We start from the raw sequence: 72,089 nt of genomic DNA, 5'->3' as shown, positions 1-72,089 counted from the left end.
TCATTTACAATAAATGTTTAATATACATCAGTCTAATTGGAGCTAAGGGCATACACTGTCTAATAGCTCCCACTTGCATTTAGGTCAAATCAAGTACAAGCCTCAATCCCATACTATCCATGTGTTTTTCAAACACTTTTTGTGCCAGTGGCTTAGTCAATGGGACTGCCACATTATCCACTAATTCTACCTTCTGAATCTGGATGTCCCTCCTACCAACACTCTCCTGTAAATCCAGTATTGTCACACAATAGTGGAATGGGTGATATGGTAGGATCCATGGTGAACAACTTCATCCATTAGGCAGCCTTACTTACGGAAATGTGCTTGGCCTAGGTCGTGGACTATTTTTCTTGCTACATAGGACCCCATCATAAAGATGTAACCAGATGTAGACCTTCTATCATCTGGGTCTGACTGGAAGTTGGCATTAGTATACTCAATGATTTGTAATGAACTACCACCGAAGACTAGACAAAACTCTTTTGTCCTCTGAAGGTATTTGAGTATGTACTTTACACCAGTCCAATGCTCCTATCCTGGGTTTGACTGGTATCTACTTTCTACACTCACAGCCTGAGCAATGTCTGGCCGAGTGCACAACATGGCATACATGATGCTCCCTACGACAAAAGCATAGGGAACCTCTCTCATGCCCTCAATCTCCTCGGAAGTCTTAGGAGAGATACCCTTAGAGAGAGTGACTCCATGCTTGAAAGGGACAAATACCTTCTTGCAGTTCTCCATGTTGTATCTATTGACAATCTTATCAATATAAGTAGATTGGGATAATCCTATTATCCTTTTCGATCTATCTTTTTAGAGTCGAAGTCCCAAGATATAGGAGGCTTCTCCAAGAACTTTCATAGAGAATTATTGCGAAAGTCATATCTTCACCGTAGTCAACATTTCTACATCATTCCTAATGAGAAAAATGTCACCTACATACAGAACCAGGAATGTAACTTTATCTCCCATTGATTTCCTATAAACACAGGGCTCATCTGGATTTTGCTCAAAGTCAAACTATTTGATGGTAGAGTAAAATCGGATGTTCCAACTTCTTGAAGCTTGCTTAAGTCCATAAATGGATCAGTTAAGTTTACACACCATGTGTTCCTGGCTAGTAGTAATAAAGCCTTGCGGTTGCTGCATATAGATATCCTCAGTAAGAACTCCATTTAGGAACGCGATTTTGACATCCATATGCCAAATCTCATAGTCAAAGTGTGTTGTTACAGCTAGTAAGATCTGTATGGGTTTAAACATGGCCACTGGCGAAAAGGTTACCTCATAATTGATTCCCTCTTTCTGAGTGTACCCTTTCGCTACAAGGTGAGCTTTGAAGGTCTCAACCTTCTCATCGAGGCCCTTCTTCCTCTTGTAGATCCATTTGCAACCAATTTCTTTCACCTCAGGGGTGGGTCTACGAGAGTCCAGACTCCATTAGTTTCCGTTGAGTTTATCTCAGCTCTCATGGCATCTACCCACTTCAAGGAATCTATGTCCAACATAGCTTTCATATAAGTCAGGGGATCTTCCTTACTAATCGTGTCTTCGATCAAGTAACTTTCTTGATCAATGCCGTAATAAACTGGAGGTCTAGAAACCCGAGTAGATCTTTTAAGTTGGGTCTTATTTGTAGGACATCTCCCACTGCTTCTGGGCTCTCCTCATCAAGAACAATTTCTTGACGATGATTGTCTAGAATGTAATCTTCTTCCAAGAAGTAGGCATTTCGACTATAAAACACCTTTTCTTCTCTTGGGTCATAGAATAGGTATCCTAAAGAGCTTTTGGGGTAGCTTACAAATAGGCGACGACTGGTTTTGGATTCCAATTTGTCAGCACTTGTTCTTTTAACATGTGTCGAACAACCCCAAATCTTCAATTGTCTTACACTTAGTTTCTTACCGGCCCAGATCTCATAGGGAGTCTTAGGAACGGATTTGGTCGGAACCTGGTTCAGCACGTATATCACAGTCTCCAATGCATACCCCCAAAAGGATATAGGTAATTCTGAGTGAACGAGATGTGATTGGACCATATCTAATAGAGTTCGGTTTCTCCTCTCCGACACACCATTTAATTGTGGTGTAGCAGGAGGAGCCAATTGTGATACAATCCCATTATCCTTTAAGTAGTTCCTAAATTTTTCGGAGAGATAATCGCCTCCTCGATTTGATTGAAGGGCCTTGATCTGTTGTCTCGCCCAAAATTATTACCCTTGACTAAGCGGTCGTTGAAGTGTAGCTTTAGGTGTCAAATCCACAGAGAAGTGATGAGAATAAAAATTATCATATTTTTATCCCTAAATGTTCAGTCTTTTATACTTAATTAGTACCTAAGTGGACTCACTATTCTTGTATTTCGATTTAGGGAACGGAAGAAGGCGTTAGGGGAAAAACAAGGCTAATTGGGTAATTTTACACAGTTTCAGCACCGCAAGATAATTTGGGCATAACTCTCTCATCCGGACTCCGATTGAGAAGATTCAAGATGCATTGGAAAGATAAGGGAAAAGTATACAACTTTTATGTTTTGAGTTTTGATAGATTCGGAATTCATCGTGGTCAAAATTGGGCCCAAAGTCTAAGCAATTTTATAGAGAAGCACAGTTCGCAGCTGAAGCCCAATTCACAGAGAAGCCTTGTAGCAGCCCAATTGGTTAAAGAAGCCCAATACAAATGCAAGAATAAGAAACATCAAAGAGTCCTACCAGATTCAATTTCCTGTTGTATTTCTAGAAAGATAAAAGAGATTAGGATTATCAGTTAAGAGATAAGGATAGACTATATCTAATCTAAGCATTATCTGTTAGAGAACTGATCTCCCAAAGGAGAAAGAACTCCTTAGAGGAGCAGGAGACCGCTCCCTCCTAAAGCTAAAAAAAGGGGGGTGGACTAGCACCAAGACCATCAAAATCCTCTAAGAGAGCTTCAGCCTTCAGAGAGAGACATCAGCAACCAGGGAGGAAGAAGCAGAGTTCACCCCCCTCTCATCTGGAAGCTGTGATTTCATCATGGAGTGTCTGTAAGTTTTTATTTCTTGTTGAAGGGTTAGGGAAGCTTTGATTCTTTAAACATTGTGAGATCTAATTGATTCTTATGTTAGTTCATTGTTTATGCGTATTCATATATTTTCTGCGATTAACTGTGAGGATTATTTTTGTTGATTAAGCAAGAAGGGCCCCTTGCTCATTCAATACAAATAATCTATGGCCAATTGAACCTCCAGTTTCGTATATGATTGGTAGGTTCAATCATGGTGGCAACTAACAGAAATTGATTGCAAAAAAGCTTTCGATCTATGTTTGGAAAATGTATGATCTGGTTTAAACGGTCCGAGCTTGTGAGATCACTGACCATAATTGGGTCTCTCCCCTCTTAATGCTATTAATAGATTAAATCCTAAGAGCTTGTTTAGGACTGTCTATTAATAAGAGAAGCAATCAAAGGGCTTGTTTTGATTGTCGAATAATATGATTAGAGGCTGGCTGTTAGAGCTTGTTAATGGCTATAACCAATTTATTCGTAAACATATGAATCTATCTTTGCATCGATGATCAATGATAAGAATCAAAACTGAACTTGTCCCTTCAACTAGAAGCTACCTCCCATCGATTTGATCTCTTGCTTTCTGTTATTTCCTATTATTTTCTTTATTTCATCTTATTTTCCTTATCTGCACAACCCCCTACTTCGATTACTTAGAAATAAATCCACCCAATCCCTATGGAGACAACCTTGCTCATCACTATCTACAAATTATTTAATTGGAGCAAGACTATTTATCTTTGGTTGGATTCGACACCCACCAAGAAGCTGATTAAACCAACAAAAGGAGTTATCAGTAAGAGTAAATAACCTAAAAAAATGGTTTTCTAAAATAAGAATAAGAGTATTCAAATAAAAGTAACAATGATTAAAGGATAAAAAGTAGTGTTGCAATGAACCAGGCTTTAAGATTCACTTGATCGATTTGTTCAACTGTACTCGACTTTGATTCCTATTTATTACTCAATTGCAAGTTTCACATCCCAAACAAACAATCAAAAAATATAACTTTAAAGTCCAACGACAAGAATAAAAGTTTTTGTTCTGAGAAAATTAATTTCAATGAAGAACAAAATGATCTATTCGTACAAACTATCCAAGAACGACAATATATCAAACTGACAATATTGCAGTAAAAGATCAACCCATAAAATAAATCTACACAATCAATTATTTTCTAACAAATTGCACATAAAAAGAGCATGACTAATCTTATATGGAAATTGAAGAATATAACTTCTGGGTTTATCAAATATAAAAATAATAGAACAAATATCTCAAGAACAGAATTAAACATTGAAATCTCTCAAGGAATCAAAGTAAAATAACAAGTAAAACTCATCGATCAAGATCCTCCCTAGCCTTGTTGAAGGTTTAGCGCTTGGACATCATTCTCCCCTCTTCTCTTCATGAAAGGCTGAGAAAATAATGCCAAAAGAACCTCTTGAAGTCGTCCCCCTTTTAGGTAAGATTTATCCTTTTTATTGTGCTACCAGGCTCTTCAATCTGCTCAGCCCGGATCCGCGTCTTATCCCCAAATTTTCGCATATATAGATTTTGATTTGGAGAAAGTTATCAACAGATGAATTGTAGCCCTCTCTCTTAGCTGCCCATATCCTCAAGAATCATCGAATTTTGACATCGGTAGTGAAAGATATGGCCAAAATACCGGACCCTATTCAGAGTAAAATGGGAAACGAATCAGCACTCATACTTGGGTCACGAAACTTGGGCTTGTGTTTCTTGGACCTATGTTTGGGCTTTCCTCCATCCAATTATTAATTTTTTCATCTTAAAAATTGCACAAATAATAAAAATATTATGGAAAAATATTACTTTTATGCTCTTTATTTTACAAATGTCAATTGTTGAGCACACTTTAGATATATATTTTCATGCTTTCATCACAACCCCCAACCAACTTATTGCTAGTCCCTAGCAATTTAAGTGCAAATAAAAAGACAAAGCATGATGATTAGCTTAAATAGAAATCCAGCAAAACCACCTAGGCATTTCAAACAAAAAGGTCGAAAGAGATCACAAATGCTATCAATATTACTTCAATTATAACTTCCAAAAGTGAATGTGTGTGAATTAAGCAAAACCTCCATACCACAAACCACAACACATATAGCCTTGAGAATTAATCAAAGTAAAAGCTTCAACTCCATATCCTCATGGGTAAACTGCTTTAAGGCAAAGGGTTTCTCTCATGGAGTTGGAAATTAGATTATCACTCAAAGAAAAAGGCCAAATTTGGAAACAAACAAACAAACGAACATTGATCAGAAGATAGGGAAATTAGCTGTTTATAACTCTACCATTCTTACCACAAACCAGCTTTAGGATTTCAATCAGTCAATATGAGAGCAATACAAATAGAAATCAAACCTAGTGAGAAAGACTATTCCCCAAGAAAAGAAGTTTGTCTTCTGAATTGGTGGAAGACTTTATTGTACTGAGTCTTCTTCTTCAACTTTTGTTAAAAGAACGAGTGCAGACAAGTTATAATCCAAGACCAGCCGTTGCCTATTTGTAGGCTACCCAAAAGGCTCTGTGGGTTACCTATTCTATGACCCAAGTGAACAGAAGGTGTTCTGCAGCTGAAATGCACAATTCTTGGAAACCGATTACATCTTGGACACCCATCGTCAGGAAGTAGTTCTTGATGAGGATAGCTCAGGAGCAGTGGGAGATGTCCCACAAGTTCCAGGTAGTGACCAACCTAGAAAATCCACTCGGGTATCCAGGCCACCAGTCCGTTATGGTTATGACCAGGATAGTTACCTGGTGGAAACCTTGACTAGTGAAGAGGATCCCGTGACTTACGCGGAAGCTATGTTGGTCATAGATTTCCAGAAGTGGGTGGAGGCCATGAGACCTGAGATGGACTCAATGGAGACCAATGGAGTCTGGACTCTAGTAGATCCGCCCTCTGAGGTAAAAGCAATTGGTTGCAAATGGATTTACAAGAGGAAGAAGGGCCCCGATGGTAGGGTTGAGACCTTCAAAGCTTGTCTGGTGGCGAAAGGGTGCACTCAGAAAGAGGGCATCGATTATGAGGAAACCTTTTCACCTGTGGCCATGCTTAAATCCATTAGGATCCTGCTAGCTGTAGCAGCATACCATGATTATGAGATTTGGCAAATGGATGTCAAAACTGCATTCCAAAATGGAGATCTTACTGAAGATATCTATATGCAGTAGCCGCAAGGCTTCATTGCTGCTGGTCAAGAAAACATGGTATGTAAACTTAAGAAATCCATTTATGGACTTAAGTAAGGTTCTAGAAGTTGGAACATCCATTTTGACTCTGCTGTCAAATCATTTGACTTCAAGCAGAATCCAGATGAGCCCTGTGTTTACAGGAAGTCCAGTGGGGATAAGGTTACTTTCTTGGTTCTGTATGTAGATGACATTCTACTCATTGGGAACGATGTAGGAATGTTAACTATGGTGAAAGTATGGCTTTCACAGCAATTCTCCATGAAAGATCTTGGAGAATCCTCCTATATACTGGGTCTTCGACTCTATAGAGATAGATCGAAGCGGATAATAGGATTATCCCAATCTGCTTACATTGACAAAATAGTCAAAAGATACAGCATGGAGAACTCCAAGAAAGGAAATGTTCATTTCAGGCACGGAGTCACTCTCTCCAAGAAGATGTCTCCCAATACCTCTGAGGAGATTGAGGGCATGAAGGACGTTCCCTATGCCTCTGCCGTAGGGAGCATCATGTATGCCATGCTGTGCACTCGGCCCGACATTGCTCAGGTAGTGAGTGTGGTAAGCAGATTTCAGGCCAACCCATGGTAGGAGCACTGGACTGCTATGAAAAACATACTTAAGTACCTTCGAAGGACAAAAGAGTTTTGTTTGGTATTCGATGGTAGCTCACTATAGATCCAAGGGTATACTGATGCCAATTTCGAGTCGGATCCAGATAATAGAAAGTCTACATCTGTATCGTGTATTGTTTTCTAAATGTCAGCAAACAGGGGTCCTAAGTAGAAAATTAATAGTCCACAACTCAAGCCGAACACATTGCCGTTAGTGACGCTGCCTTATGAATGAAGGTGTTCATTCTGGAATTTGGAATTCCACACATCACCCATTCCACTGTTGTGTAACAACACTGGATCTACGGGAGATTATTGATTAAGAGGTAGCATCAGCGGAGAATGTGGCAGACCCATGGACTAAGCCACTGACACAGAAAGTGTTTCAGAAACACGTGGAAAGCATGGGACTCCGGCTTGTACCAGAATGGACCTAAGTGCAAGTAGGAGCTGTTAGACAGTTTTTGTATGCCCTTAGCTTCAATCAGAATGATGTACATTATGAGTTTATTGTAAATGAATAAAGTACATATTTGATTCATGTTCCTTTGGTATGTTTCTGTGTAATACCCTTAAACTGGACACTTAATGAGACTCATGTTAGTTTAGAATGTTCACAGTCAGTGGGTCGGTCTGGGGAGACCTATACTGATAAGACTGACACTGATGTGCCACCAAGGGAGATATTTTTTTTTTTGAAATTCGCCCACCTTATTCCACAAGGTTTGGGCGTCCATACGATGGATCTCTCACCCCTTCAATATGTTGGATCACATTGAGGAGAGGGAAGTTAATATGGACTTCCTGGCTCTCCTCGTTGTGGGTCTCTTTATTCTTTCACACCGGCCCGGCTGTGAGTGCAGTTGGAAAGGTGACTATAGGTTGGTTCACTATGGGCTCTTCTTCTAAAGTTTCATTTCCTTCTTCTTCTCCCCCCAACTTAGGGTCTTCCTTTTCATTAACTCTCTCACACGGGTCCTCTAAGATTCTCCCACTCCTTAAAGTTGTAACAACTTTAGTATTTTTGAATTGGGGATTTTTAGGAGGTGGTTGAATTTGTTGTGGAGGAAAACCCAGTGGCTGATTTTTAGGATTCGCAACCGGTTGACTTGGTAGTTGCCCTACTTCTCTCCTCTTCTTGGCTTCGGCTAGCTGTCCTATTCGGCTCTCTAATCTATCGATGGATTGCTGCTGATTTAGAATTAGCTACTAAAGTTGCATGAATTGATCATCTACTATACGGGTCTGAGGAGGTGGAGGGTAAGCCTGATATGGTTGGACTGATTGGTTAGTAGGGCACACCTGCTGGAATGAACTCTGTACTTGTGGCATTTGAAATTACTGGGCCATGGAGTTAGATGGATGGTATTGTTGTTGGAACTGCGTATAGGTTTGACATTGTTGAACCGGTTGAGTCTTAGGGTAATCTTTGTACTCCCAATGGGTTTGAGCTTCAGACCATTGAGAGTGCCTTTCTGGCAAGGGGGTTTCTTGTGCTTGGGTCCTATAAGTGAAGTTGGGTTGATTTTCCCACCCAGGGTTGTATGGGCTAAAGAATGGGTTAGCATGGTTGAAAAGATCTATTGGCCGCATGTACTTGGTTTGGAATGACTGGTTGACATGGGCCTGCCGCAGGGCACTGGCTAACATGATGGGTCGGGCTTGCACAGATGGAACATGATGGATAGACTGACAAGGTTGGGTATGGGCCACTTTGTTGATGATATCTTGGTCAATTTTGTGGGCCATCCCATTAATCTTGTCTAGTTGTCTAGACACATGGTTCCAATCTATTTGTGGCTAAGGTTGGAAATGGTTTCTCATTCCACACACTCCGACCATTGAATTCACTTTCTCTTATTTTGTTTTAACCCCCTTTTTCTTCTTCTTTTTTTTTTGAAATTTGAAATTTAAATTTTGATTTTTAATTTCAAATTTAGATTTTGAAATTTAAATTCTATAATTTAAACTCAAAGTTGAAAATTTTAAAAAATTTTATTTTCTCTCTTTTATTTTATTTTTTTTAATTTGAAATTTAAATTTTTGAAATTTAAATTCAAATTTAGATTTTAAAACTTAAATTCCTGAAATTTAAATTCAAATTTGAATATTTATTTATTTTTTTTAATTTTCTCATTTTTTATGAAATTTGAAATTTAAATTCAAATTCAGATTTTGAAATTTAAATTCCTGAAATTAATTTAAAAAAAAAATGCAAGCAAATCAACCACACGACCTAGGGTTGACCTAGGGTTTCCTAAACTTGTGGTTCAACCTTTGTGAGTCCTTTTAGGTTCACTTGGAATTACACCACTTCCTTTGGTTAGCCAGGTAAGAGGTGGGGATGTGGGAGGCTCCCCTTGCTCTCGCAAGGACCTAACTAAGTAACCACAAAACCCGCTTTGGCATAGCCATTTAACTTCTTTCCTTAGACACCAACTGCCAGTTATGGAAAGTAATTACAAGTTTTCCTAAAATTTAGCACACCTTTGAACCAAGTGTGAGGCTTCCCTAAATGATCTTTCTATTCAAAATTTAAATTATGGTTTAGGGTAAACTACACGTAACTACAATTAGTGCAACTAATTACAAGGCATGAACAAGTATTTCTAATATGCAATTCAGCAATATAACATAAAAGAATAAAACGAACTAAGCAAGAGAAACAATTAAAATGATAAAAAGAAAGAAATCCTAACACATTCACAACTAGTAGTGATAATTTAACAATTAAATAAACCTATATGATGCATGCTCTAGAATATGAAACACTAAATGTTGGAATGCAGAAATTATTTTTTTTCGATTTTTTTTCATTTTTAATTTTTTTTTGAAATTTGAAATTTGAAATTTAAATTTCAAACTTTGAAATTCAAATTCAAATTCAAATTCAGGTTTGAATTAAAATGAAAATTTAAATTCAAATTTGAAGTTTAAATTCAAATTAAAAAATTTAAACAATTTCCTCTTTAACAATTAATTATTCAATTAAAGTAGTAATAAAAAGGAAATTAAATAAGGCAACAAATAATTATAACAAGCAGAAAATAAAAGAACTAATTATGCTAAAAATATTTACAACTACCAAAATAAATTCTAACAAAAAAATTCCTATTCTAAAAATAAAATAAACAATAGAAAATTATGTAGCAATAAATAAAATAAAATAAAATAAACAATTTTTTTTTTCAAATAAAAGAAAATGACAAACCTAATAAAATAGAATTTCACACAAGAAATTAAATTGAAGAAAGAAAAATAGATCTAAAAACAAAACTGAAGAAAAATAATACTAAAAGAAAATAAATTGGATTTAGGGAAAAAATAATTAAAAAAACTGAAAATTACTATCCTACCAAAAAAAAGAGTTTGAAAATAAAAAAAAATAAAAATAAAATGGGACGATTACACCTAAAACGCAATCCAAATTCTCTTCTCTTCTCTTCCGTCCCGCAGTCTCGCAACGCTCCGGTACCCCACCTTTTGCTATTTTGTCCTGTAGAATCAAAGAGAAACAAGAATTAAATTAAGATAACGGATCAAGTAATAAAGAAAAAATAAAAAAATAATGAAACAGATCCAGATAAAGCAAATAAAAAATTTTCTCCATTGCTTCCCCGACAACGGTGCCAAAAACATGGTGTGTCCGGAAGCGTGTTGTTAACCAATTTGGAACACCAGTTTAAACATTTATAAATTTTTCTAGTTCTCAAGCAACTACTAACGCAGTAAAATGATGAGAACAGGTTGTATCCACAGGGAAGCGAGGGAAAAATTAATACGTACTCAAATCCGAACAATAGACACAAGAGGGAAGTGTAGAAATATAAAAATTAATTAATTAAACTAAAAAAAAAGATAGAATTCAAACATTGCAGAAATTAAAAATGCAGAAAAATATATAAATGAAGGAAACGAAATAAAAAATCTGTAATCCGATCAGAGGTAGCAGTCTTCGGATCTCTCCTTCAACCCTCGAACTTCTCGAGCTAGGACTTCCGTCTTACCTAGAAAAATTCCACATCTACAGCAAAGAAAACGAGGGTCAAATAGAATGAAAAGAAATTGTAGAAAGGAAATAACGAATCTGGAATTGAAAGAACCGAAATTAAATCTACGACTAATGGTCGGGATCCAAATCCAGAGGTGGTAGTAGTGGCTTTGGCGAATTGCAAGTAGGAACCCCTCCTCTTGCCTGGGTATCCTCCTCTTCCTCTACCCTTGAACTTCTCAAGATCAGCCTTCCGTTTTACCTAGGGGCAGAATTCAACCTTTTCTCAGGAGCCCTTGGGTCCTTTTTATAGAGAAGGGTGGACACAGTTGGGATTAGAGAGAAAGAAGGGGGCGGTAGCTGGGTTTTAGCAAAGATATGGGCACCCTAAGGTTTCTAATGGAGGGTTAGGATGATTCTAGGGTGATCCTAGGCCTGAGAAGAAAAGAAGAGGGTGCCCAATATTATGTAGGGCTGAGATTTGGGCACCCAGAAATGAATGGAGGAGATTGAGGTGCCTATGGTTGAAAGGTGGAGATTAAAAGAGGTGGGTGGCGCCCTAGAGTGGATGGTGAGGATTAGCAGTTAGGTGGCGCCTAGGGTTAGAATGCTAAAAAGAGAGTGCCCTAGAATGGATGGTGAAGATTAGAAGAGATGGAAGGTGAGGATTTAACAGTTAATTGCGGCTAGGGTTTGTTAAGAGTGAAAAGAATGGGTTAAAAGGTGCCTAGGAGGCGCCCTCCTACTTTCAGTTTTTCACAAAAACACCCCCTCTCTCAGTTGGACTTTACACTATCTTCCCAAAATTTGCATTTCAGCCATGAAAACTTCACAGTTTTCCCCAGAATTTGTACAAAGACCCTCAGAGGTCACAACAATGAATTTAACTAGGAAAATGGCATACTTTGACTATTCTAATGCCAAAAATACCCTTGAAATGATGCCCTTAAGGCATGAAAATGTAGAGTTATCAATCACTAATAATCACACGTGGGGTACCATACTTAGATAACACTTTTTCTTTTAAAAACTTAACAACAAGTTTAGTTATCATTAGTACGGTAGGGCACAACTTCAATCCATTTAGGCACATAGTCAACAACAAGAAAAATATAAAGATATCCAAAAGAAGGTGAAAATGGCTCCATGAAATCAATACCCAACAATAAAAAATCTCAATAACCAAGATGGGGTTAAGGGGCATCATGTGACGAGGAGTTAACGTGCCTAGCTTCTGGCACCTATCACAAGAACAACAAAAAGCTTTAGTATCCTTAAACAAAGTAGGCCAGTAAATACCACTTTGCAAAACCTTTGCAACAGTCTTCTTCATAGAAAAATGGCCACCACAAGCTTCAGAATGATAGAAATTATGGACACTATTAATCTTACCATTTGGAATGCAACGCCTCATGATTTGGTCAGGGCAATACTTATATAAATAAGGATCATCCCAATAAAAATTTCTTACCTCAACCAAGAACTTACACTTATCTTGTGCACTCCAGTTCGATGGAACTTCACCTAAAACCAAGTAGTTAACGATGTGAGCATATCGTGGCACTTGACTAACGGTGAAAAAATGCTTGTCGGGGAAGTCATCTCGAATGGGTGGGTCATCATCACTAGAGTTATTGAACTCTAGTCGAGACAAATGATCAGCCACTACATTTTTGACACCCTTCTTATCCTTGATTGTTAGATCAAATTCCTATAAAAGCAAAATCCACCCAATCAAGCGAGCCTTAGCATCCTTCTTAGAAAAAAGGTGCTTAAGAGCTGCGTGGTTAGTAAGCACAGTAATAGGTGAACCAATGAGATAAGCACAGAATTTATCTAAAGCAAAAACAACAGCTAGTAGCTCCTTTTTAGTTGTAGAATAATTCCTTTGAGCACTATTAAGAATTCTACTAGCATAATAAATAACAAAGGGCTTCCCCTCCCTTCATTGGCATAAAACAGCTCCCATTTCATAGTTACTAGCATCACACATAATCTCAAATTGAAGGTTCCAATCTGGTGACTGCATGGTCGGTGTAGTGATTAGCTTAGTGATGAGTGTTCTAAAAGCTTCTTCACACTCTACGGTCCAATCAAGCTCAACATCTTTGACTAGGAGGTTGCGTAATGGTCATGATATAGCAAAAAAAATTCTGTATGAACCTCTTGTAAAAACCAACATGGCCAAGAAAAGACCAGACTTCTCTTACCATTTTGGGTGTGGGTAATTTTGAGATCAACTCCATTTTGGCCTTGTCAACCTCTATTCCTCTTTCAGACACGATGTGTCCCAAAAGAATACCTAAAGTCACCATGAAATGGCATTTCTCCTAGTTAAGCACAAGTCCTTTTTCTTCACACCTAGTCAAAACCGTTTTGAAGTTAAGTAAGCATGAATCAAAAGAATCACCAAAAATAGTCAAATCATCCATAAAGACTTCCATGCATTTTTCAACCATATCAGAAAATACACTAAGCATGCAGCATTGAAAAGTATCTGGAGCATTACATAAACAAAATGGCATCCTACAGAAAGCATAAGTACCAAAAGGACATGTAAAAGTAGTCTTATTCTGATCTTCTAAAGCTATCTCAATCAGATAATAGAAAGGATGGCCAGCCACACGTTCTAAGATTTGGTCCATAAATGATAATGGAAAATGGTCTTTCCGGGTGGCTGTGTTTAATTTCTTATAGTCAATGCACATGCGCCACCCAGTTACTACCCTAGTAGGAACAAGAACTCCTTCCTCATTTTCAATTACTGTGACCCCTAATTTCTTTGGCACGACCTGTGTAGGACTAACCCATTTATTGTCAGATATAGGGTATATGATTCTTGCATCTAACAATTTTAAGACCTCCTTTTTAACAACTTCTTTCATTATTGGGTTCACTCTTCTTTGGGGGTCTCTACGTGGGATAGCTCATTCTTCTAAATGAATCCTATGGGTCCAACCTAGTGCAGATTTATGTTATCTTAATACATTTATCAATTTCTCATCCTGCTCAGCACTAAGTTTAGAAGATATTATAACAGGAAAGGTATCACCCGGTCCTAAAAATGCATGTTTCAATCCTTCAGGGAATGGGGATAACTCTACTTTTGGTGTCTCCATAAAAGATGGTTTCGACTGGTCTCTCTCACGCGGCAATTCCTCAAAGTGTGGTTGCCAAAAACTTCTTCTGCTTATCCTACATATCATTAGAAATAGAAGAAACATTAGAAACATCATTAACAGGATAAAACAAAAATTCAGAATTCAAATCAGAATCACAGAGGAGGTATTCTAAAGATTTAGAATTTTCCCTTTCATCTACTTCCTTTGCAATGAGAGAGTCTATCATGTAGGTATGATAGCACTCATCCTCAGGGCTGCTTCCCAAGATGAAAAATGATCACCTCAAGAGTCATATTCCTAAATGAAAGCTTCATCAAATCATTCCTACAATTAATAAGAGCATTGGCTGTAGCAAGGAATGGCCTTCCTAAAATAAGTGGAACCTTCGACTCACTATTAACTACAGATTGAGTATCTAGAACCAGAAAATCAATAGGATAATAGAATTTATCAATATGAAGCAAAATGTCTTGTACTATCCCCCTCGGTTTCCGAATAGAACGGTCAGCCAGCTGTAACACCACGGACGTGGGTTTTATCTCTCCAAGACCTAATTGCAAGTAAACTAAATAAGGCATTAAGTTTACACTTGCTCCTAAGTCGAAGAGAGCTTGGCCGAACTCTTATGTCCCAATATTGTAGGCAATTGTGGGGCACCCTGGATCTTTGTACTTCGGTGGTGTTCTCTACTCAATCACCGCACTTACCTATTCTGTTAAAAATGTAGTTTTCTTAACATAGTGTCTCCTTTTCATGGTGCATAGATCCTTGATCACCTTGGCATAAGTTGGTACCTGCTTAATCACATGCAACAAAGGTAAATTAATCTTAACTTCTTTCAAATGTTCCAAAATCTCACATTGGTTGTCTAAAACTTTTCCTCCAGATCTGGGAGCCTGGGAAAAAGGCACTTGGACTGTAACCTCCTTTTCAGGTTCTTTTGAGGGGGCATCTTTAGTTCTTTTCGAAGTGGTGACATTTGTGCGAGGTGGGCTCAGCAAAGGCCCATCTAAAACCTTACCACTACGAGTAGTGATGGCGTGGACCCCCTTGATGTTCTCTGGATCAGAGGTGGATTCCTGTACCATATGTGACCCCTTCGGATTGGTCTGCGACTGAGATGGAGTTTTGACTTTCTCTTGTATAATAAGAGCATTGGTAAGCTTAGTTATCTAAATCTTGATATCCTTGTTCTCTTCAACCACCTGCGCAAGAACAAATTCAAACTTTTGGTTAGTCTTATTATGTGCCTCCATAAATGCTTGAAGTGTTTCCTCTGAAGGATTCTTATTCGGTCAAGCATTGTATTGAGGTGCAGGATGAAATCTGGATGGTTGTGTTTCTACACTCCAATTATTGTTGGACGATGTGGGTTGGGTCTAATCAGCCTTCCAACTAAAATTGGGATGGTTCCTCCAACTAGGGTTATAGGTCTCTAAATAGGGTGAGAAAGGTTTGGCATTACACTGTTCTTCATAAACCTCTCTCATCTCACCATAGGTTGGGCAATCCTGAGCTAAGTGATCCAATCCTCCACAGACAAAACATGAAGTTTGAGTTTCTACCCTGGAAACCGTGTGGGTGACTTTATTATTCCTCATCTTTAAGGCCTCAAGTTCCCTAGTTACAGCTTCTAATTGGGCTTTGAGGTTGTCTTACTCCTTAAGATGGTAAATCCAGTTGGACGTGACCTATTAGTACTATCAGTAGCACTAGGTCCAGTCTACTTGTGGGCTTTCTCAACTAACTCATTCAGGTAATCAATGGCTTCTTTTGGATCCTTTTGCAAAAACTCTCCATTACACATCATCTCTATGAATTGACACTCCATGCTAGTTAAACCCTCATAAAAATAGATAACTAACCTCCAACTTTCATACCCATGGTGCAGACATAGGTTCCGTAGCTCTTTGAATCTCTCCCAGGCTTGGTATAAGGTTTCACTATCCTTTTGAGAAAAGGTTGAGATCTGTCTCTTAAGGTTGTTGGTCTTATGGTGCGGGAAGTACTTGTTAAAGAAAGCTTGGGTCATCTCCTCCCATGTACCTATGGATCTCAGTCTCAAAGAGTATAGCCAACTCTTAGATCTCTCTTTCAGGGAAAAAGGAAAAAATTTCAACCTAACAATGTCTGCAATATCAATTCAGTTATGGAAGGTGGCCACTACCTCTTCAAATTCCCTAATATGCACATATGGATTCTCATTGTCTAAACCATGGAAAATAGGCAAGAGTTGGATCATTCAAGGTTTGAACTCAAATTGTGGTGTATTCAGAGGGAACATGATGCATGATGGTGTGGCTATCCGGGTGGAGTGCAGGTAGTCTTATAAAGACCTAACAGGGTTTCCTTGTGTTGACTCATGGTTTCAGAATCAGAGGATAAACTAGATGAAGTAGATGCTACTTCTTCTTCAGGGAGTGGTGGTGGGTCTATTCATATCTGTCTAGCAAATCTCCCTCTTTTGTCCCATGGTCTATTCATACACCCTAAGCTTCGAGATTTTTTTTTTTAACTTACAAAAAGAAGAAAAGAAAAATGAGATCAAGAAAATAAAATGAAACTAAAGAAAATGAAACAAACAAAGGGAATAAAAGAGAAGTAAAGAATGTTCAAAGTTTAGTTGCTAGTTTGGCTTCCCCGACAACGGCGCCAAATTTGTGTCTCACCCAAAATTATTACCCTTGGCTAAGCAGTCATTGAAGCGTAGCTTTAGGTGTCGAATCCACAGAGAAGCTGATTAAACCAACAAAAGGAGTTACCGCTAAGAGTAAATAACCTAAAAAAATGGTTTTCTAAAATAAGAATAAGAATATTCGAATAAAAATAATAATGATTAAAGGATAAAAAGTAGTATTGCGATGAACATGGCTTCGAGATTCACTTGATCAATTTGTTCAACTGTTCTTGAGTTTGATTCCTATTTATTAATCAATTGTAAGTTTCGCATCCCAAACAAACAATCGGAAAATATAACTTTAAAAACCAACGACAAGAACAAAAGTATTTGTTCTAAGAAAATTAATTTCAATGAAGAACAAAATGATCTATTCTTACAAGCTATCCAAGAACGACAATATATCAAACTGACAATATTGCAGTAAAGGATCAACCCATAAAATAAATCTACCCAATCAATTATTTTCTAACAAGTTGTACATAAAAAGAGCATGACTAATCTTATATGGAAATTGAAGAATATAACTTTTGGGTTTATCAAATATAAAAATAATAAATGAAATATCTCAAGAACAAAATTAAACATTGAAATCTCTCAAGGAATCAAAGTAAAATAACAAGTAAAACTCATCGATCAAGATCCTCCCTAGCCTTGTTGAAGCTTTAGCCGTGCTTGGACGTCATTCTCCCCTCTTCTCTTCATGAAAAGCTGAGAAAATAATGCCAAAGGAACCTCTTGAAGTCATCCCCCTCTTCTCCCCTCTTCTCCAATGATCTGAGGGCACCATGGCAATGGTGTGCTTTCATCCATGTTGCACGCAGAGAGCCACATACGATTAAACATGGGCCAAGTACTTATGGCCCATGTGCGAATCACATTCAGCACATCACAAGCAATCACATAAACAAATTGATCCAATTAATTAATAACTTGTAAAGATTCTAATTAATTTAAGTTAACACACAATCAGCCCATTAAGCCCATGTATTATCAAATAATAACATCTAGGAATATGGACTAAGTTTAGCCCATATAGCAGTTATGCTGAAAGTTGGGTTGGTGTTGCTTTAACTTAGCAGAAATTAGTTCTTCCAAGGGAAGGCCAAATTGTATCATGTGATGGGCCATCAAACCCATGGCCCATAACCAAATTTAAGCCACTTAAAACGTGACAAATGGGGTTGAGAATAGACCCCATCGAACCATGGGTTCGGTTCAACCAGTTTGGACCAAACTGGGTAAATTCGGCCTAGGGTTTGGTGGCCAAAACATGTTACAATTTTCAAGATTTTGATTTGAAATTATTTACAGCCAAAATTGACATTCAATCACAGCAAGAAAACACATAACATAGGACTGCAAGTGTGATGGTCCGAATCTGATTCGGACAAATTGCAAACCAGCAAGAAAAGGGTTAATTGCAGATTGCAAATTTCTTTTATGCAAAATATCTTCTTCTCCTCCGCACACTCCAGCAAGTCTTCCTATGTAAAAAAAATAGAAAAACCTAGTTTTCTATTAATTACATGAGAATTAATCCTATACATTTTTTCTAAAAATAAAAAAAATTATTTACAAACCAAAATTTAATAAATAAAATTGTAAGGTGCGCAAATCTTGGCGCCAATAAAGAATTCAATCTCCACACACCAACAGCTCAAGAATTCAAGAAATAATGATAGAACAATTCTAAAATTATTGCAGAATAATAAAGAGTTAATTTCAGATCAAACGCCCAAAAAACTGAGAACCGAATTCTCAGAAAACTGCTAATTGCACAAATCGAGTAAAATCGTTCTGTCGATTTGGTTCTTGCTTCAGATTTGGTTTATTTTGGTTCAAGATTGAACTGACTCTGATACCACTGAAGGAAAGGGTGATCCATCATATGGATGGCTGAACCATGGTAGATGGCTGGGCGAAATTTCAAAAAATTTCTTTTCTCCCTTCCGGGATTCATATTCCTAGCTTTAGAAAAACTGCATTTTTGAAGGATCGTTCTTGCACTAAACCGAACCAGATCTAAAACAAAAAGAAATGGAGAGGAATACCTGATACGGAATCCACACATGTAGTTCCTAAAGTAGGTGTTCACGCCCAAAGAGGGTAACAAAATCCGCTTCCACTGAAGATGGCATAGCTTGAGATGAAGCAGGTTCAGCAATGCAGTCCTTCAGCAAGAATTGCAATCCAATAGCTTGGATCGAGCAAGGGAGGTGAGCATGAGTTTGATATGATATTTTCTTGCAAAAATCAGAATCAGAACTGATCTCTATCAGTTTAGGAATGGAGGTCGAATTAGGGTTAGGGTGGCAAAAGTAGAAGGAAAGAGAGAGGACTGAGAGCAGTGTAAGGTAGAGCAGTTCGCCCTCCCCTATTTATAAGCCTTAAAGATCTGATCTCCTAATCCAAATCTTTATTTGGATTTGGACTCTTTAAGTGGATAAGAGTTATCCTCTTATCTTATTTGTTGATCCAAACCCGGATCCATACCCATATTTGCCCATGTCACATGATTGTTTAAGCTGTCATGAAACACCCCTGATTAATCTAATTAATCTTGGACCCTAGGCCCATTAAGTAAGTGGCTCACGTCCCTTTTTAATTAATAGGTAACTTGGCTCCCTTGGTATGGCGTGGGACCATAAAAATGACCTTACAAAAGTACATATGGGTTCAACCTAGCTTCTGTAGCAAAGCCTAGCCGAATTGACTGTTGACACAATGAACCCCTGAGTCCATCACTATGGGCTCTTAATGGGCCCAACATTTACACTAAATGGTCCTCGGGTCCAGCCAACTTATGAAGGCATAAGGACAATGGACTTAAGTGAGATAAAGCCCATTAGGTATAAAAAACCTAAATGGTCTTACACTTCACCTCTTAGCCCCTAATGATCAAACACTGCCTGACAAGAGGGGACCACTCCCTCGGCTTTAAGGTAAAATGTTGCACTCTCTGCTTGGATGGATCTTGGAAATTAAAACCTTTTGCAAACATTTTTCTTAAAACTATATATATATATATCATATAAATATATTTTGCAAAACAAGTCTCAAACAAGTTTAAAATCGACTGCTGGCAGTTTTGGTTTCCATCAAAGAGAGTGCAGTCCCGATCATTCACTTTGTCTGACAAAGGGGCTGATCCTGTCACTATTATCACCCACTCGAGTGAATTCTCAAACTACCCCAACATACCTAGGTTTTGACCCCCGAAGGATCTCATTGATTGGCATAGCAAATATAGCCTAATCCAACACCCAGTGCAATACCATAATCGAGTCTAGGGGTTATATGTAACTTTCCATTTTTGCCCACCAGTCTCCAAGGTCCAAGGCATAACTGGAAAATGGTTCGGGTTCAGTGTTTTAAACAAACACACACTACATGTGTTTCGGGTCTCACCCTAGCGGCTGAGACAGGCCACCACAACCAACTTGGCAGCATATTAGTGTCAGCCTTGGAAGGATAAACTTCCCCAAGTCTATCCAACGGCTGAGAACATTCTAAACTAACACAAGTCTCATATGTGTCCAGTTTAAGGGTAATTACATAGAAAACACACTATATATAACATGAATCAATTATATACTTTTATTCATTTGTAATAAATGTTTAATGTACATTAATCCGATTGGAGCTAAGGGCATACACTGTCTAACATGACCCCAAGGTCATCACCCATCGCTTTAATGCTGATCCGCGCTACCGACCCATCAGACAAAAGAAGAGAAGTTTCACTACAGAACGGTGACAGGTGATCGCCAAAGAGGTCTAGAAATTTCTCGACATCGGTTTAATTCGGGATGTAAAATACCCTGATTGGCTGGTCAATGTGGTGATGGTGAAGAAGTTCAATGGGAAGTGGAGAATATGCATTGACTTCACCGACCTAAACAAAGCCTGCCCCAAAGACAACTTTCCCCTACCGAGGATTGACTAGCTTGTCGACGCAACAACGGGACATGAAATCCTGAGTTTCATGGATGCTTTCTCAAGATACAATCAGATCTAGATGCACCCAGATGACCAGGAGAAAACAACCTTCATCATTGACCACGGATTATATTGCTACAAGGTGATGCCTTTCGGCCTCAAGAATGTTACCTATCAACAGCTAGTGAATGAGGTCTTTAAGGATCAGCTCGGCCGAAACATGGAAGCATACGTGGATGACATGCTCGTGAAAAGAAAGAAGGCCGAGCATCACTTGGCCGAACTTAAGGAAGTCTCTGGCACCCTCAGGAAATACAAGATGAAGCTGAAACTGACCAAATGCACATTCGGGGTTGGCTCCGGAAAATTCTTGGGGTTTATGGTGATGCAAAAGGGAATTGAATCCAACCCAGAAAAAATACAAGACATCCTCGACATGCAGTCACCCCAGACTCACAAGGAAGTGTAGTGCCTCACTGGCGAGAAAGCCGCCCTTAGTAGATTCATGTCCAAATCCGCAGACCGGTGCCTGCCTTTCTTCAAAGCCCATAAGCAACTAAAGGACTCCTAATGGACCAAAGAATGCGAACGGTCCTTTCAAGATCTTAAGCAATATTTGAGCTCGCCACCTCTCCTAATCAAATCGAGCCCGGGGGATGATGACCTATTGCTCTACCCCTCGGCCAGGGACGAGGTCATCAACTTGGTACTAGTTAAGGAGGAAGATTGAGCACAAAAGCCGATCTACTACACCAGCAAGGTGCTTGGCAGCGCAGAGATGTAGTACTCTAACCTGGAGAAAATAGCCTTGGTGCTATTTATTAGATAGTGTATGCCCTTAGCTCCAATCAGATTGATGTACTTATTGTCATTTATTGTAAATGAATAAAGTGCATAATTGATTCATGCCATTATGGTATGTTTCTGTGTAATACCCTTAAACTAGACACTTATGAGACTCGTGTTAGTTTAGAATCTTCACAGTCGTTGGATAGATCTGGGGAGATTTATCCAACCAAGGTTGACACAGATGTGCCGCCAAGTTGGTTGGGGTGACTTGTCTCAGCTGCTAGGGTGAGACCTGAGGTACATGTAGTGTGGGTTTTCTTGAAACCCTAAATTGGACCAAATTCCAATATTGCCCTGGACCTTGGAGATATATGGGCAAAACTGGAATGTTACACCTGACCCCTAGACTCAATTATGGTACTGCACTAGGTGTCAGATTGGGCTGTCTTTGATATGCCAATCAGTGAGATCCTTTACCAGGACAAAACCTAGGTATGTTGGGGCAGTCCGAGAATTCACTTGAGTGGGTGATCATAGTGACAAGATCAGCCCCTTTGTCGGACAAAGTGAATGATCGGGAAAATGCACTCTCTCTGATGGAAACCTAAACTACCGACAGTGGATTTCAAATGTGTTTGAAATTTGGTTTTGCAAAATATATTTATATAAAGATATACTTATATATTATGTTTTCAAATTGGTTTGCAAAAGGTTATAATTCCTGGGATCCATGTGAGTAGAGAGTGCAGCACTGCACCTTGCAGCCGAGGGACAGGTCCTCTCTTGTTGGGCAGTATTTGATCATTATGGGCTAAGAGGTTAAGTGTAAGGCCATTGAAGGTATTACCTGATGGGCTAATGTTGCATCTGCCCACAGTCCTTAGGTTTTCACAAGATGGCTCAACCCAAGGACCATTTAGTGTAAATGTTGGGCCCATTAAGAGCCCATGTTGATAGACTTAGGGGTTCGCTGTGACTTAATGGGCCAATACTAGGGTCCCACACCATATAAAGAAAACCAAACTAGCCAGCACTTAATGGGTTAAGTAAGCAACATGACTTAATGGGCCTAAAGCCCATTTCGAACTGGGCTTAAATGGTTTAATTAAGTTGGGCCAATTTTGGATTTATAATATGACTGGGATTAGCAATTGGATAAGATAGGTCTTATCAACTTGAGAGTCCAAATCTAAATACTCAATTTAGATTATGAAATCTCATTCCTAATCAAATTAGGAAGCTAATCCTAAATGGATTATAAATAGGGGGCGAAATCCATAAAGAGAACACACCTCTCTCTGCAGTGTCTTCTCTCCCTCAGTTCTTGGTGCCATCCTAGTTCGGCCTCCACCTACTGGAGCGATCAAGATGTATTCTTGATATTGTTTCTTGGTGAAGAAACAATTAGAAGTCATGATCACATCACCCTACTCGATTCTTTGTAAAGAATCCCAACTTCTTGCTGAAGAACCATTCCTGTTGATCCTACCTCAACATTCACTGTGTCATCTTCAGTGGAGGCAGATTTGGTGTCATCTTTGGGCGTGAACACCTACGTTGGCAATTCCTTTTATTTCCATATCAGGTATTTCCTTCTCCCTTCCTTTGGTTTCAGATCTGGTCTAGTTTTGTTTCAAGAATGATCCTTGAAAATGCAGTTTTCTAAAATAGGGATTGTGATTCCCAGATGGGAAAGAGAGAAATTTTTGAAATTTCCCCCAACCTTCCTGTAGGGTTCGGCCATCCATATGATGGATCTCTCATCCCTTCACTAGTCACCTCGGCAAGAAAGCTCAGACCTTGCTTCCAAGATCACAACATCTGGGTGCTTACTGACCAGCCCCTCAAGCAAGTACTCTAAAGACCGGAAGCATCTGGCCGCCTGATCAAATGGAGTGTAGAACTGAGTGAATTCAATATCGACTACACACCTCGGCCCGTAATCAAAGCCCAGACCTTGGCTGACTTCATCGCAGAGTGTGCCTTCACTACACAGAACCCGGCCCTAGAGCTGCATGTACAGACTCTCCATGTGGACAGTTCATCAAACAAACAAGGCAGTAGGGCCGGCCTCATCCTCCTCAACCCAAACAACACAGTATTGGAGCACGCCCTCAGATTCGAGTTCTAGGCTTCCAACAATGAAGCCGAGTATGAAGACCTCATCACTGGACTTAGATTTGCCCTAGACCTCAGAGCCCGAAGAATAGAGGTGTTCAATGACTCTCAATTGGTTGACAATCAGATCCACGGCCAGTTCGAGACAAAGACACCTACAATGGCAAGCTACCTACAGAAGGTGCAGGAACTCATCCAAAGGCTTGAGCAGTTCAACATATAGCAGATCCCCCAGACCAAAAACATCCTAGCTGATGCACTATCAAAGCTAGCTAGTTCATCGAAGACCGACCTAGATTCCATAGTGCGGATATACACTCTGGCCCAGCTGAGCATCGCACCCATGGCCCTCCTCGTCCTTCTACTACAGCATGGCCCATCTTGGATGGATCCGATCACTTAGTACCTATGGCATGGCACACTCCCAGAAGACTGGACAGAAGCCAAGAAACTCTAGCACAGATCAACTCGGTACTACCTTATCTAGGACAGCTTTACTGCCGCTCACAAACTCTCCCATACTTGAAGTGTCTTCCCCCTTCTCAAGCTGTATGTCCTTAGGGAAATACATGAAGGTATCTACGGAGATCACCCCGGCACCCGTACCCTAGCACACAAGGCACTCCAACTCGTGTGGAAGTGCGATAGTTGTCAATGACACTCGAACCTTCACCACTAGCCAGCGGTTCCCTTGAAGCCGATCACCAGCCCATGGCCATTCACGTAGTGGGGCATGGACATCCTCAGTCCCTTCCCCACTGTGGTGGCCTAGAAGAAGTTCCTCTTGGTGGCAGTAGACTACTTCACCAAATAGGTGGAAGCCGAGGCACTGGCACGCATTACCGCGCATAATTCCCATAATTTTTTTTGGCATGGTATTGTCTGTCGATTCGATATTCTGTAAGTCCTCATCACAGACAATGGGATGCAGTTCACTGGCCGAATGTTCAAAGCCCTCTACGTCAACCTGAAGATCGACCACCACACCAACTCCGTACACCGACCTCAGAGCAATGGACAGACCAAAGTGACCAACTGAACCTTATTGCACAGCCTAAAAGCCAAACTTGACTAGGTCAAGGGAAGGTGGGTCAAGGAGCTGTCGAGCATACTCTGGGCATATAGGACTACTCTACGGATGGCTACAGGAGAGACACCCTTCAGTCTGACCTATAGGGCTAAAGCCATGGTACCTGTGGAAATAGGCTCATCGACTCTCCAAATCGAGCTTTACGACGAGGAATAGAATGACGAAGACCTCAGTGCAGAATTGGACCTGGTAGAAGAAGCGCGGGGAGCACATATCAGGATGGCCGCACAGCAGCAAAGCGGGGCCATGTACTATGACTCAAAAGTCCGAAGATGGAAGTTCAAAATTGGTGACCTCGTTCTCCGCAAAGTTATAGTGCCTGCTCGAAGACAAGGCAAGCTTAGATCGAACTGGGAAGGGCCATACAAAGTCACTAAAGTCCTCAGACCCAGCACCTACAGGTTAGAAGACCTCGATGGTAGGCCCATACAAAGGAGTTGGAACACCGAGAACCTCCGAATGTACTATCAGTGATTCGATATTTAATGAAGAACATTTTTCCATCTACAAGTTGGTTGCCCTGCATGCATGCATACACCACGCTACACCTCACACATACACCATACAGCACACATCGTGCACATAGCACACTTCACAACATTCCACGCACATAGCACAGCATGCTACGCACATGGCACGCTTCATAGGCATGCACCACAAAACATACACCGACTTGGCTGACCACAACGGCCAGAGCCCACGATGCAAAGCTCGACAGTGTATAGACAAACAAGTAAAGCAACTTGGCTACCAACAACCAAAGCCCTAAGTGGGGAAGAACGCTCTCGCCCACTGAGGCTTGAGGGTAGTCACTAAACTCCACACACCAACTAACTAACAGTCAGGCCAGAGTTAGCCAAGCAACAGCCAGCACCCCCCCCCCCCCCCCCCCCCCCCGAAGAGCCAAAAAAGCGAGACTAGCAACTAAACATTCCTAAAGGATGAGAGCTTGGAACACACTCTGGACACATAAGCTGGAGACCAAAGATCTCAGCCAATTCCTGACCTCGGTCATGATAAGACCAAGGCCCGTAGCTTTGCAAAGGAAGAGAAGAGGAAAAGCATCAGTGGTACACAAGCCCAAAATAAAAAGAAGACATTCTCATTAACTTACTAAAGTTAGTACATAGATTAAAGCTCAACATACTGAGCCACTACAAAAAGAAGACAACAACATAATAGAAATAGAAGAGATTTTGTGACAACTCAATCCTCGGCAGGTGGGTCCATAGTCTCTTCCCCTTCCTCACCATCCCCTATCTCATCGCGCTCATCATCAGCAAGATCGCCTTCAGCAGGCGGGCTCTTGTCATCATAAGGGCCCCAAGCCTGCGCAACGTTGGCGATGTCTAGGTAGTGGCACAACACTCTCCTCCATAACACATTGAACTCTGCCTCATAAGAGCTCAAAGCGAAGTCATCCATGTCGTGCTGGTACTCCACCGAGGCCTTGTACTAAGTCACCGCCTGAGCCTCCCTATCATCGGCCTCTTCAGGTTGTGCACCATGTTTGCTTGGTCCTCTATCTGGCTTTTCAAAGCAGCAATCTCCGCTTCCAGCGCGACAGTGCGCTCACTAGCCACCAATTGGGCCTTCATGTTTAGGTACTTAGTGTGTTCTCTCTCATACATACCCTGCAGCTGCCGAACATGGTCCACCAAAGCGATCGTCGAGCATGCATTCTACGAACAAGGGGAGACACATCAGCACGAAGAAATTTAACTTAGCTAAACAACAAAAGCAAACATGAACTTACCTGAGCCGTGACCCGAATGAGCGAGCATTCCAAAGAACTGCTTTTAGTTTTCCCGGCCTCTCGACTGATGGTCATGGTCATGAGTCCGTGAAGAAGCTGCTCCAACACCTCCTCCGACTCGAGCCCGTCTTCGTAGTGGACCGTCCACCGCAACATGTGGATGGCCGAGCTGCTACCCCTGACTTCATCCTCGGAGAAGGGGAATGACAGCCCAGTGAGCCTCCTCTGGGTCCACCACCACACGTTTTCATCATCCCCCACTGTTGAGCACTTTTCTACTGCTAGGACACCCTCTCCAAAGACCTCAACGGTGGAACTACCTCCTAGCGTGACTGGGGCCGTGCACCAGCCTGGTTCTGCCTCAGCTGACTCTCCTTCATTATGTGGAAAATCTCTTCTTCACCTGCCATCTTCACACTTGCACCAAGGAATCACGTCAAAACAAGCGTAAGCTAAAAAATAGGATTGGACAAACAAACTGAGGCAACAAGACAGACCGGCCATCTTGCACATCAGTCCAACAAGCATCAACATCTCAGAACATGTGTACGCCATCACATCAATCTCACCAATCATGTTCAGGGTCGACCTCTCTTCCCTGTTAATCCTGTGCCACTTGGGTTGATGCACCTTCATCCTTGGCTTCTGCAACGCGGCCAGGAAAGGTAGGCCCCTGGGATAACGTACAAAGAAAAACCCCTCCTTCCACTACTTCACTGAGGATGGGGCCCCGACCAACACCTTGATGTTCTTCCTGGCCAAGAAATAGTAGTAGCCCTGTTGGTGAAGCTTCAGTTGGAGAAGATAGCTCACCATACCAAGGGTCAACTCGATGTCATGGACAAAGTAATATGACATAAGGCCGATAAAAAATCTAAAGGAATTCGGCATCAACTACAACAGAAACACCCGATACCACTCAAATACCCCGGCTACCCCTTCGTGCAAAGGGAACCTCAGCCCGGCTTCCAAGCCTCTCTCGTACACACACACCTCACCTGACCGAGCATCCGTGGGCCCCTCGCCGGCCTACAGACACCTCATCTCAAACTCCTTGGTAATGTCATACAATGCTCGGATCCGAGCCATATCCCCGGGAGTCAGACTGTAAGGGGTGGTCCCGAACATACAACCAGCCCACATGGGAAGCTCTACCTCCACGCTTGAAGGACCAACCTCGGCCTCCTCAACCTCAGCGGATTCCCCTGACTCTACCCCCATCAAATTCCCCGACCTCAAACTCATAATTGGAGCCACTAGAATAGGAAGAAGAACAAGAAGAAGAAGAAGAAGAAATGCCCTAAGCAATCTCTCTCGCAAATGGCGAAGGAGAAATGCCCTTCCTCCCCTTTTTATAATCTCTAGAGGCACAAATCAAAGCCAGATCAACGGCGGAGATCAAGCACCGCTCTAGTGAAGCCCAGAAGACCAATCAACGCTATCACCGCACGCGTGAAACCTCGAGAACCGAAGCAGTGTTCTTGACAAGCAATGGTACAAGTATTAACTACACTGGTTCGCCCTGAAGCACCGGTCCAAACAAATTTGCAGATCTCCCCGGTACGCCCAAGAGCACCAGTTCAAGCAAGCCATTGAACCTCCTCGACGAACTCGATGATGAACTCGACACACCTCGGTCTCTAACCAAAGAGGCCGCACTGCACCCCGATCGGGCATTCCTCCCTTCAACTTCAGAACTAGGGGACTGGTGTTCGGATTCTGAAATTCCGAGTCTATGTTCCTTAGTCGAAGAAAAAAGAGCCCTTCTGCAACACAGCACAGCCAAGCATCAGAGAGGCCTGGATTCCGAAGACTAACTGAAAGCTCCTTGGCACCTAACCGAGGTAATCGACTGCACATTGCCTCGGTTGAGCACTCCTCTCCTCGACTCTAGAACTGGGGAAGTGGTTTGGATTCCAAAATTATAATTCTTGAAGTTTTGTAGCCGACGACCGAAAAACTCCTCAACCGCATACCGCATTGCACGAACACCAAGCTCTGACAAGCACCGAGGAAAACTAAGTGGACCAGATGCTCAACTAAGACTTCAGCTTGGAGTTCCTCAGCCGAGAAATAGAGCACCCTACCACGCTACACCTCGGCCGAGCACTTCATTCCTTGACTTCAGAATTGGGGGAGTGGTGTTCAGGTCATGGTTGAGCTGGAATTAAATGCCACATGGCCACCCAGTCATCGCCCAGTCAGCTCGGCCACATCGGCAATGCCCAGCCAGCTCTGTGACAGCTGCATAAATTGATCGCCTACTGATCGGGATTGAGGGAGTTGCGGGTAGCCTTGATATGGTTGGGCCAGTTGACTCCTAGGGTACACCTGTTGGAATTGGTTTTGTACTACTGGCCTTTGAAACTGTTGGGCCATGGAATTGGACGGATGCTTCATTAGTGGGCCTTCACAAACTCTGGTCTGCTTGGACTTGTTCTTGGATAAAAGGTGGAAACTGGGCCGTAGTAGGACAGTCATCAACTTGGTGGGTTGGGCTAGCACAAATGGAACATACATCAAGATAAGAAGTAAATGGGCCTGACTGTTGGTTAAGAGTGAAAAACTTGTAAAGTTTTAGGGCTAAAAGGTCTACCCTATCCAACTTTCTAAAATGGCATTCAAATCCATTTTTGCCTTGGGCTCTATATTATTTTGGACCTCATAGAGCCCTGCCCTCTTTAAGGGTCCCATTGACCTTTCATAGGAATACAAAGATGCATTATTGATAGAATCTCCCTCAGAGTTTCAAAAAGATTATAAGTTTCATCCTCGCTCTTGCTCATAAATGCCCCCCCACACGATGCATCTACCATCTGCCTGTATTGATCTATTAGGCTTTCATAGAGGGCCTGAACAATTTGACACTGGGACAAGCCATGGTGTGGTAATTTTCTCATTAACTCTTTCATCCTCTCCCAAGCCTCATGAATTTGTTCACCCAGTGTTTGGGTAAATCCCATGATAGCTCTCCCCATGGTATTGGTTCTGCCTATAGGATAGAACTTCCTAAGGAATTCTTGTTACATTTCTGCCCAAGTCCTAATGGGTCTCCCTATAGTCCCTAACCAATGCTTGGCCTTATCCTTCAAGGAGAAGGGGAAAAGAGTCAATCCAAGGGCATCATCATTGAAATTTTGAATCCTTAAAGTTGAACATATTTCCAGGAACTCATCTATGTGCTTGTATGGGTCTTCACTTGGGTTCCCATAGAAGGATGGGAGCATCTGGATTATACTTGACTTAATTTCATACTGTAAGGCCTAAGTATCAAGTAACTGAATGTAAGATGAAGGTTTATATTGTGTTGGAGTGAAGTATTCCTTCAACTTTCTAGGTTGGGCATCATTGATTCCGGCCATTTGATTACGATGTTGATGATGGAGGTATCTCCCTATTTTAGGTATAGGTTCTACAGTTTCTCTCCTTAGAGATCTCCTTCCCAACATACAACACAGAAGTCCCTTTTCTTCTTATTTGAATATAAAATTTTGAGTTTAATTTCAAATGTGGATTTTGCAACTTGAATTCTAAAATTTAAACTCAACTTTTGAAACTTTCTCTTATTTTTCTGAAATTTAAATTCAAACTTAGCCTTTGAAATTTAAATTCCTAAAATCTAAATTCAAGTTGGAATTTTTAAAATTTTTTCTTCTTTTTTCTATTTTTTTTAAAGGCAAACAAATCAACCACACGACCTAGGGGCTGACCTAGGGTTTCCTAAACTAGTGGTTCAACCAATGTGAATCCTTTTATGTTCACTTGGAATTACACCACTTCCTTCGGTTAGCTAGGTAGGAGGTGAGGATGTGGGAGGCTCCCCTTTCTCTAGCAAGGACCTAATTAAGTAACCACAAAACCCACTTAGGCTTAGCCGTTTAACCTCTTTCCTGAGACACCAACCGCCGGTTATGGAAAATAATTTCAAGTTCTCCTAAAATTCAACACACCTTTGAACCAAATGTTAGGCTTCCCTAAAGGATCTTGCTATCCAAATTTTAAATTAGGGTTAGGGTGAACCACACGTGAAGGGTGGTGATTTTTGGGCCAAGGAAGGGTGATGAAATCCCCACCTTATCTTATTTAAATGGAATTCCCCTTAAGTAGATTAACGGGAAGACAAAATAAACAAAGAAAATGCAACTAACTACAATGCATGAACAATTATATCTAAAATGCAATTCAGAAATATAACATAAATTAATCAAACAAACTAATTAAGCAAAAGGAACAACTAAAATAAGAAAAAGAAAACCTAACACATTCACAACTAACAATGATAATTTCTGAAATTAAAAGGAAAATCCTATATGATGCATGCTCTAAAATATCAAACCCTAAATGTTGGAATGCAAATGCAGAACTTTTAAAATATTAAAAAAATATTTTTTTTTATTTTTTATTTTTTTTAAATTCGAATTTTGAAATTTGAAATTCAAATTCAGATTTGAATTAAAATATAAATTTAAATTCGGATTTGAAATTTAAACGCAAATTCTAAAAGTTAAACAATTTTCTATTTAACAATTAATTGTTCAATTAAATAACTAAAGAAAAAGAATTAAATAAAGCAACAAATAATTATAACAAACAGAAAATAAAACAACAATTAATTGTGCTAAACAGAATTAAAAACTACCAAAATTAAATTCTAAAAAACTAATTTCTAATCTAAAAATTAAAATAAAAATAAAATGATCAAAAATAAAATTAGGCAAGAAATAGATAAAATAAAAGAAAAAAAATACAAATCTAAAAAAATTTAAAACAAAAATAAAATAAACAAAAGAAAAAAATGCTGAATTTTTTTATTTATATTTTTTTCGTTTTTTTAACAAAAGAACAACACAAATCTAAAAAATTAATACGGAAATAAAATTAACGAAAGAAAAATACGCTGCAAAAAAATTAAAATAAAATAAATGAGAATTTTTATTTCTTTTTATGTTTTTTGTTGTTTTTTATTTATCTAAAATAAAAAACAAATCTAAAATTTAAACCAAAAATAAAATAAAATAAAATAAACAAAAGAAAATTATGCTGCAAGAAATAAAAAAAAAAAACAAATTTTTTTGTTTGTTTTTTTTTGTTAATCTGAAATAAAAGAAAAACACAAACCTAATAAAGTAAAAAAATCAAACAAGAAATTAAAATAAAGAAAGAAGAATAAATCAAGAAACAAAATGGAAGCAAAATAATACCAAAAAAATAAATCGGATCTAGAGAGAAAATTAATTAAAAAAATCAAAATTAATTATTCTACCAAAAAAACAGGAGTTCAAAAATAAAAATCAAATATAAAATGGGGTGACAACACCTGAAACGCATTCCAATTAATCTTCTCTTCTCTTCTCTCCCATAGTCCCGCAACGCTCCGGTACCCCACCTTTCGCTATTCCATCCTGCACAATCAAAGAGGAAAAAAAATTTAACTAAACTAACGGATCAAGTAATAAAATGAAAAAGAAAAAATAATGAAACAGATCCAAACAAAGAAAATAAAAAATTTTCTCCGTACTTCCCCAACAATAGTGCCAAAAACTTGGTGTGATCCGAAGCGCGTCATTAAACACTCTGGAACACCAATTTAAACATTTATAATTTTTACCGTTTCTCAAACAACAACTAACATAGTAAATGGATGAAAACGGGTTGTATCCATAGGGAAGCAAGTGAAAAATTAATATATACTTAGATCCGAACAAGATAATGCAATCGGGAATGGTAGAAAATACGAAAATAAAATCTATTATTGTTGAAATTAAATGTTTCAAATTTAAATAAGATAATAAATAAAAACCAGAATTTAATAAAGTATGGGAATAAACAAAGGAAATAAAAGAAATAAATAAAAAAATGATCTAGAATCCGGATCCGGTGGCGGTAGCTATAGATCGGCCAAACAGCTTGCAGAATCCCCTCCTGACAAGAACCGGGTGTCTGTCCTTTCTACAACCATCAAACCCCTCGAAACACCTTAGCCTTGAAACGAATGAATTCAGATATGCAAAACAGAGAAACAAATAAGAATTAAATCCAAACGATTGTAGAAATAAAAAAAAAACAGAAAAGAAAATAAAGAAAAGAAAAGAATGGTTGATCAGATCCAGTGGCGGTAGTTGCAGAATGGTTGAACAGCTTGTAGGAACCCCTCCTAACAAGATCTAGGCATCCTCCCCTTCTACAATCCTTGAACTCCTCAAGAAACCTTAGCCTTGTTAACTGGATGAATTGACCAACCCCTTCTCCAGGGCCCCTGGGGTCCTTTTTATAGAGAAGGGTGGATATAACTAGAATTAGAGAGAAAGAGGGGGTGGTAGCTGGGTTCTTGCAGAAATATGGGTGCCCTAGGGTTTAGAAAGGAGGGTTAGGATTGTTCTAAGGTGATCCTAAGGCTAACAAGAGAATGAGAGGTAGCCCAATATTATGTAGGGCTGAGATTTAATGGCTAAAGGTTGAATGGTGAAGATTAGAAGTTAGGTGGCTCCCTAGGGTTAGAATGCTAAAAGGAGAGTGCCATAGAATGGATGGTGGAGTTAGAAGGGATGGAAGGTGAGGATTTAGCAGTTAGGGGTGGCTAGGGTTTGTTAAGGATGAACAGAATAGGATAAAAGACGCCCTAGGATTTGCTAGGGCGTGGGGAGCATGCTAATACAATAGGAGGGGCGCCAAACTGGGTTTAGCAACTAGGAGGCGCCCTCCTGCTTTCAGTTTTTCACAAAACACCCCCTCTCTCACCTGGACTTTATACCAGCTTCCCAAAATCTGCATTTCAGCCATGAAAACTTCCCAGTTTTCCCCAAAATTTACACAAAGACCCTCAGAGGTCACAACATTGATTTTAACTGAGAAAAGGGCACACTTTGATTATTCTAAGGCCAAAAATACCCTTGAATTGATGCCCTTAAGGCATCAAAATGCAGGCTTATCATCAGCCACGTCAGTCCCACGTCACGCGGATAAGCACGACCAAGGACAGGAGGACGGGTGAGGACAACTCCCATGGGGATTAGGACTCTATCCCAAAAACCTCGGCGGTTAACCTCATCCCGACAACCCTGGAAGCCTAATCCGACCAGGACATGGACCTTCAGCTATAAAAAGGTATCTCCCGTTCAAGGTAAGGGATTCCAACTTCTAGCACCCATACTGTTACTTTGCTTAGACCAACACTCTCATTGCTTCGCCCGACCATCCACCACATTCTACTGACTTGAGCATTGGAGTGCCTACCCGAGGATAACTCCTCGAGCCTATGACATCCTTTCTTAATCACAGGTCTTAAAGCGTGGCTTCGTCCTTCCACCTCGGCTCCGCCCGGTTGGACTTCACATCCTTTCACAAAATCACCCCATCTCTCACCTGGACTTCCCACCATCTTCCCAAAATTTGCATTTCAGCCATGAAAACTTCCCAGTTTTCCACAAAATCACCCCATCTCTCACTAGGAAAAGGGCGCACTTTGATTATTCTAAGGTCGAGAATACCCCTGAATTGATGTCCTTAAGGCATAAAAATGCAGGGTTTTCACACCCCCCCAACTTAACCATTGCTAGTCCCTTAGCAATGCAGCCTTAAAATTACATTGAGTATATAGATCTTTCCCATTACATGGTCATCCCTAACAGAATTAATCAAGCATTCTGATTCCAGTATTCTCAAATTCTGTATAGATCGGTATTAGGCTTTAGGGGTAAAACTGACTTATTTTGAATATTATAGAAACATGGCCTAAAAATCTTATTTACCCTTCCATTTGTAGACTGTCTTGATAAAGTGAGATTGATTTAAAATCAGACAAGTATTCTTCTTATCATTTTTTACAGTGGATTTCTACCCGTAGACTTGATATGCATACTTATTATTTTGTTACTTTCCACCGTTTTACGCGAATCTCGACACTTGCCTTAGGTGAAGAGACCCAATTACTAAGTATTAGGTAAGAGTCTTTGGCATTCATTTTTCCGTTTGACGTGAATCTCGACACTTGACTTAGGTGAAGAGACCCGGTTACTAAGTCTAGGGTGTCCATTGACTTTTTATTCTCTCTCTCCCTCTTTTTTTTGTTTTCTTTTTTTGCAATACTGTGTTCAGAGTAGTTCACTGTTTCCAACAATTTGAAGAATTTTTGTCTAATTTCTCCATCTTTCTCTTTTTATCTTGGCAGGGGCAAACTTGGGAGTATATTCCAATTTCTAAACAGTTTCGATAATATTCAAATAAGACCAATTTTGACTCCTATCACTTGCTACCAATTTCTATAGAATTCAATATTCTTTTATCAGTTTCCTCAACTTTTATTTTTTTGTTTGGGAGTCTCTTTTAATGGAAAAATTTTTTAAATTAGTGAAATTTTAATTCTACATTTCCAAAGGCTTAGCTTCTCTTTTTTCTTTTCAATTTTTCTCTCTCTCTTTCCGTACCCCCCAACTTAAATGCCATTGTCCCTAATGGCTTGACTAGAATGATGCAAAAAGGATTTGGGCAAAAGGGAACAACGAATAGGGTTTTCTTGAAGGGTTCAAGGGGCCAAAGGGAACAAGCTTATAATCAAGAGATGGAAATTCAAATCCAAAAAGAAAAAAACTAAAAATTATGTTGGGTTGCCTCCCAACTAGCGCTAAGTTTAACGTCTTCAGCTAGACACAACTATTCATCTCTCTAATCCAAACTCTCATACTCATTTTCGTTTTCATACCAACCAGGACTAGATTGGGCTAACCAAGGGGTAGATAAGTCATTCACGAGATTGTCCACTATGTCCACACTGCCTTCATCTTCCCCTACGTTTGGATACTTAGAGGCATTAAAAACATTCAATTGGACCTTCTGCTCCCCAAATGAGATGTCCATCTCCCCCGATTTATAGTTGATATTTGCATTAGCTGTTGCTAAAAATGGTCGTCCTAAGATTACCGGGTTGTGGTTTAGTTCTTCGGTTGGGGTCATGTCTAGGATAACAAATTCTACAGGGAAATAATAGTTTTCTATCTTGACAATGACATCCTCGACGACATCTCGAGGAGTCTTGACCGACCGATCAGCGAGTTGCAGAATTATTGGGGTAGGTTTCAACTCGCTGACCCTGAACCTTTCATAAATAATGGATGGAAGCAGGTTCACACAAGCCCCTAGGTCCAATAGGGTCCTATCAAAGGTGATTCCAGAAATTATACAACTAATAAGAGGAGCACCCGGGCCTTTCATTTTTCGGGGAAGTTGGTTAAGGAGGACTGCACTCACATCTACTGAGAGCATCACTTTTAGTGGGGCCGATCGTGGCTCCCTCTTTTGGGTGCATAGCTCTTTCAGAAACTTTGCTTAAGCCGGGACATGTTGAATCACATCGAGGAGCGGGATGTTAATGTATACTTGTTTGAAAAGTTCCCTGATCTCCTCATTGCGAATCTCTTTCTTTTTCCGTGACGGCCCGGTTGTGAGTGCAGTAGGAAAGGGGACTACAAATTGGTTCACTTTAGGCTCTTTTCTAAGTTTTCCCTTTCTTCTTCTTCCCCCCCCCCAACTTAGGGTTTTCTGACTCCTTTTCTTTTTCTTTACTTTCTTTCTCATACGGGTCTTCCAAAATTCTCCCACTCCTTAAAGTTCTTATAGCTTTAGCATTTTTGAATTGGAGATTCTGAGGAGGTGGTTAAATTTGCTGAGAAAAACCCGGTGGCTGATTCCTAGGGTTTGCAACCGGTTAACTCGGTAGTTGCCCCACTGCCCTCCTTGCATTAGCTTCAGCTAGCTATCCTACTTGGCTTTCTAACCTAGCAATGGACTGTTGTTGATTTAGGATCAACTGCTGCAATTGCGTACATTGATCGTGTACTGATTGGGATTAAGGGGGTTGTGGGTAGCCCTGATATGATTGGGTCGGTTGACTCCTAGGGTACACCTGCTGGAACTGGTTTTGTGCTACTAGCCTCTGAAACTGTTGGGCCATGGAGTTGGACAGATGCTGATGGGACTGTACATTGGGTTGATGTGTCCTCCAAGAAAAGTTAGGATGGTTTCTCCACCCAGGGTTATAAGTATTAGAATATGGATCATTAGTAGGCCTTCAGAAACTCTGGGCTGCTTGGACTAGTTCTTGGATAAAAGGTGGAAACTGGGCCGTAGTAGGACAGTCATCAACCTGGTGGGCCGGGCTAGAACAAATGGAGCATACTTCAGGATAAGATGTAGATGGGCCTGACTGTTGGTTAAGAGTGAAAAACTAGTCGAGTTTCTAGAATAGAAGGTCCACCCTATCCAACTTTCTAGAAATGGTACTCAAATCCATTTTTGCCTCGGGCTCTATATTATTTTTGACCTCATAGAGCCCTGCCCTCTTTAAGGGTCCCACCGACCTTTCATAGGATTACAAAGACGCATTATTGATTTAATCTCACTCTGGGTTTCAAAAAGATTATAAGCTTCATCCTCGCTCTTGCTCATAAATGCCCCCCCACACGATGCATCTACCATCTACCTGTATTGATCTGTTAGGCCTTCATAGAAGGCCTAAACAATTTGACACTAGGACAGGCCATGGTGTGGGCATTTTCTCATTAACTCTTTCATCCTCTCCCAAGCCTCATGAATTTGTTCACCCGGTGTTTGGGTATATCCCGTGATAGCTCTCCACATGGTATTGGTTCTGCCTATAGGATAGAACTTCCTAAGGAATTCTTATTACATTTCTGCCCAAGTCCTAATGGGTCTCCCTATAGTCCCTAACCAATGCTTGGCTTTATCCTTCAAGGAGAAGGGGAAAAGAGTCAATCTAAGGGCATCATCATTGAAATTTTGAATCCTTAAAGTTGAACATATTTCCAAGAACTCATCTATGTGCTTGTATGGGTCCTCACTTGGGTTGCCATAGAAGGATGGGAGCATCTGGATTATACTTGACTTAATTTCATACTATAAGGCCTAAGTATCAGGTAACTGAATGCAGGATGAAGGGTTGTATTGTGTTGGAGTGAAGTATTCCTCCAACTTTCTAGATTGGGCATCATTGATTCCGGCCATTTGATTACGGTGTTGATGATGGAGGTATCTCCCTATTTTAGGTATAGGTTCTATAGTTTCTCTCCTTAGAGATCTCCTTCCCAACATACAACACAGAAGTTCCATTTCTTCTTATTTGAATTTAAAATTTTGAGTTTAATTTCAAATGTGGATTTTGCAACTTGAATTCTGAAATTAAAACTCAACTTTTGAAACTTTCTCTCTTTTTTTTCTGAAATTTAAATTTTTGAAATTTAAATTCAAACTTAGCCTTTGAACTTTAAATTCCTAAAATCTAAATTCAAGTTGGAATTTTTAAAAATTTTTTGTTCTTTTTTCTGTTTTTTTTTAAAGGCAAACAAATAAACCACACGACCTAGGGGCTGACCTAGGGTTTCCTAAACTAGTGGTTCAACCAATGTGAATCCTTTTATGTTCACTTGGAATTACACCACTTCCTTCGGTTAGCTAGGTAGGAGGTGGGGATGTGAGAGGCTCCCCTTGCTCTTGCAAGAACCTAATTAAGTAACCACAAAACCTGCTTAGACTTAGCCGTTTAACCTCTTTCCTTAGACACCAACCGCCGGTTATGGAAAATAATTTCAAGTTCTCCTAAAATTCAACACACCTTTGAACCAAATGTGAGGCTTCCCTAAAGGATCTTATTATCCAAATTTTAAATTAGGGTTAGGGTGAACCGCACGTGAAGGGTGGTGATTTTTGGGCCAAGGAAGGGTGATGAAATCCCCACTTTATCTTATTTAAATGGAATTGCCCTTAAGTAGATTAACGGGAAGACAAAATAAACAAAGCAAATGCAACTAACTACAATGCATGAACAATTATCTCTAAAATGCAATTCAGCAATATAACATAAAGTAATTAAACAAACTAATTAAGCAAAAGGAAGAATTAAAATAATAAAAAGAAAACCTAACACATTCACAACTAACAATGATAATTTCAGCAATTAAAAGAAAAATCCTATATGATGCATGATCAAAAATATCAAACCATAAATGTTGGAATGCAAATGCAAAACTTTTAAAATATTAAAAAATATTTTTTTAAAATATTTTTTATTTTTTATTTTTATAATTTTTTTTTTAAATTGGAAATTTGAATTCAGATTCGAAATTCAAATTAAAATTCAAAAATATAAACAATTTCCTATTTAACAATTAATTGTTCAATTGAATAACTAAAAAAAAGAATTAAATAAGGCAACAAATAATTATAACAAACAAAAAATAAAACAAAAATTATTTATGCTAAACAGAATTCACAACTAACAAAATAAATTCTAACAAACTAATTGCTAATCTTTAAATTAAAATAAAAATAAAATGATCAAAAAGAAAATTAGGCAAGAAATAGATAAAATAAAAGAAAAAAATGCAAATAAAAAAATTATACCAAAAATAAAATAAACAAAAGAAAAATTATGCTGAATTTTTTTTTATTTATATTTTTTCGTTTTTTTAATAAAAGAACTATGCAAATATAAAAAATTAATACAAAAATAAAATTTACGAAAGAAAAATATGTTGCAAAAATAAATAAAATAAAATAAACGAAATTTTTTTATTTCTTTTTTTATTGTTTTTTATTTATCTGAAAAAAAAATGAATGTAAAATTTAAACCAAAAATAAAATAAACAAAAGAAAATTATGCTGCAAGAAGTAAAATAAAATAAAATAAAAAAATTTTTTGGTTTGTTTTTTTAATCTAAAATAAAAGAAAAACACAAACTTAATAAAGCAAAAAAAAATCGAAAAAGAAATTAAAATGAAGAAAGAAGAATAAATCTAGAAACAAAATGGAAGCAAAGAGAAACAAGAATTAAACTGAGATAATGGATCAAGTAATAAAATGAAAAAGAAAAAATAATGAAATAGATCCAGACAAAGCAAATAAAATTTTTTCTCTATACTTCCCCAACAACGGTGCCAAAAACCTGGTGTGATCCGGAGCGTGTCGTTAAACACTCCGGAAAACCAGTTTAAACATTTATAATTTTTACCATTTCTCAAACAACTACTAACATAGTAAATGGGTGAGAACAGGTCGTATGCATAGAGAAGCAAGTGAAAAATTAATATATACTTAGATCCGGACAAGAGAATGCAATTGGGAATGGCAGAAAATACGAAAACAAAATCTATTATTGCTGAAATTAAATGTTTCAAATTTAAACAAGATAATAAATAAAAATCAGAATTTAATTAAGTATGGGAATCAACAAAGGAAATAAAATAAATAAATAAATAAATGATCAAGAATCTAGATCCGGTGGTGGTAGCTGCAGATCGGCCAATCAGCTTGCAAAAACCCCTCCTGACAAGAACCAAGCATCTGTCCTTTCTACAACCCTGAAACCCCTCGAAACACCTTAGCCTTGAACCGAACAAATTCAGATATGCAAAATAGAGAACTGAACAATAATTAAATCCAAAAGATTATAGAAATAAAAATAACAAAAAAGAAAATAAAGAAAAGAAAAGAATGGTTGATCAGATCCAGTGGCGGTAGTTGCAGAATGGTTGAACAGCTTGTAGGAACCCCTCCTAACAAGATCTAGGCATCCTCCCCTTCTACAACCCTTGAACTCCTCAAGAAACCTTAGCCTTGTTAATTGGGTTAATTGACCAACCCCTTCTCTAGGGCCCCTAGGATCCTTTTTATAGAGAAGGGTGGATATAACTAGAATTAGAGAGAAAGAGGGGGGTGGTAGTTGGGTTCTTGTAGAAATATGGGTGCCTTAGGGTTTAGAAAGGAGGGTTAGGATTGTTCTAAGGTGATCCTAAGGCTAAGAAGAGAAGGAGAGGTAGCTCAATATTATGTAGGGCTGAGATTTAATGGCAAAAGGTGGAATGGTGAATATTAGAAGTTAGGTGGCTCCCAAGGGTTAGAGTGCTAAAAGGAGAGTGCCCTAGAATGGATGGTGGAGATTATAAGGGATGGAAGGTGAGGATTTAGCAGTTAGGGTGGATAGGGTTTGTTAAGGATGAAAAGAATAGGTTAAAAGACGCTCTAGGGTTTGCTATGGCGTGGGGAGCATGCTAATACAGTAGGAGGGGCGCCAAACTAGGTTTAGCAACTAGGAGGTGCCCTCTTGCTTTCAGTTTTGCATAAAAACACCCCCTCTCTCACTAGGACTTCACACTAGCTTCCCAAAATCTGTTAGACAGTTATGCCCTTAGCTCCAATCAAATTGATGTATCTTTTGACATTTATTATAAATGAATAAAATACATAATTTAATCATGTCTTTGTGGTGTATTTCTGTGTTATACCCTTAAACTAGACACTTATGTGGCTCGTGATACTTTAGAATCTTCACAGCTATTGGATAGATTTTGGGAGATTCATCCTGCCAAGGCTAACACTGATGTTCCGTCAAGTTGGTTGGGGTGGCTTGTCTAAGCTGCCAGGGTGAAACCTGAGGTACATGCAATTTGAGTTTTCTTGAAACCCTAAACCATACCAAAATTCCAATATTGCCCTAGACCTTGGAGATAGATGGACAAAATCGAAATGTTACACGTGACCCCTAGACTCGATTATGGTACTGCACTAGGTGCCAGATCGATCTGTCTTTGATATGCCAATCAGTGAGATCCTTAGAGGGGGTCAAAACCTGGGTATGTTGGGACAGTCTGAGAATTCATCTGATTGGGTGATCATAGTGACAAGATCAACCCCTTTGTCGGACAAAGTGAATGATCGAGGATGCACTCTCTCTGATGGAAAGAGAAACTGCCAGTAGTTGACTTCAACCATTGAAATTTGTTTTTGCAAAATATATTTATTTAGAAATATACATATACATATATATTATGGTTTCAAAATGTTTTGCAAAAGATTTTAATTCCGATGATCAATGTGAGTAGAGAGTGCAGCACTATTCCTTGCAGCCGAGGGAGAGGTCCTCTCTTGTCGAGTAGTGTTTGATCATTATGGGCTGAGAGGTTAAGTTTAAGACCATTGAGGGTAATACCTGATGGGCTAATCTTGCATCTGCCCACAGTCCTTGGGTTTTCATAAGTTGGCTGGACCCAAGGACTATTTAGTGTAAATGTTGGGCCCATTAAGAGTCCATAGTGATGGACTTAGGGGTTCGCTGTCTCCTATAGTGAATTCGGCCAGGCCTTGTAACAAAGGCTGGGTTGAACCCATGTGGTTGATGTGTAGATCAATGTCTGGGTCCCATGCCATACAAAGAGAGCCAACTGGGCAGTAGGTTAAGAGGTTAAGTGAGCACATAAACTTAATGGGCCAAAGCCCAATTCGAATTGGGTTAATTAGATTAATTAAATAGGGGCAGATCTAGGTTTGGATTAGTAGATAAGGATAAGAGGATAAGTTTTATCCACTTAAAGAGTCTAGATCCAAATAATGATTTAGATCAGGAAACTCTTAATTTGATTAGGATTAAGCTGATCTTAAACTGCAGATAAGAAAAGGGATTATCTTTAGCACTTAAAGAGTCCATATCCAAATAAAGATTTGGATCAGGAGACTCCTAATCAGATTAAGAGGTTGTCTCTTTAAGGCTATAAATAAGAGAGCAGAGCGTACATTAATGACACACCAGATACAAGACAACAATCTTAAGAGTTCTTCCCTGTTCTTGCCACCCCTACCCAGTTTGATCTCCACTTGTGGGAGTGATAAAAAAATGTTCTTGATATTGCTTCTTGGTAGAAGAAGCAATCTGAAGTTGTGCTCACCAGCCCTCTACTCCATTCTTGCTGAAGAATTCGGTTTTGCTGAAGAGTCGTCCTATTGATCCTTCTTCACCACACACTGTGTCATCTTCAATGGAACCGGGTTTTGGTTATCTCCTTGGGCGTGAACACCTTCATTGGGAGTTACTGCTACTTCGTATCAAGTATATCCCTCTCCTCCCTTTTTGTTTCAGATCTGGTCCAGTTTGGTTCAAGATTGATCCTTGAAAAGGCAGTTTTCTAAAATAGGGAATGCGATGCCCTAATAGGAGAGAGAGAAATTTTTGAAATTTTGCCCAACCTTCCTATAGGGTTCAGCCATCCATATGATGGATCTCTCATCCCTTCAGTGGTATCAGAGCTAGGTTCAAATCTTGAATCGAATTATACCAGATCTGAATCTACACAAATGGGCAGAAGGCATTCTACCCGATTTGCATAGTTAGCGTTTTTCTGAGAAATTGGTTCCCAGTTTTTGGGCGAATGATCTGAAATTAAATCTTTATTAATCTGATTTATATTAAGAATTGTTCTATATATTTTTCTTGGATTTTGGATTGTTCATATGGTAGAGATCGAATTCTTTAATTGGCGCAAGAAATTTGTGCACCTGTGATTTATTCTGTTCATTCTTGGTTTGTAATTAATTTTATTTTTTTAATTTTTAGAAGGAATGTATAGGAATTCGAATCTGATGTAATATTAATACAAAATTAGGTTTTCTATTTTTATTTCATTCGAAGATGAAGAAGAAAGCGTAATGGAGAGAATTTCGCAGATTCGGGTTCAGCGATCTACGAGTTTTAGAAACTGCATAGTACGAACTGATCTTTGTTTTGCAGGGTTGCAGCCTTGCGAACAGCCCCCTTTTTGTTTGATTACTGATTCTTGAATGTCATCTATCAGTTGTTTAATTTCAGATCATCTTCTTGAATTGAATCTTGAATTAAACATCAAACCCTAGACCCATTCGAACCAGATTGGACCAAACTAGTTGGACCGAATCTATGGTTCGATGGGGGCTGTTCTCAGCCCTAAAATTTCCTATATGGGTCGAGGAGTTGATGGTTAATTGCAAGATGCAATTCGGCCCACATGTATAAAATCCAGTTTTAACATGTTAAAACCACTTTAGCCCAATTCAGCATAAATGCTATATGGGCCGAACTGCCCTTTGCATTTCAGCCCATATACCTAGATAATTTTAATTGGTAATATTATGTAATTAAATGGGCTTTATTTATGGGTTTTACAGTTATTTAATTGATTGGATCAATTATGGATTTCATGCATGTGATGTATGGATGTGTGATGTGCTACGAACATGGGCCATAAGCACTTGGCCCATGCTGATTCGATAGTGGCTCTTTCACATACCATGGCTGAATGCACATCATTGTCATGGTGTCCTTAAGATCATTGGATGATCTCCCTACCTAGTGGGCCCCACATCAGCTTCCTCCCCAAGAGGAACCGTGTGGAACCCTAGCCGTTTAGGGCCCATCTAAATTTAGCTTTATGAAAGTTAGTGGGAGCCACTTTGGTTTGACTAAATAAGATCTTTGGGGTTTTCATATGTTCGTTCCCTCCATTTAAATATAAGTACATGTCATAGGGAATTTCATATGATGAATTCTTTAAAGGCCTTCCATCATTAGTATGAAGGTTGGTTGTATAGGGGCATCATAAATCGATGTGGGAGGGGCCTATCCTAAAATGGAAGACTCTCTCACGGTACCTTGGCGTTCACGAACATGATGGGTGAGCACTTACTAGACAGAAATGTTTAACCTAAAATGGTTATGAACCTTGTCTGACAGAGGCCAAAGGGAAATCTCATAAGATGAGTGGATGAGATCCTTCACAGAAGGTGGTGGGGTTTTGTAGCTGAAACAGTTGGCTCCATGCACTCCATGTGGTTTCCCACATTTCTAGAGACACAACTGTCTCCGTCATTGAGATTGGAGGGAATCTCAGAGATGCCCAAAATGGAAATGGAACATAAATTAAAAGCCCTTTCTATGTGATGACATGAATCAATTAGGTTGTGGACTTATAAATCTGCCTTGCCTTTACCAGAAATGGCAAATGAAAACTTCACAAAATTGTTGGATGATAACAAACTCAAGGGCCCTAATTATGCTGACTGGTTCTAAAACCTTATGCTGGTTTTGACGTCCGAGAAATTGGACAAATTTGTTAAGAACCCTGCTCCAGATCGTCCGGGTGACAGAGCTTCTAAGGCCCGAAGAAGAGAGTATCAAGAATGGGAAGAGAAAAACTCTCTTGCCCGGTGTTATATTATAGCCTCTTTAGACAATCCGATATAGTGACAATTCGATAAGATCGAAGTGTCCAAGAATATATTGGATAGTCTGAAGACTATGTATGAAGAGCAGAACCGTTCTACATGACAAAAGGTCTTAAAATTGTTTATGACCGCACAGATGACCGAGAACCAATAGGTTCATGACCATTGTCTAGGGATGATGGGTTATATCAATGAACTGGAAGCTCTCGGGTCAGGGCTAGATCATGACACTAAAATTGATGTTGTCCTTAATTCCTTACCTCCGTCCTTCAATCAATTTATCATGAATTATAACATGAATAAGCTAAACGTTAGCCTTCAAGAACTTAGCAATATGTTGTAGAGGGCTGAAGAACTGATTAAGAAGGATAAACCGGTAGCCATGCTTGTTGAAGGTGGAAAATCGGGCAAGAAAAAGCAGAAGGCTAAAAGGAAGGCTCAGAAGAAGGGTAGCAAAACTAAAAAGCAGAAGAAAGATAAGGCATTAGATGCTTGTCACTTCTGCAAACAGACCGACCACTGGAAGAGGAATTGTCCTCAACATCTGGAGACTAAGAAGCAAGGTAATTTCGAATCTTTTATCATAGAAACCAATTTGTTGGTCACTTTTGCTTCCTGGTGTATTGACTCTAGGGCTTCAACTCATGCGTGTAACTTACTGCAAGGGTTCAAGATAAGCAGAAGACTGAGTGACGGAGAAGTGACGCTCTATTTGGGAACTTCTGCAACAGTTGCAGCTACAGCCATAGGAACTGTAGAACTAGTTTTCAGAGAAGGAACAATTGTACTTAAAGATTGTCTTTTCGTACCTAATTTAAGAAGAAATTTGATTTCTGTCTCAAAATTGTGCATGGATGGTTATTCTATCTTATTCAGTAATGTGATTACTATTAAATGGAATAACAAATTCCTCACATACGGAGAACTTGAGAATGGTCTCTATGTTCTCCATCCTTCTCTGGAAACAAACATTACCGAAACTACGTTAGAGATAATCCCCAAGAAGAGGACTCGTGATACAGTTAATCCCACGTGCTTGTGGCATTACCGTCTTGGCCACATTAATATAGATTGTATCACGAGGTTGGTAAAGGATGGTCCTTTGGATTTTCTAACTATAGAAGATCTTCCAACCTGTGAACCTTGCCTTTAGGGTAAGATGACGAAGTGGCCATTGACCGGTATACCTGAAAGATCTACAGGCACACTTGACCTGATACATATTGATGTATGTGGTCCCTTGAATGTTAGGACACATAACTAGCACATTTATTTTATAACCTTTATCAATGATCACTCACGGTATGGTTATGTGTACCTAATGAGACATAAGTCAAAATCTTTTGAAAAGTTCAAGTAATTCAGACAAGAAGTCGAGAAACAATTAGGGAGAGAAATTAAGACCCTTCAATCAGATCGAGGCGGCGAGTATCTCTTTGACGAATTCAGGGACTACTTAAAGGAAAATGGGATTGTATCACAACTAGCTCTTCTTGCTACACCACAATCAAATTGTGTGTCAGAGAGGAGAAATCAGACTCTATTAGATATGGTCCGATCACTTCTCGTCTACTCAGAGTTACCTACATCCTTTTGGGGTTTCGCATTAGAGACTGTGATTTATGTGCTGAACCGGGTTCCAACCAAATCCATTCCTAAGACTCCATATGAGTTGTGAACCGATAAAAAACCAAGTGTAAGACACTTGAAAATTTGGGGTTGTCCAGCACATGTTAAAAGAACTAATGCTGATAAATTGGAATCCAAGACCAGTCATTGCCTATTTATAGGTAACCCCAAAGGCTCTATAGGTAACTTATTCAATGATCCAAAAGAACAAAAGGTGTTTTGCAGTCAAAATGCCCACTTCCTAGAAGAAGATTACATCCTAGATAATCATCATCGGGAAGTTGTTCTTGATAAGGAGAGCCCAGGAGTAGTGGGAGATGTCCCACTAGTTCCAAAAAATAACCAACCTAGAAGATCTACCCGGGTTTCTAGGCTTCCAATTCATTACGGCTATGACCAAGAAAGTTACTTGGTGGAAACCACGGCCAGGGAGGAGGATCCAATGACTTATTCGGAAGCTATGTTGGACATACATTCCTTGAAGTGGGTAGATGCCATGAGAGCTGAGATGGACTCAATGGAAACCAATGGAGTTTGGACTTTGGTAGATCCACCCCTGGGGTAAAAGCAATTGGTTTCAAATGGATCTATAAGTGGAAGAAGAGCTCCGACGGTAAAGTTGAGACCTACAAGGCTCGTCTTGTGGCGAAAGGATACACTTAGAAAGAGGGAATCGATTATGAGGAAACCTTTTCGCCTGTGGCCATGCTTAAATTCATTAGGATCCTGCTAGCTATAGCAACGTACCATGACTACGAGATTTGGCAAATGGATGTCAAAACCGCGTTCCTGAATGGAGATCTTATTGAAGATATCTATATGCAGCCACCGCAAGGTTTCATAGCTGCAGGTCAGGAACACATGGTATTTGGAACATCCGGTTTGACTCTACTGTCAAACAGTTTGACTTTGAGCAAAATCCGGATAAGCCCTGTGTTTACAAGAAGACCAGTGGGGATAAGGTTACGTTCTTGGTTCTGTATGTAGATGACATTCTACTCATTGGGAATGATGTAGGAATGTTGATTACGGTGAAAGTATGGCTTTCGCAGCAATTCTCCACTAAAGCTCTTTGAGAAGTCTCTTATATCTTGGGACTTTGACTCTATAGAGATAGATAAAAAAGGATAATAGGATTATCCCAGTCTACTTACATTGACAAGATAGTCAAGAGATATAGTATAGAGAACTCAAAGAAAGGAAATGTTCCTTTCAGGCAAGGAGTCACTCTCTCCAAGGGTATGTCTCCCAAGACACCTGAAGAGATTGAGGGCATGAAAGAAGTTCCCTGTGCCTCTACCGTAGGGAGCATCATGTATGCCAAGCTATGCACTCAGCTAGACATTGCCCAGGCTGTGAGTGTGGTAAGTTGATACTAGTATAACACATGACAAGAGCATTGGACCTCTATGAAAAACATACTAAAATACCTTCGAAGGACAAAAGAGTTTTGTCCAGAATTCGATGGTAGTTCACTACAGATCATTGGGTATACTGATACTGACTTGCAATCAGACCAAAATTATAGATTGTCTACATCTAGTTACATATTCACGATGGGGTCCTGAGTAGTAAAAATAGCACATTCCACAACCCAAATTGAGCACATTGCCATAAGTGAGGCTGCTTAATGAATGAAGGTGTTCATTCTAGAATTTGGAATTCAGCACATCACCCATTCCACTGTTGTATGACAACACTGGATCTATGGGAGATTGATGTTAAAATGAAGCATCAGTTGAGAATGTGGCAGACCCATTGACTAAGCCACTAACACAGAAAGTGTTTGAGAAACACGTGGAAAGTATGAAACTCCAGCTTGTACCCGATTGGACCTAATTGCAAGTGGGAGTTGTTGGACAGTTATGCCCTTAGCTCCAATCAGATTGATGTATCTTTTGACATTTATTGTAAATGAATAAAATACAAAATAGATTCATGTCATTGTGGTGTGTTTCTGTGTAATACCCTTAAACTGGACACTTATGAGGCTCGTGTTACTTTAGAATCTTCACGGCCATTGGATAGATTTTGGGAGATTCATCCTGCCAAGGCTGACACTGATGTACCGCCAGGGTGAAACCTGAGTTACATGCAATGTGGGTTTTCTTGAAACCCTAAACCGGACCAAAATTCCAAAATTGCCCTAGACCTTGGAGATAGATGAACAAAATCGGAATGTTACACCGAACCCCTAGACTCGATTATGGTACTGCACTAGGTGCCGAATCGGGTTGTCTTTGATATGCCAATCAGGGAGATCCTTAGAGGGGGTCAAAACTTGGGTATGTTGGGACAGTCCGAGAATTCATCTGAAAGGGTGATCATAGTGACAGGATCAGCCCCTTTGTTGGACAAAGTGAACGATCGAGGATGCATTCTCTCTAATGGAAACCTAAACTGCCGGCAGTTGATTTCAACCGTTGAAATTTGTTTTTGCAAAATGTATTTATATAGAGATAGAGAGTGCAACATTGTTCCTTGCAGCGAGTGAGAGGTCCTCTCTTGTCGGGTAGTGTTTGATCATTATGGGCTAAGAGGTTAAGTGCAAGACCATTGAGGGAAATACCTGATGGGCTAATCCTGCATCTACCCACAGTCCTTGGGTTTTCATAAAGTGGTTGGACCCAATGACCATTTAGTGTAAATGTTGGGCCCATTAAGAGTCCATAGTGATAGACTCAGGGGTTCACTGTCTCCTACAGTGAATTCGGCCAGGCCTTGTAACAAAGGCTGGACTGAACCCATGTAGCTGATGTGTAGATCAATGTTTGGGCCGCACGCCATACAAAGAGACCCAACTGGGCAGTAGGTTAAGAGGTTAAGTGGGCACATAAACTTAATGGGCTAAAGCCCAATTCGAACTGCGATAATTAGATTAATTAAATAGGGGCGGATCTGGGTTTGGATCAGCAGATAAGGATAAAATGATAAATCTTATCCAATTAAAGAGTCCAGATCCAAATAAAGATTTAGATTAGGAAACTCCTAATATGATTAGGATTAAGCTTATCTTAAACTGCAGATAAGATAAGGGATTATCTTTATCACTTAAAGAGTCCAAATCCAAACAAATATTTGGATCAGGAAACTTCTAATCAGATTAGGAGGTTGTCTCTTTAAGGATATAAAAAAGAGAGCAGGGCGGACATGCAAGACACACCAAATACAAGACAGCAATCTACAGAGTTCTTCCCTATTCTTTCTGCCCCAACCCAGTTCGATCTCCACTTGTTGGAGTGATCAAGAATTGTTCTTAATATTGCTTCTTGGTAGAAGAAGCAATCTCAAGTCAAGTTCACCTGCCCTCTACTCCATTCTTGCTGAAGAATTCAGTTCTTGCTGAAGAGTCGTCCTACTGATCCTGCTTCACCACACACTATGTCATCTTCAGTGGAAGCGGGATTTGGTTATCTCCTTGGGTATGAACACCTTCATTGGGAGTTACAGCTACTTCGTATAAGGTATATCCCTCTCCTCCTTTTTGGTTTCAGATCTGGTCCAGTTTGGTTCAAGAATGATCATTGAAAATGTAGTTCTCTAAAATAGGGAAAGCGATTCCCTGATGGGTGAGAGAGAAATTTTTGAAATTTCGCCCAACCTTCTTGCATGGTTCGGCCATCCATATGATGGATCTCTCATCCCTTCAAAATCTGAATTTCAGCCATGAAACTTCCTAGTTTTCCCCAAAATTTGCATAGAGACCCTCAGAGATCACAATTGATTTTAACTGGGAAAATGGCACACTTTGATTATTCTAAGGCCAAAAATTGTTGGACAGTTTTTGTATGCCCTTAGCTTCAATCTGTTTTGATGTACTTTGATATTTAATGTAAATGAATAAAGTATATGTTTGATTCATGTTGTGTGGTATACTTCTGTGTAAGACCCTAAAACTAGACACTTAATGAGACTTGTGTTGGTTTTAAATTTTCACAACCGTTGGATAAGTCTTTGGAGATTTATCCTGCCAAGGCTGACACTGGTGTGCTGCCAACTGTTGGGGTGGCTTGTCTCAGCCACCAGGGTGAGACCTAAGGCACATGCAGTGTGGGATTACTTGAATCCTTGAACCAGACCAGATTTCCAGTATTGCCCTGGACCTTGGAGATTGATAGGGCAAACTGGAAAGTTGCACCTGACCCCAAGACCCGATTATGGTACTGCACTGGGTGTCAGATTGGGTTATTTTTTTTAGACAAAGGTAATGATCGGGGATGCACTCTCTTTGATGGAAACCAAACTGCCGGCAGTTGATTTCAATCGTTGGAATTTTGTTTTGCAAAATTTATATATACGATATATATATATATATATATATATATATATATCTAAGTATGGTTTCAAAATGTTTGCAAATGGTTTTAATTCCCAGGATCCATGTGAGTAGAGAGTGCAGCATTGTTCCTAGCAGTCGAGGGAGAGGTCCTCTCTTGTCAGGCAGTACTTGATCATTTTGGGCTGAGAGGTTAAGTGTAAGGCCATTTGAGATAATCTTGCACCTGCCCACAGTCCCTGGGTTTTTATAAGATGGCTTGGCCCAGGGACCACTTAGTGTAAGTGTTGGGCCCATAGGATCCATGTGATGGGCTCAAGGGGTTCACTGGGCTCTCCAATGAATTCGGCCAGGCCTTGTAACAAAGGTTGGTGTGTAGATCAATGTTTAGGTCCCACACCATACAAAGAAGCCCAACTGGGCAGCAGTTTGAAAGACTTTTGAGCACTTTATTCTTATTGGGCCTAAAGCCCATTTCGAACTGGGCTGATATGATCAGTCATTAACAAGGGGCGGATCTGAGATTAAGATGAGCCCAAAAGGCTTAACTAATCTGTAGATAAGATTAAGAAGAGTCCTAATCCAAATACTGATTTGGATAAGGGCAACTCCTGATATGATCAGGAGGCTTTCTAAATCATTTAGAAACTAGAGAAAACCTACCAATCGAATAACAAGAATTCGAACTCTAGGGAACATAATACTCCTTGTAGTTTTGAGATAGGATCTCAGAAACCCTAGAGGAAGAAAATAGCAGTTCGCCATATTCTTCTCTAGCCTTTCTCCTTCAGCAGCTGCCACCTATTGAAGTTTGATTTTCTCTGTCAGAGAAAGATCAAGAAAATTTCTTGATATCAGTCTTTGTTAAAAGGCTGATCTGTGTTCAGTGCTCATTGCCTCCAAAGGATTCTTGTGAAGGATTCGGTGTGTAGGACGCACTCTGCTGGTTCTGTTCCACAGTTGCTGTGTCATCTTCAGTAGGAGCAGATCTTGGTGTCTTCTTTGGGTGTGAACACCAACTTTGGGAGATATTATTTCTCTGGATCAGGTATAATCCCTCCCTTCTCTTTTTGGTTCAATTCTGGTTCGGTTCTGGTTCAAGTAGGATCCCTAAATCTTGATTCTAAAATCAGGGAATGCGATTCCTAGTTGAAAGGTAGGTAGAAAATTTTTGAAATTTGCCCACCATTCCGCAACATTTTTGGCGTCCATTCGATGGATTCTACCATCCCTTTCAGTGGTATCAGAGCCACAGGTTCGAATCTTGAACCAAGAAACCAGATCTGAACCTGCGCAATACGGTAGAAGCTGTTCTATCCAGGTATTGCACAGTTTGCTATTTTATTTCAAGAAACTTTTTCTTGCTAAGGGCGATTGATCTGAAATTCATTTTGTTAAATCTAAAATTTATTTAGAATTGTTCTTTATTTATTTCTTGATTTAATGGACTGTTCGTACCTGGAGATCGAAGTGCAGCATTGGCGTAGATTGTCTGCGCATTCTCCTTTTTTAATTTCTATTCCATTTGGTCTATAAAATGATTTTTTTTTATTTTTCTAGACTGAATGTATAGGATTTAATCAGGAATGTAATTAATTAATAGAAATAGGATTTCTGTAATATTTTATTTTCTTGATTGGAGAAGGTGGCGGCGTTGGAGATTTGCAAATGGAGATATCGCATTCTTTGTTTTGCAGTTTATGAAACTGCAACCCTAGTGATTTACCTCTGTTTTGCAGGTGGTGCGAATAGTCCATGTCTGATTTATGATTGTCTAAAATTAGAAATGTTAATTTCAGATCTTTCTTGAATTGAAAATCAGTTTCGGACCATCTCGGACCAAATTGGACCAAATCTATTTGGACCGAATCTAGGGTTCGAAAGGGGATTGTTTTTAGTCCAGTTTTCTCACACTTTCAGGCCCAAATCTGATGTTCAATTGCGGGGATTAATTCGGCCCAACCTGTAAAGCCCAGTTTTAAAGAGTTAAAACTGCAAAAGCCCATTTTGTGAGAAAAGCTATATGGTTCGAACTACTAACTGTTATTCAGCGCATATACCTAGATGATATTAATCATTAATATTGTGTTTTCATTGGGTTGATTAACGAGCTTTACAGCTAGTGATTGATTGGATCAATTCTTCCATATCATGTGATGTGTGGATGTTTGATGTTCTGCGACCATGGGCCATAAGCACATGGCCCATGATGATTCGTTAGTGGCTCTTGTGCACACCATGGCTGAATGCACATCATTGCCATGGTGTCCCCCTAAGGTCATTGGATGACCCCTCATTGCTTGGTGGGCCCCACAACCCCTAAAAGGGACACGTGCGGAAACCCTAGCCGATTTAGGTCCACCAGAAATCTGACTTTATGAAAGTCAGTGAGAGCCACTTTGGTTTGACCTAAATTAGAACTAGGGCGTAATTTAGTTCCCTCCGGTAATATGAGTGCATGTGATAGGGAGATCCATATGATGGACTCTCTAAAGGCCTTCCATCATTAGTACGATGATGGATCCTTCAGTAATGAGGAAACACACCATAAAATTGGGTTATCCATTTACTGTTGGGTCTGTCAAAGTGTTTCATAGGATGATAGGGGCATCATAGACCGATGTGGGAGGGGCTTCACCAGAAAATGGGAACTCTCTCACGGTACCTTGGCGTAACCTGAATATGGTGGGTGAGCACTCACTGGACAGAAAGGTTTACCTAAAAACAACTTTGAACCTTGTCTGACAGAGGCCAAAGGGAAACTCATACGATGAGTGGATGTGATCCGTCGTAGAAAGGTGGTGGGGTTATGTAGCTAAAACAGTTGGCTCCACGCACCCTATGTGATTTCCCACATTTCCAGAGAAATTTCGCCGTCTCCATCACTGAGAGAGGAGGGAAATCTCAGAGACGAACAAATGGAAATGGAACATAGATTAAAAGCCATATCTATGTAGGTAACATGAATCAAACTAAGGTTGTGGACTAACGTTTTGTTGTTTTATCAGAAAATGGCAAACGGACAATTTTCTAAGTTGCTTGACGACAACAAGCTTAAGGGACCCAATTATGCTGACTGGTACAAAAACCTTATGCTGGTCCTAGCTTCAGAAAAACTGGATAAGGTGGCTAAAAATCCTGCTCTGGATCATCCGGGGGACAGGGCTTCTGAGGCTCGAAGGAGAGAATACCAAGAATGGGAGGATAAAAACTCCCTGGCCCGTTGCTATATCATAGCCTCTTTGGACAATCCGATACAGAGGCAGTTCGATCAGATCGAACTTGCTAAAGACATATTGGATAGTTTGAAGACTATATACAAAGAGCAGAATTGTTCTACTCGACAAAAGGTCCTAAAACAGTTCATGACCGCACAGATGACTAAGGGGCAGCAAGTGCATGACCATTGTCTTCAGATGATGGGCTACATAAACGAGCTGGAGACCCTTGGTTCTGGGCTAGATCTGGTCACACAGATCGATGCTATTCTCAACTCTCTGCCTCCATCCTTCAACCCGTTCATTATGAATTATAATATGAACAAGCTGAATATCAGCGTCCAAGAGCTCAGCAATATGTTGCAATGAGCTGAGGAATTGATAAGGAAGGATGAGCCGATAGCCATGCTTGTTGAAGATGGCAAATCTGGCAAGAAGAGGAAAGCAAAGAGAAAGCCTCAGAAGAAGACAAGGCATCCGATGCCTGTCACTTTTGTAAGCAGGCCAGCCACTGGAAGAGGAATTGTCCTGCCTACTTGGAATCTAAGAAAGGTACTTTCGAAACTTGTGTCATGGAAACTAATTTATTAGTAACTTTTGTGTCTTGGTGTGTTGACTCCAGGGCTTTAACTCCTGCGTGTAATTCACTACAGGGGTTCAAAGTAAGCAGAAGGCTGAGTGAAGGAGAGGTGACACTTTACATGGGGACTTCTGCAAGTGTTGCAGCTACGGCGATAAGAACCGTAGAATTAAGTTTTAGAGAAGGGATTCTTGTACTGAAAGACTGTCTTTTTGTACAAAATCTAAGAAAAATTTTGATTTATGTTTCTAAATTGTGTGTGGATGGATATACTGTCTCTTTTAGTAATGTGATTACTATCAAAAGGAACAACAAATTCATCGCATGCGGGGAACTAGAGAACGGTCTCTACGTTCTACATCCTTCTCTAAAAACTAACCTAACCAAAACTAGGTCGGTCAAAATCCCTAAGAAAAGGACTTGTGACATAGTCAGCTCCACGTGCCTGTGGCATTACCGACTTGGCCACATCGGTATTGACCGAATCACAAGATTGGTAAAGGATGGTCCTTTGGGTTTTCTAACCGTAGAAAACCTTCCCACTTCTGAACCTTGCCTTAGAGGTAAGATGACAAAGCGGCCATTTAATGGTAAGCCTGAAAGATGTACAGCCACACTTGACCTTATACATAGTGATGTATGTGGTCCCCTGAGTGTTAGGACTCGCAACCGACATGTGTACTTCATCACCTTTACTGGTGATTTTTCACGATATGGTTACGTGTACCTAATGAGACATAAATCTGAATCCTTTGAAAAGTTCAAAGAGTTCAGACAAGAGGTCGAGAAATAGTTAGAGAGAGAAATTAAGGCCCTTTGATCAGACCGAGGTGGCGAGTATCTCTTTGACGAATTCAGGGACTACTTGAAGGCCAATGGGATTATCTCACAGTTAGCTCCTCCTACAACACCCCAACTTAACGGTGTTTCAGAGAGGAGGAATAGGACATTGCTAGACCTGGTCTGGTCACTTCTCACATGCTCTGAATTGCCCACATCCTTTTGGGGATATGCGTTAGAGACCACAATTTACGTGCTGAATTGGGTTCCAACCAAATCGGTTCCGAAAACTCCATACGAACTATGGACCGAAAAGAAACCAAGTGTCAGACACTTGAAGATTTCGGGTTGTCCTGCGCACATTAAAAGAACGAGTGCGGACAAGTTGGAATCCAAGACCAGTCGTTGCCTATTTGTAGGCTACCCAAAGGATTCAGTGGGTTATCTTTTCTATGACCCAAGTGAGAAGAAAGTGTTCTGCAGTCGAAATGCCCTATTCTTATAAACATATTATATCTTGGACACTCATCGTCAAGAAATAGTTCTTGATGAGGAGAGCTCAAGATTAGTGGGAGATGTCCCGCAGGTTCCAGGTAGTAACCAACCTAGAAGTTCCACTTGGGTATCCAGGCCACCAGTCCGTTATGGTTATGACTAGGATAGTTACCTGGTGGAAGCCTTGACTAGTGAGGAGGATCCCGTGACTTATGCGAAAGCTATGTTGGACATAGATTCCCAGAAGTGGGTGGAGGCCATGAGAGCTGAGATGGACTCGATGGAGGCCAATGGAGTATGGACTCTGGTAGATCTGCCCTCTGGGGATTGGTTGCAAATGGATCTATAAGAGGAAGAAGGGAACCGATGGCAAGATCGAGACCTATAAAGTTCGTTTGGTGGCGAAAGGGTATACTTAGAAAGAGGGAATCAACTATGAGAAAACCTTTTCGCCCGTGGCCATGCTCAAATTCATTAGGATCCTGCTAGTTGTAGCAGTAATACATGACTACAAGATTTGGAAAATGGATGTCAAAACCGCGTTCCTGAATGGAGATCTTAGTGAAGATATCTACATGCAGCAGCCGCAAGGCTTCATTGCTGCTGGTCAGGAACACATGGTATGTAAACTTAATAGATCCATATATGGACTTAAGCAAGCTTCTAGGAGTTGGAACATCAGTTTTGACTCTGCCGTCAAATCGTTTGACTATGAGTAGAATCCGGATGAGCCCTGTGTTTATAGGAAGTCCAGTGGGGATAAGGTCACCTTCTCGGTGTTGTATGTGGACGATATCCTACTCATTGGGAATGATGTAGGAATGTTGACTTCAGTCAAGGTATGGCTTTCGCAACAGTTCTCCATGAAAGATCTTGGAGATGCTTCCTATATACTGGGTCTTCGACTCTATAGAGATAGGTCGAAGTGGATAATTGGATTATCCCAAGCTGCATACATTGACAATAGTACATTCCACAACCCAAGCCGAGCACATTGCCATAAGTGAGGCTGCCTAATGAGGAGATTGATGTTAAAATGAACCATTCCACTGTTGTATGACAACACTGGATCTACGGAAGATTGATGTTAAAATGAAGCATCAGCTAAGAATGTGGCAGACCCATTGACTAAGCCACTGACACAGAAAGTGTTTGAGAAACACGTGGAAAGTATGGGACTCTAGCTTGTACCCGATTGGACCTAAGTGCAAGTGGGAGCTAGTGGACAGTTATGCCCATTGCTCCAATCAGATTGATGTATCGTTTGTCATTTATTGTAAATGAATAAAGTACATAATTGATTCATGCCATTGTGGTATGTTTCTATGTAATACCCTTAAACTGGACACTTATGAGGCTCGTGTTACTTTAGAATCTTCACGGCCATTGGATAGATTTTGGGAGATTCATCCTGCCAAGGCTGACACTAATGTACCGCCAAGTTGGTTGGGGTGGCTTGTCTCAGCTGCCAAGGTGAAACCTGAGGTACATGCAATGTAGGTTTTCTTGAAACCCTGAACTGGACCAAAATTCCAATACGGACCTTGGAGATAGATGGACAAAATCGAAATGTTACACCTGACCCCTAAACTCGATTATGGTACTGCACTAAGTGCCAGATTGGGCTGTCTTTGATATGCCAATCAGTGATATCCTTAGAGGGGGTCAAAACTTGGGTTTGTTGGGACAGTCCGAGAATTCATCTAAGTGGGTGATCATAGTGACAGGATCAGCCCCTTTGTTGGACAAAGTGAATGATCGGGGATGCACTCTCTCTGATGGAAACCTAAACTGCCGGCAATTGATTTCAACTGTTGAAATTTGTTTTTGCAAAATATATTTATATAGAGATATACATATATATTATGGTTTCAAAATTTTTTGCAAAAGGTTTTAATTCCCGGGATCTAGGTGAGTAGAGAGTGCAACACTGTTCCTTGCAGTGAGGGAGAGGTCCTCTTTTGTCAGGCAGTGTTTGATCATTATGGGCTGAGAGGTTAAGTGTAAGACCATTGAGGGTAATACCTGATGGGCTAATCCTACATCTGCCCATAGTCCTTGGGTTTTCAAAAGGTGGCTTTACCCAATGACCATTTAGTGTAAATGTTGGGCCCATTAAGAGTGCATAGTGATCAGGGGTTCACTGTCTCCTACAGTGAATTCGCCAGGCCTTGTAACAAAGGTTGTACTGAACCCATGTGGCTGATGTGTAGATCAATGTTTGGGTTGCACACCATACAAAGAAAGCCAACTGAGCAGTAGGTTAAGAGGCTAAGTGGGCACATAAATTTAATGGGCTAAAGCCCAATTCGAACTACGATAATTAAATTGATTAAATAGGGGCGGATCTAGGTTTGGATCAGCAGATAAGGATAAAAGGATAAATCTTATCCACTTAAAGAGTCCAGATCCAAATAAAGATTTGGATCAGGAAACTCCTAATATGATTAGGATTAAGCTTATCTTAAACTGCAGATAAGATAAGGGATTATCTTTATCACTTAAAGAGTCCGGATCCAAACAAATATTTGGATCAGGAAACTCCTAATCAGATTAGGAGGTTGTCTCTTTAAGGATATAAAAAAGAGAGCAGGGCGGACATGCAAGACATACCAGATACAAGACAGCAATCTGCAAAGTTCTTCCCTATTCTTTCTGCCCCTACCCAGTTCGATCTTCACTTGTGGGAGTGATCTCCACTTGGTGAAGCAATCTCAAGTCATGTTCACCAGCCCTCTACTCCATTCTTACTGAAGAATTTAGTTCTTGCTGAAGAGTCGTCCTATTAATCCTGCTTCACCACACACTATGTAATCTTCAGTGGAAGCGGGTTTTGGTTATCTCCTTGGGCGTGAACACCTTCATTGGGAGTTACAGCTACTTCGTACAAGGTATATCCTTCTCCTCCCTTTTGGTTTCAGATTTGGTCTAGTTTGGTTCAAGAATGATCTTTGAAAATGCAGTTTTCTAAAATAGGGAATGCAATTCCCTGATGGGTGAGAGAAATATTTGAAATTTCGCCCAACCTTCTTGCATGGTTCAGCCATCCATATGATGGATCTCTTATCCCTTCAAAATCTAAATTTCAGCCATGAAAACTTCCTAGTTTTCCCCAAAATTTGCATAGAGACCCTCAGAGGTCACAACATTGATTTTAATTGGGAAAATGGCACACTTTGATTATTCTAAGGCCGGAAATTGTTGGACAGTTTTTGTATGCCCTTAGCTTCAATCTGTTTTGATGTACTTTGATATTTAATGTAAAGGAATAAAGTACATGTTTGATTCATATTGTGTGGTATACTTCTATGTAAGACCCTAAAACTGGACACTTAATGAAACTTGTGTTGGTTTTAAATTTTCACAGCCATTGGATAAGTTTGGGGAGATTTATCCTGCCAAGGCAGACACTGGTGTGCTGCCAACTGTTGGGGTGGCTTGTCTCAGCCAACAGGGTGAGACCCAAGGCACATGCAGTGTGGGATTACTTGAATCCTTGAACCGGACCAGATTTCTAGTATTGCCCTGGACCTTGGAGACTGATGGGCAAAACTGGAAAATTGCACTTGACCCCTAGACCCGATTATGGTATTGCACTGGGTGTCAGATTGGGTTGTCTTTGATATGCCAATCAGTGAGATCCTTAGCGGGGTTCAAAACCTGGGTATGTTGGGACAGTCTGAAAGTTCATCTGAGTGGATGATCATAGTGACGGGATCAACCCCTTTGTCGAACAAAGGTAATGATCGGGGATGCACTCTCTCTGATGGAAACCAAATTTCCGGTAGTTGATTTCAATCGTTGGAAACTTGTTTTGCAAAATTTATATATATGATATATATATCTAAGTATGGTTTCAAAATGTTTGCAAATGATTTTAATTCTCGGGATCCATGTGAGTAGAGAGTGCAGCATTGTTCCTAGCAGCCGAGGGAGAGGTCCTCTCTTGTCAGGTAGTGCTTGATCATTATGGGCTGAGAGGTTAAGTGTAAGGCCATTTGGGATAATACCTGATGGGCTAATCTTGCACCTGCCCACAGTCCTTGGGTTTTTATAAGGTGGCTTGGCCCAGGGACCACTTAGTGTAAGTGTTGGGCCTAGAGGGTCCATGTGATGGCCTCAAGGGGTTCACTGGGCTCTCTAGTGAATTCGGCCAGGCCTTGTAACAAAGGCTGGGCCGAACCCATGTGGTTGGTGTGTAGATCAATGTTTGGGTCCCACGCCATACAAAGAAGCCCAACTAGGCAGCAGTTTGGAAGACTTTTGAGCACTTGATTCTTATTGGGCCTAAAGCCCATTTCGAACTGGGCTGATTTGATCAGTCATTAACAAGGAGCGGATCTGAGATTAGGATGAGCCCAAAAGGCTTATCTAATCTGCAGATAAGATTAAGAAGAGTCCTGATGAGGGTAGAATTTATCACATTTTTATCCCCAAATATTTTTTCTTTCATACCTAATTAGTACTTAATTGGACTCATATCTATTGTATTTTGATTCAGGGCATGAAAGAAGGCATTAGGAGCAAAGAAAGGCTAATCGGATGGGTTTTTCACAGTTTCGGCAGCGATCAGTAATCTAGGCCTAACCTTCACATCCGAGATCTGATTGGGCTGATTCAAGATCCACTGGAAAGATAAGAGATAAATATACAACTTTCATGTTTTGGGCTTTCGCAGATTCGGTCTATATCGAAGTAAAATCTGGACCCAAAGATGAAGCACTTTCGTAGTGAGGCCCAATTCCCAGCTGAAGCCCATTTCGTAGAAGAACATTGAGGCAGCCCAAGATATTAAAGCAGCCCATTCGAATTCAAGAGTTCGAGAGTCCTCTTAGATTTAAACTTTTAAATGTTTTTCCAGAAAGATTAAGAAAGGTTTTAGATAATGAGAGAGGAGAGAAAATATGATAGGATAGGAGGAGTTTGGATCAAGGCTGGATTATCCATTCTTGAGATAACTCCAAGAAATTGTAAGCTATACGAGAGCTGGGCGCACGAACCCTAGGGTATCATGAATTGCATTGATCATTCAGTCAAGAGAGGAGAAAATAAGTCAAGAAACAGAGGAAAGGTGATCAAGAATTCAAGAAATCTCAAGAAGAAGGTGGTGGCAAGAAGAGGAGATCTCAGCACCATGGGCGAATTCAAGAGTTCTTTCTTTCCCTTTGTTTGCTTTAATTCTTTTATCATGAACTGATTTGTTTCTTGCTAGGGCTGTGGAAAGCCTAACCCTGTTAATGAATATATTTTTATCTTTATGATTTATCCAAGATTGTGATTTCCATATAGTCTATGAATTATTGTGCTTAATAGAATTAAGAGCTTGGCCACCTCTTAATTGATTTGTGTTATGTGAATGAATCGAGAGAGGAATTCACATAATCGACTGAATAATTCAGTGTGAATTGAATGGTATATAGAGATATATATACATGATTCATCTGAATTTAATGGTTTTTCTTGGATTTAATGCATTTCCATCTTGAGAGCTCTACTCGAGAGATCGAAGGGTTACTTGATGAACATAGTTTTAGTATATCTCGAGAGAGAATACTAAATAAAATTGGAAAGACCTCAGCTTATGGGAATGGAAAATAGTCTTGGTTAATTGAATTCATTAATATTCATTACATTGGTAAGGTGGACCTAAAGTCCTAGCGATTTCATCCATTGCATACTCGATTAGTGATCACCCTTGCTTCTATTTTCTTTTTCTAATTTCAGTAGTTCTGCTCAAATCTGAATTTTGTTTGTCCAGATAATTAGGGAAGACTGTGGTTCTAATACTTATTTTGTTAAATCCCCATGGGAACGATATTTTATACTACTTGATAACTAGTGCACTTGCTAGGGTTATATATTTATAGCTATCAAGTTTTTGGCCCCGTTGCCAGGGATTTAATCCTAAAATAATATTAGAACTTGTTGACCTTGATTAATTTGGATTTTTTTTTCTGTTATTATTTTATTTTTATTCATTATATTTTATTTTTATTCTACTTGTTCGATTTCTTGTTGGTTCAGATTTACTAGTGCATGACACGCACTATACAGGGAGGACTAGCTGAAGGTTAGACAAGAGAGGAGGTTGTTATTGGCGAACCAGCAATAGAATTGGAAGGAGAGATGGCAGAAGGAAATCGCACCCTCTTGGACTATGCTTGTCCAAACATTGTTGGGGCGACATCCAGCATTTGCAAACCCACCATTCATGCCGGCAACTTCGAAATCAAGCCTGCAATAATTCAAATGATCCAAACAAGTATTCAGTTTAGTGGGTTACCAAGTGATGACCCTAATGCACACATTGTTAACTTCTTGGAAATATGTGATACTTTTAAACATAATGGAGTTAGTGATGATGCTATTAGGCTTAGATTATTTCCTTTTTCATTGCGTGATAGAGCTAAATATTGGCTTAACTCACTCCCTGCAGGAAGTATCACCACTTGGAATGATCTAACCCAAAATTTTTTGGCTAAATATTTCCCACCCTCTAAAACAGCAAAGTTAATAAATGATATTACTACTTTTGCTCAATTTGAGAGGGAATCCTTGTATGAAGCATGGGAACGATTCAAGGAGATGCTTAGGAAGTGTCCTCACCATGGTATACCAACTTGGCGACAGATTCAGACTTTTTATAATGGTATTAACCCCTCTAATCGATCCATTATTGATGCAGCCGCAGGTGGCACGATCATGAGAAAAACACCGGAGGAAGCTTATGACCTAATAGAGGAGATGGTGTCAAACAGCTACCAGTGGAGCAATGACCGAACCAATCAGAGGGGAGTACACCATATCGATTCCCTTGCAGCCATATCTGCGCAACTTGCTAATCTGAATAAGAAACTTGACACTTTTAATGTTGTAGCAATTAATACACCATCTAGCATCTCATGCGATTTATGTGGTCAAATAGAACATACTAATTCTGATTGTCAATTAAATAGTCCTTTTATTTCCCATGAAAATGCTAATTTTATCTCTCATGCTGGCAGGTCAAACTTCAACCCATATTCAAATACATACAACCCAGGGTGGAGGAATCATCCAAACTTTTCATGGAGCAACAATCAACCGAAGACACCCATGGGATTCCAATAACAGCTGCCTCCACAAGAAAAAAAGACTAATCTAGAAGAAATGATCTCTAAGTTCATTAATGCTACTGAAGCAAGGTTTTAAGAACAAGATAAGAGGCTTTTAAGCCAAAAAACATCAATCAAGAACTTAGAAGTTCAAGTGGGGTAGATTGTAATTATGCTATCGGAAAGAAAGGAGGGAAGGCTACCCAACAACACAGAAAAGAATCCCAGAGAGCATGTGAATGCCATAGCCTTAAGAAGTGGGAAGACAGTCGGCGAAGCCCAAGAAGACGACAAGGAAGCTGAATCGGCCAAGCTGCAAAAAGAGAATGAGGGAAGCACCCCTAAGCTGAATTTAGATGAAATTCAACTTCCTATCCCCTACCCAAGAAGAGTCTTGAAGGCTAAATTAGATAAACAATTTGAAAAATTTTTGGAAGTGTTTAAAAAGATCCATATTAACCTTCCTCTTCTTGATGTATTGTCACAGATGCCGAAGTATGCCAAATTCCTGAAGGAGGTAATTTCCAACAAAAGGAAGTGGGAGGATTGCGAGATGGTAAAGCTAAATGAAGAATGTTCGGCCATTCTCCAAAATAAGCTACCACCAAAACTGAAGGATCCAGGGAGTTTTTCTATCCCTTGCACCATAGGCAATGCTGAATTTGAGAAAGCTTTATGTGACCTTGGTGTTAGTATAAATTTGATGCCCTACTCTATTTTTAAAAGACTTGGATTACATGAACTAACATCTACCACCATTACCCTACAGCTGGCCGATCGAAGCATTAAATACCCTAGGGGAATAGTGGAAGATGTCTTAGTTAAAGTAGGGAACTTCATCATCCCTGCTGATTTCATTGTGTTGGATATGGAGGAGGACAGATCAATGCCATTAATTCTAGGGAGACCCTTTCTTGCTATTGGTAATGCCTTAATTGATGTACAAAAGGGTCAACTTAGTCTTAGGATCAATAGTGAAGAAGTGATATTTAACGTTTTCCAAACTCTGAAGTATCCCAACACGAGAGAACATGAAATATATGTAATCGACTCCATTGATGTGGTGGTAGCAGAAATTAATAAATCAAAGATAGATAACCCCTTTGAAAACTGTATCATTAATTCACGTAATAACATGCAGGTGATGGAGGACAAGGTAGAGGAGGCAATGAATTATTTAGAGGCCGGCCAAGAAGAATGCAAACCAAGACAAGGGAGATTTCTACCATTAGATGGGCTGATCTCCACTAAACAATTACTACCTTCCATCAAAGCACCTCCGGCTTTGGAACTTAAACCCTTGCCTTTTCATTTAAAATATATGTTTTCGGGAGACAGTTCCACCTTACCTATAATTATCACTTCTGAATTGACAGGTCTCCAAGAGGAAAAGCTTGTGAGGGTGCTCAAGCAACACATGTCGGCCATAGGATGGAGCATCGTAGACATAAAAAGGATCAGCCCATTGGTATGCACACACAAAATTCTGATGGAGGAAGGCTGCAGCCCCAAGGCACAACCACAAAGGAGGCTGAATCCTAAAATGCAACAGGTAGTAAAGGCAGAAATTCTGAAATGGCTCGAAGCAGGTATTATTTATCCAATTTCTGACTCATCATGGGTAAGCCCCATTCAAGTCGTACCAAAGAAAGGTGGGATTATTGTAGTTATAAATGAAAATAATGAAAATAATGAAAATAATGAATCAACTCCCACAAGAACAATAATTGGCTGGAGGGTGTGCATAGACTATAGAAAGCTAAATGAGGCCACTAGGAAAGATCACTTCCCTTTGCCATTTATTGACCAGATGATAGCTTCCTAGACGGCTACTCCGGGTACCTTCAAGTACCCATTGCACTGGTAGATCAGGAAAAGACCACTTTTACTTGCCCATATGGAACCTTTGCATTTAGGAGAATGCCATTTGGACTGTGCAATGCACCTGCCACTTTCCAGCGATGTATGATGTCATTATTTGGTGATTTCATCGATGACTTCATGGAAGTCTTCATGGATGATTTCTCTATTTATGGATCATCATTTGATGAATGCTTGCTGAATTTGAAAACGGTACTTCAAAGGTGTGAGGAATCTAACCTTGTTTTGAACTGGGAAAAATGTCATTTCAGGGTTAGGGAAGGAATCGTTCTAGGGCATAAGGTGTCCTCCCGGGGCATCGAGGTTGATAAAGCTAAAATAGAACTGATTGAAAAACTACCTCCACCTCAGTCAGTAAAAGATGTTAGGGGTTTTCTTGGGCACGCTGATTTTTATAGGTGGTTCATCAAAGATTTCTCAAAACTCGCCAGGCCCCTAACAAATCTGCTAGTCAAATATGTACCTTTCGATTTCAATGATGATTGTTTGCATGCATTCAACACTCTTAAAGAGAAATTGGTTCAAGCGCCAATTGTATCAGCTCCCATATGGGAACCACCCTTCGAAATAATGTGTGATGCAAGCAATGATACCTTAGGCGCAGTTGTAGGGCAAAGAAAAGATAAGAAGTTCCATACCATTTACTATGCAAGTACGACCATGAATGAAGCACAAAAAAATTATTCTACTACAGAAAAGGAACTACTTGCAGTAGTATTTGCTATTGAAAAATTTAGATCTTATTTGCTCTTATCTAAAGTTATCATATTCACTGACCATGCTGCCTTGAGATATCTGCTTGCTAAGAAAGATGCGAAACCTAGGCTGCTATGATGGATCTTGCTATTGCAAGAATTTTATTTAGAAATTAAGGACAAGAAGGGTAGGGAAAATACAATAGCTGACCACTTATCAAGGCTAGATGAAAAGTATGTTGAAAATATTGATAATTCAGCCTTACATGATGAATTCCCAGATGAGCAACTATATACGATTAATGGTAATAATGAACCATGGTTTGCTGATTTGGCTAACTTTTTGGCAGGGAAGGTGGTACCACTTCACTTGACATATCAGCAGAGGAAGAAATTATTCTCTGATGTAAAGCATTATTTATGGGATGAGCCTTACTTGTATAAGATCTGCGGGGACGGACTGATAAGGAGATGTATTCCCGAGGAGGAAGTACTCAGTGTTATAAAATTCTGCCATGACAGAGAAGCTGGAGGTCACCATGGAACATCAAGAACTGCTTCAAAAATCCTCCAAAGCGGTTTTTATTGGCCGTCACTCTTCAAGGATGTCTACACATATGTAAGTGCTTGCGATCATTGCCAGAGACAAGTAATATCTCCCGATGAAACGAGATGCCCTTAAACAACATTCTTGTTTGCGAAATATTTGATGTATGGGGCATCGATTTCATGGGACCTTTCCCAAAATCTGTTAATAATTCTTATATACTTGTGGCTATGGACTATGTGAGCAAATGGGTGGAAGCATGTGCATACCCCACTAATGATGCTCGGATTGTCATTAAATTCATATTCACTCGTTTTGGAACACCTCGAGCTATCATAAGTGATGGGGGGATGCATTTCTGTAACAAACAATTCGAACAACTATTAAACAAATATGGTGTTACACATAAAATTGCAACCCCCTACCACCCCCAAACTAGTGGCCAAGTAGAAATCTCTAATAGAGAATTAAAACAGATTTTGGAAAAGACGGTTACCACTTCTAGGAGGGATTGGTCTTTAAGACTAGACGATGCACTTTGGGCCTATCGTACGGCATTCAAAACTCCAATCGGTGTGTCCCCTTATCATTTAGTCTTTGGCAAAGCATGCCATCTACTCGTTGAGCTGGAACATAAAGCTTATTATGCTACCAAATTTCTGAATTTTGATTTAAGAAATGCAGGTGATCAAAGGAAGCTCCAACTCAATGAATTAGAGGAATGGAGAAATCAAGCATATGAGAATACCCGGACTTACAAAGAAAAAACCAAGGCATGGCATGACTCCCGTATTGCAAGAAAGGAATTTAGGAAAGGTGACAAAGTTTTGCTCTTTAATTCTCGTCTCAGGCTATTCCTAGGGAAGTTGAAGTCTAGGTGGAGTGGACCCTTTGAAGTGGCTAAGGTATTCCCTCATGGAGCAATTGAACTACGTAATGATGATGGGAGTACATTCAAGGTAAATGGACGGTTGAAACATTATATTGAAGGAGAGCAACCCATCCACCATGGGACCATTCTCTCCTTGAAACCGCCATGAAAGAAAGGTGAAAGTCAATCTCACGACTTAAAAAGAGCGCTTGTGGGAGGCAACCCATTAAATTTAGTTGTTTGTTTTGTTCAGTTTTTTTTTTATGAGTGTGTTTTTCGTATTTCATCTGCAGGATCTCAACGAGGCATTCAGGGAAGTCCTCTTAATCTTTCTCTCTTTTTTCTTATTATGCACATTGAGGATAATGTATATCTTAAGTGTGGGGGAGGACTAAAGGGTTGATAAATTTTTTTCAGACTCTAGCATGCTTCGATTACCCCATCTCTAACATTTCTTTTTGAAATTTCTGCTCCTTAGAGACTTGTTTTTGAATAATTGTAAACCGTCATGAATCATGTGCTTAGGTGGGATAGACAAGAAAGGATGCAGGCAAATCTAGCTGAAATTTTCGGTTATGGAAGGTCTCTCAGTAGTTTGAATGATCAACAGGCAAGATGCAATACAGATTTGACCCTTGTGAGCATTCGGTTTCTGACGGACAAACATGGTTTGATTATTCTAGAACTTGTCTTATTAGGCATATTGAGACCACAATAATGAGTTCATGGATTGAAACGTGATTTTTATCCAAATATATATATATATATATATATATATATATATATATATTTTATTTCTGAATAAGTGTGAGATGGAGCATAAAATACACTCACACTAAAAATATAAGAAAAGGGTGAGATGGGGCATAAAATGCACTCATTCCTAGATCCCAAACCCTAATTCACCTTTCGATGCAGTGGACTCATGACAAGTGGTGGAGATGTGATACATAAGCAAGATTATGGTGATAACATTCCTTGTTTCGTTCTAAAAAATCGTGAGAGGGTATTTTTGAATCTTGCTGCATGTGATTGTGAAAACAAAAAGGGCTTACTCTAGTCCTAAATTATTCATGCAAAGAGATGCTTGTTTCCCTCGATTGTCGATCTCATTTGGGATCAAGAGGATTGGCAACTTAAGATGATTCTTTGACAAGTTAAAGAGGAAAAGAAGTGGACGAAGGGAAGGATCATAAATACTGATCAAGGCATGAAAGAGGGCGAACATCCTGTGAAGATTGACCTCCAAAAATTTCAGTAGTTAGTCGGCTTATTCTGTTTTAGTTTTTTTTTTCAGTTTTGTCTTGCACGAGGACGGGCAAGGTTTAAGTGTGGGGGAATTTGATGAGGGTAGAATTTATCACATTTTTATCCCCAAATATTTTATCTTTCATACCTAATTAGCACTTAATTGGACTCATATCTCTTGTATTTTGATTCAGGGCATGAAAGAAGGCATCAGGAGCAAAGAAAGGCTAATCGGATGGGTTTTTCATAGTTTCGGAAGTGATCAGTAATCTGGGCCTAACCTTCACATTCGAGATCCGATTGGGCTGATTCAAGATCCACTGGAAAGATAAGAGATAAAACTACAACTTTTATGTTTTAGGCTTTAGAAGATTCGGCCTACATCGAAGTCAAATCTGGACCCAAAGATGGAGCACTTTCGTAGTGAGGACCAATTCCCAGCCGAAGCCCATTTCGCAGAAGAACATTGAGGCAACCCAAGATATTAAAGCAGCCCATTTGAATTCAATAGTTCGAGAGTCCTCTTAGATTTAAACTTTTAAATGTAATTCCAGAAAGATTAAGAAAGGTTTTAGACAATGAGAGATGAGAGAAGATAGGATAGGATAGGAGGAGTTTGGATCAAGGCTGGATTATCCATTCTTGAGATAACTCCAAGAAATTGTAAGCTATATGAGAGCTGGGCGTACCAACCCTAGGGTATCATGAATTGCATTGAGCAACCAGTCAAGAGAGGAGAAAATAAGTCAAGAAATCTCAAGAAGAAGGTGGCGGCAAGAAGAGGAGATCTCAGCACCATGGGCGAATTCAAGAGTTCTTTCTTTCCCTTTGTTTGCTTTAATTCTCTTATCATGAACTGATTTGTTTCTTGCTAGGGCTGTGGAAAGCCTAACCATGTTAATGAATATATTTTTATCTTTATGATTTATCCAAGATTGTGATTTCCATATAGTCTATGAATTATTGTGCTTAATAGATTTAAGAGCTTGGCCACCTCTTAATTGATTTGTGTTATGTGAATGAATCGAGAGAGGAATTCACATAATCAACTAAATAATTCATAGTGTGAATTGAATGGTATATAGAGATATATATACATGATTCATCTGAATTTAATGGTTTTTCTTGGACATAATGCATTTCCATCTTGAGAGCTCTACTCGAGTGATCAAAGGGTTACCTGATGGACATAGTTTTAGTATATCTCGAGAGAGAATACTAAATAAAATTGGAAAGACCTCAGCTTATGGGAATGGCAAATAATCTTGGTTAATCGAATCCATTAATATTCATTACATTGGTTAGGTGGACCTAAAGTCCTAGCGATTTCATCCATTGCATACTTGATTAGTGATCACCCTTGCTTCTATTTTCTTTTTCTAATTTCAGTAGTTTTGCTCAAATCTAAATTTCGTTTGTCCAGATAATTAGGGAAAACTGTGGTTCTAATACTTATTTTGTTAAATCCCCGTGGGAACGATATTTTATACTACTTGATAACTAGTGCACTTGCTAGGGTTATATATTTATAGCTATCAAGTCCTAATCCAAATACTGATTTGGATAAGGGCAACTCCTAATATGATCAGGAGGCTTTCTTAATCATTAAGAAACTAGAGAAAACCTACCATTCGAATAACAAGAATTCGAACCCTAGGGAACATAATACACCCTGCAGTTTTGAGATAGGATCTCTGAAACCCTGGAGAAAGAAAATAGCAGTTCGCCATATTCTTCTCTAGCTTTTCTCCTTCAGTAGCCGCCACCTATTGAAGTTCGATTTTCTCTGTCAGAGAAAGATCAAGAAAAGTTCTTGATATCAGTCTTTGTTGAAAGGCTGATCTGTGTTCGGTGCTCATTGCCTCCAAAGGATTCTTGTGAAGGATTCGGTGTGTAGGACGCACTCTACTAGTTTTGTTCCATAGCTGCTGTGTCATCTTCAGCAGGAGTAGATCTTGGTGTTTTCTTTGGGTGTGAACACCAACTTTGGGAGATATTATTTCTTTGGATCAGGTATAATCCCCCCCATCTCTTTTTGGTCCAATTCTGGTTCGGTTCTGGTTCAAGTAGGATCCCTGAATCTTGATTCTAAAATCAGGGAATGCGATTCCCAGTTTAAAGGTAGGTAGAAAATTTTTGAAATTCTTCCAGCATTCCGCAACATTTTTGGCGTCCGTTCGATGGATTCTACCATCCCTTTCAAAAATACCCCTGAATTGATGCCCTTAAAGCATCGAAATGTAGGGTTATCTTCAGCCACATTAGCCCCACGTCATGTGGATAAGCACGACCAAGGACAGGAGGAGGGATGAGGACAACGCCCCTAGGGATTAGGACTCTATCCCAAAAACCTCGGTGGTTAACTTCATCCCAACAACCCTAGAAACCTAATCCAACCAGGACATGGACCTTCGGCTATGGAAAGGTATCTCCCGCTCATGGTATGGGATTCCAACTTCTAGCACCCATACTGTTACTCTGCTCGGACCAACACTCTCATTGCTCAGCCCGACCATCCACCACATTTTACAAACTTGAGCGTTGGAGTGCCTACCTAAGGATAACTCCTCGGGCCTCTGACATCCTTTCTTAATCACAGATCTTGAAGCGCAGCTCCATCCTTTCACCTTGGCTCTGCCCGGTTGGCAAGGGCTATCTGACTGCAACCTCAGTTCGTGCACCACCTCGGATCAAGCAGCATTAGTTAGGATGAGAGTAGTGGAGAAGAGATAGAGGATGATAAAAATGATGATGAGATGGAGTGGTAATTTGTAAGATATATAGGATTTTATTTCCAGGGCCGTTAGGCAAGTCTTTTTTGAAAGATCTTCTGGAAGTTATGATAGTCAAAAGACAATGTAAACTTTTTCATCAAGATCTTAACATAACAACTTGAAGACCATTTGGTTAAGGCACGTCTTTCCGCGTGAAGATGAGTTGAGAAAAAGTCAAAAAGATTCATTTAAAGCTTCTCGAAAATAGCCCGAAATGAGCTTCCCGCATCTTTTCGGGGCTGTGGCTTTTGGTGGCTAAATCTTTTCCCAACTAAATGGGAAAAGACTAAAATGTGGGCTGCCGGGCTTCTAAAAATCCGACAACCCACGGGAAAAGACACGCCAAATGGGGCCGGAGCATCTCTCATGGGATTTGTATTTGCATCTGTGTGTATGGTGGACCGTGGAGCTACTGATTGGAATAACTCCTGCTGATTAACATTTGCTCAACCCCTCGTTGCGGTTGAGAAGAAATGTTCTTTCTTTCCTACAATTAATACTTTTTAGGACTATAAACTATAAGTTCTCTTTCTCTCTCCACCATTATTGTTACTTGAAAGGTGATCGAATGGGGCTGATGGCATCCATTTTGGACAAGAAATAGACCCAAAATATTGTTGCAAACTGCTTTAATGCAGCAAGTTAAGGTCTCCAACATCTAACCCAAGATGAGCAATTTTTAATCCATTCTTTCAGCATAGATTTCTCAACGAGGAGTACCAATTGGATTCGAATCAGATATATGTTAAGATAAACAGATCGGAATTATGATTATTGATTTGTAAAATCCAGCGGGTTGGTATCAAATTCGAATCTCTTTAAAATCTTATCAAATCGAATTGGATTTGTTTTCAGCCTTACCATAGATCATTTTCTGAAAATGATTCATTTTCCTTCATTTTTATATGCAACTAAACAAGTCATTTCAGTATGCAGTTGCACATGTTACAATCATGTTATGAATAATAGCATTTGTACAAGAGTGTAGATGCCAGTTCGAGGTATTCTTTTTAAAATTCTATCATGTTGGGTCTCATTAAATCTTCTTTCTCTTTATGGGAGTGGATCTGGTGAACAAAATTCTTCAGAACTCAAATAAAGGCTGAAGGAGTAGGTTGGGTTGGGTTGTCTCCTGATTAACTCGACCCCATTGCATTGCATGCCACAGCCTTACGTAGAATGTGATGGAAAAATATCTTATTCCTCTTAAAACTTCTAGGTAATTAAAACGAATTAAGTGGAGATTGGAAAACTAATCTGCTTTTGGCTGAAAATTGAGCTCAAAATAATCCAGACTGGATGGGTTGGGTTAGTCATATACCTCCTGAGATAATTGACGCCAAAGATCAAAGAGAACAATATCCAAGAAAACAGCTTGTTTTTTCAACCAACTCTAAAATTTACAAAAAGTGAGATATAAGATTTGAGGGAGCCCACGGTGTTAAAATTCAAAGTAAATATTTCATCTTTATTTTTTTATGTGGGATTAGTAAGTGTACAAACACACTCGTGACAATTTCAAATGATAATAATAATAATAATAATCATCTAACTTATCCATCCTAACCCTCTTATCATACT

At 39.7% G+C, this 72,089-nt stretch overlaps 2 protein-coding genes and 3 non-coding genes across 5 annotated transcripts; 3 read left to right on the top strand and 2 right to left on the bottom strand.

Moving 5' to 3' along the window:
• The first annotated feature begins 15,888 nt into the window (after positions 1–15,888).
• On the top strand, positions 15,889–15,995 carry LOC148791860 (small nucleolar RNA R71). The gene has a single exon (XR_016076838.1). It is a non-coding gene; the product is annotated as a small nucleolar RNA R71 (small nucleolar RNA).
• A 19,049-nt stretch (positions 15,996–35,044) lies between these two features.
• On the bottom strand, positions 35,045–35,590 carry LOC148791859 (uncharacterized). Its single transcript, XM_088888316.1, has one exon. The coding sequence runs from the start codon at positions 35,588–35,590 to the stop codon at positions 35,045–35,047; it is 546 nt and encodes a 181-aa protein (XP_088744442.1).
• Positions 35,591–36,911: 1,321 nt separating this feature from the next.
• On the top strand, positions 36,912–37,020 carry LOC148791858 (small nucleolar RNA R71). Its single transcript, XR_016076891.1, has one exon. It is a non-coding gene; the product is annotated as a small nucleolar RNA R71 (small nucleolar RNA).
• A 24,885-nt stretch (positions 37,021–61,905) lies between these two features.
• On the bottom strand, positions 61,906–62,012 carry LOC148791857 (small nucleolar RNA R71). Its single transcript, XR_016076840.1, has one exon. It is a non-coding gene; the product is annotated as a small nucleolar RNA R71 (small nucleolar RNA).
• Positions 62,013–62,664: 652 nt separating this feature from the next.
• Positions 62,665–65,207, top strand: LOC148791856 (uncharacterized). The gene is made up of 2 exons (XM_088888315.1): positions 62,665–64,081; positions 64,303–65,207. Exons 1-2 carry the CDS (start codon positions 62,665–62,667, stop codon positions 65,205–65,207), a joined length of 2,322 nt encoding a protein of 773 aa, XP_088744441.1.
• Positions 65,208–72,089: the final 6,882 nt, after the last annotated feature.

Source organism: Nelumbo nucifera, chromosome 5 (genome assembly GCF_055504915.1).
Source record: "Nelumbo nucifera cultivar China Antique chromosome 5, China Antique-T2T, whole genome shotgun sequence".
NCBI classification, from domain to species: Eukaryota; Viridiplantae; Streptophyta; class Magnoliopsida; order Proteales; family Nelumbonaceae; genus Nelumbo; species Nelumbo nucifera.
The sequence above is the reverse complement of the archived record's forward strand: the minus strand, read 5'-3'. Positions and strand labels throughout refer to the sequence as shown.

Bases quoted from the DNA above. Each gene is read 5' to 3' on its own strand.
- LOC148791856 (XM_088888315.1), top strand. From the start codon at position 62,665: ATGCTATCGGAAAGAAAGGAGGGAAGGCTACCCAACAACACAGAAAAG. The intron at 64,082-64,302 runs GTATTATTTATC...TTTATTGACCAG, and splicing joins TCTGAAATGGCTCGAAGCAG to ATGATAGCTTCCTAGACGGC.
- LOC148791859 (XM_088888316.1), bottom strand. From the start codon at position 35,590: ATGAAAGGCCCGGGTGCTCCTCTTATTAGTTGTATAATTTCTGGAATC.